This window comes from Budorcas taxicolor, chromosome 7, assembly GCF_023091745.1.
Source record: "Budorcas taxicolor isolate Tak-1 chromosome 7, Takin1.1, whole genome shotgun sequence".
Lineage (NCBI taxonomy): Eukaryota > Metazoa > Chordata > Mammalia > Artiodactyla > Bovidae > Budorcas > Budorcas taxicolor.
In genome coordinates, this window is record NC_068916.1 from 16463328 (window position 1) to 16531772 (window position 68445).

The 68445-nt window shown below is 55.1% G+C and overlaps 5 protein-coding genes across 6 annotated transcripts; 3 read left to right on the forward strand and 2 right to left on the reverse strand.

Moving 5' to 3' along the window:
- The first annotated feature begins 14442 nt into the window (after positions 1–14442).
- CAMSAP3 (calmodulin regulated spectrin associated protein family member 3) lies at positions 14443–30974 on the forward strand. The gene is made up of 19 exons (XM_052642540.1): positions 14443–14590; positions 21573–21826; positions 22184–22306; positions 22395–22490; positions 22677–22709; positions 23590–23637; positions 23904–24042; positions 24862–25001; positions 25077–25170; positions 25264–25318; positions 25478–25551; positions 25877–25946; positions 26043–27516; positions 28763–28902; positions 28985–29292; positions 29618–29717; positions 30040–30152; positions 30233–30351; positions 30439–30974. The coding sequence occupies exons 1-19, from the start codon at positions 14443–14445 to the stop codon at positions 30742–30744; spliced, it is 3834 nt and encodes a 1277-aa protein (XP_052498500.1). The 3' UTR covers positions 30745–30974.
- Positions 30975–31673: 699 nt separating this feature from the next.
- Positions 31674–40986, reverse strand: XAB2 (XPA binding protein 2). Its single transcript, XM_052642541.1, is given in 20 exon segments — positions 31674–32315; positions 32410–32519; positions 32636–32765; positions 32965–33136; positions 33227–33349; positions 33537–33727; positions 33819–33981; positions 34731–34844; positions 34990–35121; positions 35254–35385; positions 35499–35618; positions 35726–35877; positions 36290–36434; positions 37694–37858; positions 37933–38067; positions 38758–38955; positions 39186–39309; positions 39580–39728; positions 40824–40928; positions 40930–40986. Coding segments are annotated over 20 exon segments (2679 nt in total). The 3' UTR covers positions 31674–32253.
- A 101-nt stretch (positions 40987–41087) lies between these two features.
- LOC128051519 (protein PET100 homolog, mitochondrial) lies at positions 41088–42904 on the forward strand. Its single transcript, XM_052644141.1, has 4 exons — positions 41088–41209; positions 41893–41979; positions 42117–42149; positions 42761–42904. The coding sequence occupies exons 1-4, from the start codon at positions 41183–41185 to the stop codon at positions 42842–42844; spliced, it is 231 nt and encodes a 76-aa protein (XP_052500101.1). The 5' UTR covers positions 41088–41182; the 3' UTR covers positions 42845–42904.
- Positions 42905–42969: 65 nt separating this feature from the next.
- Positions 42970–44832, reverse strand: PCP2 (Purkinje cell protein 2). Its single transcript, XM_052642799.1, has 4 exons — positions 44791–44832; positions 44123–44237; positions 43746–43870; positions 42970–43089 (listed from the first exon to the last, which is right to left on the reverse strand). Exons 1-4 carry the CDS (start codon positions 44830–44832, stop codon positions 42970–42972), a joined length of 402 nt encoding a protein of 133 aa, XP_052498759.1.
- A 4316-nt stretch (positions 44833–49148) lies between these two features.
- STXBP2 (syntaxin binding protein 2) lies at positions 49149–57865 on the forward strand. 2 transcript variants are annotated; one of them, XM_052642930.1, is made up of 19 exons: positions 49149–49185; positions 50462–50511; positions 50771–50852; positions 51339–51415; positions 51570–51648; positions 51744–51847; positions 52236–52384; positions 52590–52674; positions 52763–52893; positions 52991–53098; positions 53375–53432; positions 53571–53636; positions 53738–53818; positions 54833–54971; positions 55447–55556; positions 56271–56366; positions 57076–57161; positions 57260–57417; positions 57739–57865. In XM_052642930.1, the coding sequence occupies exons 1-19, from the start codon at positions 49149–49151 to the stop codon at positions 57822–57824; spliced, it is 1782 nt and encodes a 593-aa protein (XP_052498890.1). In that variant the 3' UTR covers positions 57825–57865. The 2 variants fall into 2 exon arrangements, with proteins under 2 accessions (XP_052498890.1, XP_052498891.1); XM_052642931.1 differs by lacking the exon at positions 50462–50511 and having other exon boundaries at positions 49152–49185.
- The last annotated feature ends 10580 nt before the right edge of the window (positions 57866–68445 follow it).

Sequence of the window (68445 nt, forward strand, 5' to 3'; positions counted from 1 at the left end):
AACCACATAAAGCATAAAAATAAAGGTAATATATGTTCACTTGGAAATACATATTCATGATACACGCGCCTTAGAGCATTCTGAAAACATGAAACATAAAGAGAGAAGTCGCCTGAACTCTGTCGCCCAGAGGTGAACATTGCTAATATTTTCTTCTTTCCCAGTTTCTTACTCTTTGTTGGTATCCAGTCGCTCAGTCATGTCCAGATCTTTGCAACCCCATGGACTGCAGCATGCCAGGCTCCTCTGCCCTTCACTGCCTCCCAGAATTTGCTCAAACTCGTGTCCTGCTGAGTTTCTGATGCCATCCAACTCTCTCATCCTCTGTTGCCCACCCTATGTTCAGTTTAAATGTTCTGGGTTTGCATTTTTTGAAACTGAGAGCCATGAAAGAAAAGACAGACGGATTTGATGACATGGAAACACACTAAACAAAGACAAAAGGGCCAACAGAGCTGCAGCCCTGAAGGAAATATTTGCAACATAAATGATAGCAAAAGGGCAATTATTGCTAATGTTTTATTAACTGCTCACTGAATACTGGATACTCTTCTTGGCCTTTGTATACATAAAGTAATTTAATCCTCAACCCTATGAGATGGATACTATCATTATCTCTATCTTACAGATGAGAAACAGACACAGGGAGGTTAAGTGACTTACCCAAGGTCACACAGCCCGTAAACAACCAAGCTGGAAGCAAAGCAGCTTGGCCATGGAGTCCATATTCCTAACCCCTACATCATCAGGCCTCTTTATATAAATTAGGTTAACATCTGGACTGTGTAAGCCGGCTAGAAATAGAAATAGGAAAAAAAAGACAGCAACATGCTCAGTCTCACTAGTAATCAGACAAATTTTAATCCTCATTCTTTAACTTGTGCTGTGCTCCGTTGTGTCTGATTCTTTGTGGCCCCATGGACTGCAGCCCACCAGGCTCCTTTGTCCATGGAATTTTCCAGGCAAGAATACTGGAGTTGGTTGCCATTTCCTACTCCAGGGGATCTTCCTGACCCAGGGATCGACCCAGTCTCTTGAGTCTCCTGCATTGGCAGCAGGCTCTTTACCACTAGCGCCACGTGGGAAGCCCAGCATTAAAACTATTGCAAGCATCCGATCTTATGGAGAATTGGATGAATAATAAGCACTGCCACATTGTTGGGTGGGGGAAGTGTGGATTACTGCAACTTTTTTGGAAGGGAATTTGACTGTGGTCGAACAAACCATTTAAAGCACATCACCTTTCACCTGGCCACCCCACAGCCAACAATTGATCCCAGGAATATACGTGCCCAAAGATGTGTTCTCATCAAAGCCTTGCTTGCAATGATGCCATTGCTCGTAAAAGCAAAACATGGAAAACAGTCTTGACGACTGACAATACGGGCATAGTTAGACAAATTATGGCATGGCAGACTGTGGGAACGCAGCACAACCATTAAAAAAAATGACATGGAAAAATCCCTGTGTGTGTTGCTGGTGTATTGCTCCGTGGGAAAAAAAAACAAGCATAACATTGTAACATTGTATACAGTCTGATTGCACTTATTTTAAAGAACATGAGTGATACACAAGTATGTACATGTATAAGACGCCCTGGGAATTTATTCCAAACAATTGACAGTGGTTTCCTTTTAGGAAGAAGTGGCAGGGGGACAGTTAAAAGTGGAACTTCTGTATCATCATTTTTTGCATTCTTTGACCTTTTTTTACAATGAGATTGTACTATTTCAATAATTTTTAAAGCCCCCCAGAAAAAAGCTTGTTAAATATTCCTCTAAAACAAGATTCCTGGGACTTCCCTGGCAGCCTAGTGGTTACGATTCCATATTTCCTGCGGGGGAAGGAGAGGGTGGGACAAATCGAGAGAGTAGCATTGAATTACACACGCTGGCAGGTGTAAAATAGCTAGCTAGTGGGAAACTGCTATGTAACACAGAGGGCTCAGCTCGGTGCTCTGTAATGACCTCGAGGAGTGGAATGGGGAAGGAGGTAAGAGAGAGGTTCAAGAGGGAGGAGATATTTGTGTACGTATGGCTGATTCATGTTGTCGTATGGCAGAAACCAACAACTATGCAACGCTGCTGTCCTCCAATTAAAAATGGGTTGTTTTTTTTTAAAAAAACTGCAGGGCTTCATGAAAGGAAAAGAAAAAAAAAAAGATTCTTTGCTTCTACTGCAGGGGGCGTGGGTTCAATCCCTGGTCAGGGAACTAAGATCCCAAATGGCTTGTGGTGTGCAAAAAACAAAAAGAAAGAACAAATAAACAAAAGCACGGGACTCCTTCTGTCCCTGCCAACTTGGCTGCTGCGTAATTATTTAACCGGTTCTCCCCTGCTGGGCGTTTAGGTTGGTTCTTACTTTCACTATTGTGAATGAAACTGGGATGGATATCCTTGAATGTTCGCCTTTATTTGCCTCTGTGATTTCTTTATGCTATTCCCAGCTGATTAGTGAGGAAATAAATACACAGGCACAGATTTATTATTTCTTTGCTCTTAAGGAAAACAATCCCAGATGTGGAAATCGGGATTAAAAATAAGTGATTTGGATGCGATTAACCTCCGTGGGAAAAGCATCTGGAAAAAGAATAGACACATGTATGTGCATAATGGGGTCACTTTGCTGCACACCTAAAACTAACACAGTATTGTGGACAGACTATACTCCAACATAACAGGTTTAAAAAAATTTAAGTGAAAAATATAAAGAAATAAATAAATGATCTGGGGAATTCTCTGGTGGTCCAATGATTGGGACTCTGAGCTTTCACTGCTGAGAGCACAGGTTCAAACCCTGGTCAATGAAATAAGATCCCACAAGCCAAGCTGAATGGCCAAAAGAACAAATAAATAATTTAAAAATAATAAAAAGACATGGTTTTGGTAAATTTCTTGATGCATTGTGCCAAGTGGTCCTGGAGAAACTGTCTGTCATCCCCAGCAGCGGATGCAAGTCTCACTCCAGAGGACAGTTGAAGACCTGGGACACGATCACAACTGGAAAGCGCCTACTGATGGAGTGACTGACGCCTGGACTTTCTCTGATGCAACTGAAAATGGACTATCTCACATCCATGTAGTGCTATGGGTTTCCCTGGTAATTCAGCTGATAAAGAATCTGCCGGTAAGGCAGGAGACTCTTGTTCAATTCCTGGGTCAGGAAGTACCCCTGGAGAAGGGATAGGCTACCCACTTCAGTATTCTTGGGTTTCCCTGGTGGCTCAGACAGTAAAGAATCCGCCTGCAATGTGGAAGACCTGGGCTCTTCGATCTCTGGGCTGGGAAAATCCCCTGGAGGAGGAAATGGCAACCCACTCCAGTATTCTTGCCTAGAGAATCCCATGGACAGAGAGGAGCCTGGAGGGTTACAGTCCATGGGGTCACAAAGAGTTGGACATGATTGAGTGACTGAGCAGACAAGCGTGCCATTCTCCAAGACACTTCCTTTCCACCTTTTTTCATTCTACAGTTCTGCTGGCATCATTAAGTTTTGGGGAATGATAGGAAGTGGAACAGAAGCACAAAGCAGGAAGGATGGACTTGTGGGGGATAACAGCTTTGGAGAGAGCAAAGGAAAAGCGTGAATGGTGGCTTGGAAATTTCAGTGATGTTTCTACTCTCTCATCTCATTGCCTCATCTACTCCCTCTCTTGGCCTCCCCACACACATATCTTTGAGGCCAGTTTCCCCAAAATCACCATTGAACTGCTCTGTCCTTGTATCAACTGTGACTGCCCATTCTTTCTCCTGCAGACACTCCAAGCTAGCCCTGACCCTGGGGATCCCTCTCCTTCCAGAAGCCCCTGCCCACTCGGTCCTTCACCCGTGTCTCATTTTTCTCAATCCTTCAATTTCTCGGACTCCCACACAGGCATCTCCAGCCCTGACCATTACTCTTGAGGAGCTTACACACCATGGGGTCTTAGCAGATGGGGCCATTGCAAAACCCCAAAGTTTGTGTGTGATTAGCTGAGTGTCTCTTAGAGTTGAAAATGGTGGTTGGGCATAGCAATGAATTCCAAGGATGATACAGGCCCTTCATTTGTGTTGAATCTCTACAGTTTTCATCACTGTCTGAAGATCAGCCTCTCTTCATCCTTCTTCGCCTGCAATCATCTTGTGTGTGTCCTTGCTAAGTCGTTTCAGTCGTGTCTGACTCTGTGCGACCCTATGGACTATAGTCCGCCAAGCTCCTCTGTCCATGGGAATACTAGAGTGGGTTGCCATGCCCTCCTCCAGGGCATCTTCCTGACTCAGGAATTGAACCTGCGTCTCCTGCATGGGCAGGTGGGTTCTTTACCACTAGCGCCACCTGGGAAGCCCACAGTCACCTTAGATTTTTGTTTTCTAGCCTGCTTTAGAAAGTCACTGGCTTCCCTGGTCGTTCAGATGGTAAAGAATCTGCCTGTAATGCAGGAGACCTGGGTTTGATCCTTGGGTTGGGAAGATCCCCTGGAGAAGGGAATGCCAACCCACTCCAGTGTTCTTGCCTGGAGGAGCCTGGCGGGATATGGTTCAAGGGGTCGCGAAGAGTCGGACACGCCTGAGAATCTAACACCTTCACTTTAGAAAGTCACTGCCTCCTTTCTGTCTGCCCACAGATCTTCTCCTTCCAGAGGGAGGAAAAGGGAGAAAGGAACAAAGTGGATAGAAAATTTCTTTCCATCAAGGACATGCAGAGGACACAGGCACACTCAAGATAATCTTTTTGGCCTTGACCTACATCAATAATGAGTATGGCATGAGTGTGTGTGTGTGAGGTGTTCATGCACAGATACTGGTGCTCAGGAGGGTGAGCATGTGGGTATTATTGTGTGTTTTTTAAAATTATATTGGGATACAGTTGATTTACAATGTTGTGTTAGTTTCAGGTGTACAGCAGAGTGATTCAGTGATACATATGCATATATCCATTCCTTTTTAGATTCTCTTCCCAGGTAGGTTATCACAGAATATCGAGTAGATCCCTGTTGATTATCTGTTGTAGATAGAGCAGGGTGTGTAGGTTAATCCCCAGTTCCTAATTTATCTTCCCTCACCTGTTTCCCATTGGGTATATTTTAAATGCCCCAGTATGTATTTATGAATATTTGCTCAGTTTTTATATGTGTGTCTCACTGTATCTGTTTATTATAGACTAACTTTTAGAGCAGTTTTAGGTTCACAGCAGAAAATACAGATTAGATTTCCCACATACCCCTCCCCCCATACCTCCCTACTATTGACATCCCCCACCACATGGTGCATTTGTTACAATGAACACACCTACAGTGAACACTAACAGTTCATTATCACTCAAAGTCCATTGTCAACATTAGGGCTCACTCTTGGTGTTGTACATTCAGTGGGTTTTGGACAAAAGTATAATGGCAAGGGTTTGCCATTATAGCATCACACAGGGTGTTTTCACTGCCCTAAAAATCCACAGGGCCCTGCCTGTTCATCCTTCGTTCCTTCTTCATCCCCAGCAGCCACTGATTCTTTTACTGTCTCCATAGCTTTGCCTTTTCCAAAATATCCTCAAGTTGGAATCACCCACTCCATAGATTTTTCAGATCAGCTTCTTTCACTTAGTCGTATGCATTTTTAAAAGTTGCTCTGAGTCTTTCCACAGCCTGATTGCTCATCTCTTTTTAGCTCCGAACAGTATTCTATTGTCTGGATGGCTCACAGTTTGTTTATCCTGCTGAAGGACTTCTTAGTGGTTTTCAAGTCTCTATTGTGTCTTCTTCTTCTTCTTCTTTTTTAATTTGCCCATGCTGGGTCTTACTTGCAGCATGTGGGATCTAGTTTCTTTACCAGGGATCAAACCTGGGCCTCCTGCATTTGGAGCATGGGAGTGTTAGCCAGTGGAGCACTACACTACGGAAGTCCCCAAATTGTGTCTTTGTGCCACAGAGGCAAGGGGCCGAATTACCCCTTTGGGATTATTTTACGTTCGTGGAAGCACACAAGGCACCACTCATCGAGGCAGGTAAGAGATTATGAGCAGATGCCCTCCTTTCCTCCCTCCAGGACCTGAAACTCATCCTGCCCAAGATGAAACTTGGCATCCTCCCATCCCTCACCCAAGCTGGCCCCTCATCTCGTGTCCCCATCTCAGCTGATGACTCCACATCCACCCAGCTGTGAAAGGGAAAGATATGGGCATCTTCCAAACTCCTCCCTTCTCCTTCTGTCCTCCTCCTCCCATCAATCAGCAAGTCCTGTCAATTCTTTTCTTTTTTTTTGGCCATGGCAGGAGGCTGGCAAGGTCTTAGTTCCCAGTCAGGCATTGAACCCTCACCTTGGGCAGTGAAACCACTGAGTCCTGATCACTGGACTGCCAGGAAATCCCCCAGTTCTCTCTCTCTTCCTCTCATTTTTAAATAATTTTATTTATTTACTCTTGGCTACGCTGGGTTTTCGTTGCTGCCCGGGCTTTCCTCTAGCTGTGGGGTGAGGGCTTCTCCTTGCGGTGGCTTCTTTTGTTGCAGAGCATGGGCTCCAGGTGAGTCGGGCTTCAGAGGTTGTGGCACGTGAGCTCTAAAGCACAGGCTCTGTAGTTGGGCTCAGTAGTTGTATGGGCTTGGTTGCCCTGCAGCCTGTGTCATCTTCCTGGACCAGGGATGGAATCTGTGTCTCCGGCACTGACAAGCGGATTCTTTACCATTGGGCCACCAGGGAAACCCCTCAATTTTCTCTCTTCAACACATTCTGAATCCTTGCTTTCTATCTAGTCCCAAAGTCAAGCCCTAGGATTGGCCTCCTAAGACATGTTTCCATGGTCCTCCTGGCATGAGGAGGATTGTTTGGGAGATCCCAAGCCCCTCAAGACAGCTGTGAGGTCACAGACATGCCTAGGTCTTTCTGGACTGTTAACAGGTTTGACCTCATCACCTGCACACATGCATGGTTTTCAGTGGGCGAGTGATTGATTCAGGTGGCCTGGGGGACGTTTGGTAATGTCTGGAGACATGTTTGGTTGTCACAGTTGGCGGGGTGGCTGCTACAGGTGTCTAGTGGGCAGAGGTCAGGGATGTTGCTAAACATCCACAATGCAAAGGCTCGAAACCCACAGCAAAGACTGATCTGTTCCCCAAATGTCAACAGAGCCGAGAGTGAGAACCAGTGACCTGGAACTGCTCAGATCAACCCACAGACCAGCACTGATCCCATCCAGCTGATTATCCATCCAGATAAGAGACTATAGAAAACAATAAGGAAGCACTTCCCTGGTGATCCAGTGGCTAAGACTCTGCATTCCTAATATAGAGGTCCTGGGTTTGATCCCTGGTCTGGGAACTACACCCCACATGATGGAACTGAAGCTCCTGCTTGCAGCAACAAAGACTTATGCTGCTGCTAAGTCAGTTCAGTCATGTCCGACTCTGTGCGACCCCATGGACTGCAGCCTACCAGGTTCCTCCGTCCATGGGATTTTCCAGGCAAGAGTACTGGAGTGGGTTACCATTGCCTTCTCCTATGCATGCACAGACAAATAAATAGATATTTTTTTCTAAAAGGAAAGAATAAGTGTTTAGAAACTTTATAGCAACTTGCATTGTCATTTCATGGACTATTGGGCTTGTGTTTTGCATGTTTTGTAAATTCTTTTTTGTAAACATTTTTTAAATTGACATATACTTTGGCCACCTGACGCAAACAGCTGACTCATTGGAAAAGACCCTGATGCTGGGAAAGATTGAAAAACAAAAGGAGAAGGGGTGGACGGCAGAAGATGAGATGGTTGGATAGCATCATGGACTCAGTGGACCTGAATTTGAGAAACTCTGGGAGACAGTGGAGGACAGGGAAGCCTGGCATGCTGCAGTCCATGGGGTCACAGAGTCAGATACAACTTAGCAACTGAGCAACAACAAATAGTTTACAATGTTGTGTTAATTTTGTGTGCACAGCAAAATGACTCAGTTATACAATCATATATAAATATTCATTTTCAGATTCTTTTCCATACAAATTCTTTATTTTAATGAACAGACTTTTCTAGAACAAATTAAAATTTACAGAAACACTGGGCAAATAGTACTATTTCCATGTATTTCCTGCCCAATACACACACATACAGGTTCCCCAGTAACTAGCGGAAGTAACATCTTCCCCTAGTCTGGGATTAGTGAACCAAGGCTTCCCTGGTAGCTCAGCTGGTAAAGAATCCACCTGCAATGCAGGATATCCCATCAGGAAGATCCCCTGGAGAAGGGATAGGCTACCCACTCCAGTATTCTTGCCTTCCCTTGTGGCTCAGCTGGTAAAGAATCTGCCTGCAATGCGGGAGACCTGGGTTTGATCCCTGGGTTGGGAAGGTCACCTGGAGGAGGGCATGGCAACTCACTCCAGTATTCTTGCCTGGAGATTCCAATGGACAGAGGAGCCTGGCTGGCTACAGTCCATGGGGTCACAAAGAGCTGGACATGACTGAGCAACTCAGCACAGCACATTTATACATTATCATTAACTAAAGTTCATGCTTTATTTGTATTTCTTCCGTTTTCCCAGAGTATACTTTTTCTGGTCCAGGAGCCCACATGAAAACCAATTGACATATCTCCAGATTTCTCTCGGCTGGGGCAGTTGCTTGAGCTCCCCTTGTCTTTGATGACCTTGAGAGTTTTGAGGATCATGGCCAAGTATACAGGAGGATGGGGCTTCCAAGGTGGCACTAGCGTTAAAGAACCCTCCTGCCAATGCAGGAAACGTAAGAGACGTGGGTTCGATCCCTGGGTTGGGAAGATGCCCTGGAGAAGGGCATGGCAACCCACCCCAGTATTCTTGCCTGGAGAATCCCATGGACAGAGGAGCCTGGAGGGCTACAGTCCATAGGGTCACAAAGAGTGGGACACGACTGAAGCGACTTAGCATGCATGCACACATACAGGTGGATACCTTTCAACTTTTTGGATTCTTTCCCTCATATTTAGACTAGGGTTATGGGTTTGGGGAGAGAAAGATCAGAGGTAAAGTGCCATTTTCATCACATCATCTCAAGAGTGCATATGATCGAGAGCACAGTTATGACTGTTGCCCTTGAACACCCAGCCAGGTGACGTAGCATGTTTGAGTTTTCTCCACTGAAAAGTTACTCTTTCTTTCCCTTCTTTACATACTGTTCCTTCTGGGAAGGAACCCACTGTGTGCAGTTCTAACCATCCCTTGGGGTGGAGTACTTACATAAATTATCTGAAAACCTTCCATACCTGTCCTTCATGTGTTAATGTATTCCATCATTTCTGTCTCTCGCTTACAAACTCATGGATGTTTATTTTCTTCCTGGGTGTTTTTTTTTTTTGGCTGTGCTGGGTCTTCTCTGCTTTGCTATCTTGTGATGCAGCAAGCAGGGGCTACCCTTCATTGCGGTGCACGGGCTCTTCATTGCAGTGGCTTCTCTTGTGGAACACGGGCTATAGGCTGGAGGGCTTCAGCAGCTGCAGCTTGCAGGCCCTAGAGCATAGGCTCAGTGGTTGTGGCATGCACAAGCTTAGTTGCCCTGCGGCATGTGGGATCTTCCCAGACCAGGGATCGGCAGGCGGATTCTTATCCGTTGCGCCACTAGGGAAATCGTCTTCCTAGGGTTATAATCCAATACTATACATATATATTTTTTAATATTTATTTTATTTGGCTGTGCTGGGTCTTAGCTGTGGTATGTGGGATCTAGTTCTGTCACCAGGGATCAAACCCAGGCCCCTTGCATTGGGAGCTTGGAGTCTTAGCCACTGGACCACCACAGAAGTCCCCCAATACTTGATTAATTTTGTTGTCCAGATAGCTCTGGCTTTGTCCTCTGGAAACTTTTTTAGTTGACTCCTGTGGATGATACCCTCTCATCCTTGATCCTTGTCAGCTCTTCCTTGCTTTCTGGCTCTAAGCACCTTTTTCTTTCTTTCTGGCCATATGCCACATGGCTTGTGGAATCTTAGTTCCTGGATCAGGGATTGAACACACGCCCCTTGCAATGAAAGCTCGGAAGTCCTAACTGCCTGGGGATTCCCATGCATGTCTTTTTCAATCTCATTTTCAATCTTCTTTTCCTAGAAATTAATTTCTATTGCATTTTAGGGATTGCAAAAAAAAAAAAAAAGGTCTGCGTTTCAGAGAATTTAAGGAGCACTCCAAAACCTTCTAACGTCTTCCTCTGCCTGCCTCACTCACACCAGCTCCAGGGACCTGTCCTGAGCACCAAGCTTTTACCTGCCTCCCCACCCCTCCTTGCCCTTTGCCCAGGCAACTCTCTCTGTCTGGAATGCTCTGGGTCATCAGTCCTGTCTCAGCTCCATCTTCCTCTCCTCAAAAAAGTCTCCTAGTCTCAAACTGAAGAAGCCCCCACCCTGGCTATTTCCAGCTCCCCCCCTCCTTTGTTTCATTCCTGTCTCACTATTGTGCCCCTTGCTGAAATGATCCCTTTGATGGATTTGTTTATTGCCTCTGCATGGACAACCCTGAGCAATGCACCATCGTGTTTTAGTTTTAAAAGACGTTAGTTTGAAATATTTTAGAAATGTCTCCTGGAGGCCCCTGGAGGTCTGATAATAATCTCCCTCTACTCTGGCCAAACTTCAGAGGTACCACCATGGGAATACTGTGGGGATGTGGAGGACAGAATCACTGACCATACCTGAATCCCATCACCACAACTTGCTATATAGGCTGCAGGTACAAAAAAGGGACCTCAAACTTCTTCCTCCACTCTGAGATCCCCAAAACTAGAGGCCTCACCCAACTCTATTTGAAGGTTCATAGATATGTGGAGAATGTGCGCCAGCCTTGGAATGGAAGGCAGCATAATTGTTAGGCAGATGCAACTTGGATCCTGGTGATTGGGCTCAAAGCCTCCTTACATTCTCCTTGCCACCTGACTTCAGGGTGCTCCGCTTCAGTTTTCCTGTCTGTGAAATGGGTATGATACTATGCTAGGGTGGTTGTGAGGATTAAATGAGACTGTGCTGGGCATATCGTTCTCTCAGAAATTGTTATCTGTTAGCACAATCCCCGAAAGTGCACTGCACATACATAATTTTGCAGATGGCTTTTTCGGGATTCATCAGTTTCCTAAACTTAGTTCGGAACCCTTGACCTACAAAGTCTCTAAGTCATCCCCACCCCACCCCCGTTTAATAACCAGGGCCCATAGAATGAGTTAAGAGGCTTGAGAGCCAAGCCTGCAGGTGAGCGAGGAGGCTGGAGGCAAAGAAGCCGGCAGGGCGGGAGGGGGCTGCTAAGATGGGGCGCCTGGTGCACACTGGAGAGTCAGTAGGTCTGGAGCGGCCTGGGCCCCAGGAACAAGCCCCCAGGGGGGAAGGTGGGACGTGGTTTCCAGCAGGCGTGGGTGGGGCGGTCCAGCCCAGCCAGGCATTCCAGTCCGCCCAGTGTGGGGGCTGGGCGCCAGGAGGCCACTGGCTCCGACTCGCTACACCACCGGAAGCCCCCTGCCTTTCCCACCCCGGGCAGTTGAAGGCTAGCAGAGGCGCCTCCCAAGGCGGGAAAGCCTTTGGCTGCCTGGTCACAATGTGTCCCCCGGGAGAGTGCCCACAAGCAGGAGGCACCGGCTTCACCCGTGTTTGCCCTTGGGGTCCACAAAGGTCATGAGAACCTCCCCAAGGAAAGCACAGACACGTGTGCCCCGGCAGGACACGCCACGCTCCCAGGAGGGGCAGGGCACGCAGGCACGCCTGTCCCTGCCAGGTCACCTCCCTAGCCCCGGAGCCTGGGATCCCCTGACTGTGTTGCAGATGGGGACACCAAAGCCAAGGGAAAAAGGACTGAAGCCCAAGGGAAAAAGGACTCATCCATGTCTTTCAGGCGGGAGGAGCAGGGGGTTGGGATAGGGGCCAGGGCACGTGCGCCACACACATCCCACACGTGTGTTCAGACACATCCACACTGGCCGCTTTGTGAGTGCGCCCACACCCACTCCTGCACGGGCACATCCAGACAGGAAGGCCCACGCCCCAGCTCTCCTCCCTTGGGCACACCCACCTCCTGCCCCCCAACAGGCTCTGGACCAGGAGACCCACTCCTCAAGCACCCCTGTACCTTGTACGTTAAGCGGATGGGCAATTTCTACAAAGGATGGGGCTCAGGGACCCCTATGGGGGGCAGTTGTCAAGAGACTGACTTGCTGTAGTCAGTTTCATCTCACAGAATTTTACACAGTTAAGAAAACACTGTTCTGTGTGTGTGTTTATAGATTGAAACCCCTCTGTAGTTGCAAATGCACAGACTCACTTACGTTCCCTTACACGGAATTCACCCACCCAGTCTTATTTATATATGACACCCAAGTGCATCTAGATACACAAATACTTACCCTTACTCACCCACAAAGCCATTCAAAGTATGACTTCTTACACACATACACCTACACACACAGTACAGCCATATGTTCACAACTAGGCACCCACAAAAGCACTTATACATAAAGAGATATGTTCAGGCACTCAGTTTACATTCAGAAACCAGATACACACACTCTTACAGGTGCAACATCCACAAACCCACAGAGGTAAACACCAGCTCCACACACACAAATACACACACAATACACTCAGTGATACAGGTCAATGCTCATATAAACAGATAACATAAACCCAAACATATACGTACATTTACTATACACACAAAACTGCACTCTGATATACACATCTAGACCTACACAAATACCTAACATTCACAAACACGCCTGTGTTCACAATTACACACAGTTAAGAGGCCCACAGTTGACATTAAAAAAAAAAAAACACTATGGAACACACAAGCAAACATTAAACAAATACCCACCAATAGGCGCTCAGACATTTACAAGTACACCCAGTAACATCCACACAATTGCATCATGTACACAAATACCTGAGCTCACACACATATAGTCACACACACAGACACACCTCCATGCCAACATACACAATCAGGTTCATACCACACACAGATTTGCTCACATGTATCTGCAGTTCCTACAGAAATAGGCACACTCATAAAGGGCTTCCCAGGTGGCGCTAGCTAGTGGTAAAGAACCTGCCTGCCAATGCAGGAGACACAAGAGACATGGGTTCGATCCCTGGGTCAGGAAGATCCCCTAGAGGAGGGAATGGCAACCTATTCCAGTATTCTCGCCTGGAGAACTCCATGAACAGAGGAGCCTGGTGTGCTATAGTCCATGGAGTCTCAAAGCGTTAGACACGACTGAAAGGACTTAACATGCACGCACACTCATAAATGCATCCAAGAAATGGACATTCTTACACAATTACATCCCCTTCCATGATTTACACACCCTGTCACACCACCTTGATTCACACCATATAACCCAAATGCAGTCACCCACAATACACTTACATGTAAATATACATATATGCACAAGGCACATTCTGCCATGTCTCCCCCCATAGACATCCATTGCACACAATCACACTCATAGACTCATATACAAATGCACTTGGATACAAATATATAATCCCCGTCTACACACAGTTGAAGCCCCGGCCCCAACCAATACTGTTGACATCAAAATCCACACACGAATGTAAATATATTTGCAGATATACCCAGTAACAGCCACTCAAACACACTCACAGCTACAAGCCGTCACACTCTATAAATACACATACTCAATTTTTCCCATATCCTCCTTCATTGACATTCATCACACTCTGATACATATACAAGTACATTTAAATGCTCACAAATAGGCACACTCGCAAGCACAATGACAAAACACAGATACTCCTGTATTCTAAGGACACGGACACCTACACAATATAGATCCTTGAAAACACAACACTCATGAAAATCAAGGACACACACACGCGTTGTCACACACACACAGATACGCACATGCAGACACCCTCAAACACACTCGTGCACCACCCAAACTTGCAGAGACCACACACTGGTGCGGACACAGACACCCGTTCTTGGACGCTCCCAAGACACAATGAGAAACAGGTGCACCCACGCGCGCGCTGCCTCCAGGGCCGGAATGACAAGCTCACATCCTCATCTAAGGGAACAACACTTGTGCCGGCTCCCACGCCGCAAGCCGAGGGTCCCTCATCCTCCCCAGGGCGCGCACACAGACAAGCGCGCGCGGGCGCGCACACACAGACACTCCTCCGCAGCCTCCCCCGCCGCCACCGCAGTCTGGGCCCGCCCCACCCTGCGGCGGCGAGGGGCTGGGCGAGGCGAGGGGACCGGGCGAGGCGAGGGGACCGGGTCAGGCGAGGGGACCGGGTAGGGGGCCAGGGCCGGGGGCGGGGCGCACCTGGGCTCCGCCCCGGGGCGGGGCCGACGCAGCGTCGTGAGCGCGAGCGGCCGCACCTGGCTCGCCTGCGGTGGTGGTGGCGGCGGCGGCTGTGGTGGCGGCCGCGGGCCCGGCCCGGGTGCGAGCGCGGCGAAGCCCAGCCCGAGCGAGCGCGGAGCCGGTGCCCGCAGCCCCCGCGCCGCCATGGTGGAGGCGGCGCCCCCGGGGCCCGGGCCGCTGCGGAGGACCTTCCTGGTGCCCGAGATCAAGTCGCTGGACCAGTACGATTTCTCGCGGGCCAAGGCGGCGGCCAGCCTGGCGTGGGTGCTGCGGGCCGCATTCGGGGGCGCAGGTACCGGGGCCAGGGGAAGAGGGGGGCGGCAGGTGCGGGGGGCGGGGCGCCGCGCTGGGGAGGCCGGGGCCGTGGGAACAATAGCGCCGGCCGCCGGGGGCGGGGGGGGTCCCCGGGCCTGGGCCCCTCGGCGCCGGGCCTCTGGGCTTCCTGCTCGGCCCGGGCAGTGGACTTTGCCCGCGCGGCTGCGGGAGCGCGGTGGGGGTGGGGCCGGCTGCCCAGCTCCGCGCCACGACCGGGGCGTCCGGGTCCCCAGGTGAGCCGGGCAGGGTCTGTGGGCCGAGTGGGGTCCCCAGGGCGAGCCTCGCCTCTGGCACGTCCTCCCTCCACCCTTTACACCCTCGTATCACGCGCCCGCGAGGACCCCCGCCCCTGTCCAGGCCGGACACACACACCCCGCGTCGGCCCTGCCTGCGCTGCGGGCGGCGAAGGGAGCTCCAGGAAGCCCCTCTCTCGCCTCCATGGCCCCGGCCGGCGGCTGGCAGCTGTTGACTTATTGCCCCATTTTACTGAGGAGGCGGGCGAGCCCGGCAGAAGGGAAATGGCTTATCCATGATCGCCGGGAGTGGGGGCCCAGGTGTGGGGCCTTGTCCCACTTCCTCCCCAAGACCCACATGGTGGAGACCTCGGGCCACCCCATGGGGGAGGAGGATGCGGGTACATCCCTAGGATTTGAGGCCCAAGGCAGTTTCAGTCATGGCCTTATGCCAGAGCCAGGAGTCAGGGCCTGCCATGGGGAAGAGGAGTTAATTAAGGTCTGGGCCTTCTGGGGGGACGCCCTGCCCGCCTACGGGTCCTGCCCACTGGTGTTGGCACCAGCTGAGCACAGCCCATCCCCCCTTCAGTGGCCTTCCCAGATCAACCTGTTCTGGGTGTGGGTCTTGGTGACAGCTGTCCGTCTGTCTCCTGGTTCTGCCTGAGCCTGCCTTTTTCTCCCAGTCTCTTTCCCTGCACCCTCCCAGGCAGGGCCCACTCGAGGGCCCACCCACCCCCAAATACCTGCTTGAGGAAGAGAGGAAGCATTGGCAGGGAGAGAGCCCAGCCTGCCCCAGTCCCCGGCATCCCAAGTTAGGAGGCCACAGAGGACTCAGCTGTGGGAATCAGCTGGGTTGAGTGCCACGCTCCCCCAGAATGTGGCCGAATTAACCCAATTCTCTAAGCTTCTGTTGAGTCCTCTGTAAAAGAAAGCATGTATTCACTTTGTTATCCACTTCACAATTGTCCACTAAGCCCCAGGGCAGTGCTGGGGTGAGTGGGGTCCCAGTTCCATCTTTCACAAGGTGAGACAGACAGACCATGGGATTCTTCTGTGTCTGGCCCCACTGTACACACTAAGTGGATGTCGCTGTTTCTGCTGCCATGACCGGTGGTATTTTTATTAAAGATAATATTATTTGTCCTCTGGCCAGGGGACCAAAGAGAAATTACTATTCCATTTTGCAGAAAGAAAAGTCAGGTCTCTGGGAGGATGCCCTGACTCACCTGGTTCTGTTTTCACTGACTCAGCTCCCCCAAATTGTGTGATATGGTCCTGGAGGGTCAAGTTCAGTCTGTCCCCTCACCCATGTTCTCTGAATAGAGGGGGACTGAGGAAGGGGGGACCCCAGGCTCTAAGAAGGAAGTGGTGAGCAGAGCCCTGCTTGATCCATGAACTCTGGAACTCTTTACTGATGCCTGTTGGGTGCCAGGCCAGTGCTGGGCTCTCAGGACAGAAAAGATGGGTATGAACTCTGGAGAGAGGATGATGGGCCCTGAAACCAGACCGTTGCTTCTTCTGGTGATAAAGCCGGTGATGTCCAAGCAGTGTTGAAGAGGGCTGCCAGCCCTGCAGAGGGGCTGGGGGAGGAAATCCTAGAAGTCTTCCAGGGAAGGGGGTAGAAAGGACAGACAGCTCACTAGAGGAGGGAGCATTTGGACCTTGAAGGGTGTGTAGGAGTTTTCTAGGGGGAGGAGACCCACAGGGAGTTCTCTGTGCTGTGCCCAGGAGTGGCTGGGGACGATGAGGGAGTCTGGTGCCATTGGAGAGGTCCTCTCAGGCCACATGTGGGGATCTAAGGGCCCTGGGGAGCCGGGGAAGGTGTTTGGGGACTGACAAGATGAGATCAGCTATGCAGTTGCCCCTCTGGGGAAAAATGGCTAGGGGGAAGGGGTCTTTCTGGTGGCCCGGGGCACAGGCCTGAGGAGGTTGGGCAGGAATGCAGGCTAGTGGGCTCCATAGTGAGCTCAGAGATAAGATAAGGAAGGGTGCCATCTTTACACAAGTTTGGGAAACACTACGTGCAGTCTCTCAGGCCACCAGAACTTCCCTGTGATGCTCTAGGGAGCTAGGGTCCTGTCGGCTCCACCCTCTACTAGCTCTTGGATCTTGGCCAAGTCTGGGTCTATGTTTTCCCACCTGTACCATGGATAAGTTTCATTAAGAATTCCATGAGCAAGGGGGGTGGGAGGAGGCTCAAGAGGGAGGGGATATATGGATACTTACGGCTGATTCACGGTGTATGGCAGAAACCAATACATCGTAGAGCAGTTATCCTCCAATTAAAAAAAGAAGAGGAATGCCATGAGCAGATGCACACGGGAGGGTGGCCCAAACGCTAGCTGTGCTGTCCAGTGTGGTAGCCACGAGCAACATACTGTTATTTAGTCACTCACTCGTGTCCATCTCTTTGCGACCCCATGGACTGCAGCACACCAGGCTTCCCTATCCTTCACTATCTCCTGGAGGCTGCTCAAACTCATGTCCATTGAGTCAGTGATGCCGTCCAACCGTCTCATCCTCTGTCGCCCCCTTTTCCTCCTGCCCTCAATCTTTCCCAGCATCACAGTCTTTTCCAGTGAGTCGGCTCTTCGCGTCAGATGGCGAAAGTTTTGCCATCAGCTTCAGCATCAGTCCTTCCCATAAATATTCAGGGTTGATTTCCTTTAGGACTGACTGGTTTGATCTCCTTGCAGTCCAAGGGACTCTCAAGAGCAACATGTGGCTGATCTGACTTGTGAGAGAAAAAAAATGTGAACATCTCATTAATAATGTTTTTATGTTGACATGTTGAAATAATATTTTGGATATATATATATGGTGAGATATGTTACTAAGATATATATTACCTATATATATATATAGGGTTAGATATATTATAAGGTCTTGTTACTCCTTGCTGCTTTTTAAACGGTGCAATAGAAAAATTTAAACTTCTTGTGTGGCTCATATTCTATTCCTGTTGGACAGTATTAAGTGCTCCGATAAACATAGCGTAGAGCCAATAAAAATAGCATAGAGCCGCAGTTCTCAGCCGAGGATGAGTTTGTCACTTAGGGGCCATGTTTGGGAATATCTTTGGTTGTCACTATTAGAGACGACAGTGCTCTTCTCAGCTCTCGAGGAGAGACCAGGAAGCCTGCTAAACATTTTACAATGCCCAGAACAGCATTCCCTGCCCCAATTCCCCACACCTAGAGCCCCACTAAACACACATCATCACAAATCCCAGTTGTGCCTCGGCAAAGACACACTAGTATAACCTAAGTACTTGATAAACATTGTGAGTGCTTGGTTGTGTCCGACTCTTTGCAGCCCTATGGACTGTTGCCCACCAGGCTCTTCTGTCCCTGGGATTTCCCAGACAAGAATACTGGAGTGGGTTGCCATGCCCTCCTCCAGGGGATTTTCCCCTCCCAGGGATCAAACCCACGTCTCTTGTGTCTTCTGCATTGGCACATGAATTCTTTACCACCGCACCACCTGGGAAGCCCCTGACCTCGGAAGCCCCTTAGTAAACAGTAGCCATCAGTAGCTCCAGCTCAAGTTGTCATCTTCAAGGCCCTGACAAGTCCTGCAGGAAAGAAACTGGTTTCATTTTGCTGATGAGAGCAGGAAAGAAACCTGGAGCTAGAGAGGGAGGGCGGAGGGTTTGGCTTCAGGGGATGCCAGGAGCTGCAGCCCAGTGAGTCGCAGCTGGATGTTGGAGGTGGGGAGAGAGAAGGAGGGATGGTGTTCTCTCACTGTGATGGGAAGAGAGAAGGAGAAAGATGCTAAGGATTAGGGGCAATGCCTGGGCTCCAGCAGGGGGCAGTGCTCAGATGACTATGGAAGCCATCATTGCGGTGGGAAGGAGGTGGGGAGAGCATGTCCATTGACAGGGCTGCTCAGACAGAGCTACCAGGAGCCCAGCAATGAAAAGGCATGGAGGCAGGCAGCCAGGCTTGAGTGGTGGGAGAAAGAGAAAAGAGATAGGATGTTGGGAGACACCAGAGGGAGGAAGACTTCCCAAAGAAGGAGGTGCTCGGCAGAGAGCCCAGGCAAGATAGTGGGTGTTGGAAGGCCGCTGCTGGCCTTGGGAAGGCTGGGAGCTACAAGGGAAGGAACGGATGGGGAGGATGGGGAGGGATTGGATCGGGAGTAGGGTGGAAGGAAAGAGAACCTGGAGAACTCTTTTTTCTTTTTTTTTAATTGGAGTATAGTTACAATGTTGTGTTTAGTTTCACATGAACAACAAAGTGACTCAGTTATACATACATATATAGGCTTCCCAGGTGGCGAAGTGGTAAAGAATCCACCTGTCAATGAGGGATATGCAAGAGACATGGGTTCAGTCCCTGGGTCGGAAAGATCCCCTGGAGTAGGAAATGGCAACCTGCTCCAAGATTCTTGCCTTGAAAATTCCATGGACAAAGGAGCTGACGAGCTACAGTCCATGGGGTTGCAAAGAGCTGGACATAACTGAACGACTGAACACACACACACACATTCATTTTCAGATTCTTTTTCAGTATAGCTTGTTACAAGATACTGAGTATAGTTTTCTGTGCTCTGCAGTAGGTCCTAGTTGGTTATCTAGTTCATTGTACTACGTATATGTTAATCCTAAATTCCTCATTAATCGCTCCCCACTTCCCCTTTAGTAACCCTAAGTTTGTTTTCTGTGTCTGTAAGTCTTGTTTTGTAAATAAGCCCCTTTGTATCATTTTTTTAGATTCCACATATGGAATATTCCACATATTCCAAGCAATGGGGTTTGATATTTGTGTTTCTCTGTCTGACTTCACATAATATAATCTCTCGCTCTGGGGAACTTTTACTTCAAGGGTCAGGGAGATGGCCCAACTCTTTGCAAGGTTTGGGTATTAAGTGGGAAGAAGGTCAAGTGTGAGTTTAAGGGGTGGGGAAAGATCAGGGGGGCCAGGGAGGGGTTGAAGGCAAGGGTGCCTGGGTCCTTGTAGCTGAGGGTAGCTGAGGGCCGGGACCCCGGGGGAGCACTGCTGTGAATTCAGGCACCTGAGGAAGGCCTGGTATATCACATTCAAATGTTTCTAAACAAATGTTTCTAAACAGTACAATCCTGCCTCCTCACATTCTTCCAACACAGGCAGAACCCAAGTGTACAGAGCAGCAGCTCTGACTGGGATAAGACTTGGGGCTCCCTGGAAGGCCCAGGAGGGCAGGCCCAGGAGGGTTGGATCCTCCTTCTCTACCTCCCAAGTCCTTCCTAGTGGCTCTGATTTTTCTCCTCCTCACCCTTGGGTTCTACTTGGTTGGGATTCTGCCACTGCCCCCCTCCCCCAGGGCTTCCTTAAGCCTCCTCGTCTTACCTTGTCCCTCTCTTTCAGAGTTTCCCTGGCTGCCTCTAAGTCCCAGGCCCTCCTGTACCCCCATCTCAGCCAACACCCTCTTTCTCCCACCTGTCTTCCCCATCCAGAGAGGGCTCTGGGTGCCTCTCTTCCCCCCACCCCCTCCCTTCAGTCACCAAGTTCAGGCCATTCACCCCTCTCAATGTGTTTGCAGTCTGTCCCCTCCTCCATTCTATGCCCCTCCAGCCAGCCCCCTGCTCCACAGCTCATCCCACCTCCAGCCTCCACTCTAAGGGTGTAGTCTCCTTGAGACTTGGGTTTGAATCCCAGTCCCAACCTTTTTTTTTTTTTTCTAAATATTTATTTGTTTGGATATTGTTGCGGCATGTGGGATCTAGTTCCCTAACCAGGGGAGTGCGGAGTCTTAGCTACTGGCCCACCAGCGAAGTCCCAGCCTTGATGAGCTGTGGGGCCTTGGGCCTAGGTTTTCTCATCTATAAAGCGGAGTTACCACGCGTGTCCAGGCTGCCTCTTCCTAGGGTTGCTGTAAGGGGAAGCACCGGGAAGGTCCATTAACCCTTCTAGTCACTGCTGTTCTTAGGTGAGGGCGAGAGGCGTGGCTTCAAGACCCCGCCCATCTGACCTCCATTTCCACTCTGGGTCCAAGTGCCCGCCATCTCCTCTAGGCATGGTGCTCCGTCCCACCGTCTCTCCTTTGTATGCAGATCCCCCTGCCAGAAACACCGGCATCTCTTCCTCTGGGAAACTCCTCCACATTTGCGCCTCTCGTCTTAGCCCAGCTCCCCTATTCTCCCATCTTGGTGCCATCCTCCTTGGTACAGACCTGCCCCAACCCACATCCCACCCACCCCCTGCTTTAATTGGGGCCATGTAATTGTATGTAATGGAGAAGGCACCCCACTCCAGTACTCTTGCCTGGAAAATCCCATGGACGGAGGAGCCCGGAAGGCTGCAGTCCATGGGGTCGCTGAGGGTCAGACACGACAGAGCGGCTTCACTTTCGCTTTTCACTTTCATACATTGGAGAAGGCAATGGCAACCCACTCCAGCGTTCTTGCCTTGAGAATCCCAGGGAAGGCGGAGCCTGGTGGGGTGCCGTCGATGGGGTCGCACAAAGTCGGACACGACTGAAGAGACTTGGCAGTAGTAATTGTATGTAAGGGCTTCCCTGGTGGCTCAGGGAAAGAATCGGCCTGCAATGCTGGAGTTCCGGGTTCGATCCCTGGGTTGATCCCTGGGTCCTGGAGAAGGGAATGGCTACCCACTTCAGTATTCTTACCTGGATAATTCCATGGACAGAGGCGCCTGGTAGGCTACATAGTCCATGGGGTTGCAAGTATGGGGGTTTGTGCCCTGTAGCCCTGACCCTGCCATTACCTCCACTCCGCCCCCGCAGAGCATGTGCCCTCGGAGCTGTGGGAGCCCTTCTACACGGATCAGTACGCCCAGGAGCACGTGAAGCCCCCGGTGACAAGGCTGCTGCTCTCGGCCGAGCTGTACTGCCGGGCCTGGCGCCAGGCGCTGCCTCAGCTCGAAGCACCCCCTAACCCCTCTGCGCTTCTGGCACTGCTGGCACGGAGGGGCACAGTGCCCGCGCTGCCCGAGCGCCCGGTGCAGGAGGCCGACCTGAGGCACCAGCCTATCCTCATGGTAGGCCCCGCCCCACCAAACAAGGTCCCTCCCCCACCAAGGCTCCGCCCATCATGCCTGGCTCCTCCTACCAAGTCAGGCACTGCCCAAAAAGGCGCTACTCTGGACGCCAGATCCGCTAAGGCCTACTTTGTGACCTCCAAGTATTCTGGCCTGGAGAATTCCATGGGCTGTATAGTCCATGAGGTCGCAAAGAGTTAGACACTGAGCGACTTTAACTTTCCCTTTCAAGCTTGGCCTGCTTCCCAAGCCCGTCCCACTGTAAGCCCCTCCCACCTCCAGGCTTTTCCTGTTTCTTTTCCCTTGGAGGCCTCCAACCTGCGCTCTGGGCTCACCCTTCAGCCCTTGCCCCCACAGGGAGCCCACCTAGCTGTCATTGATGCCCTCATGGTTGCCTTCGCCTTCGAGTGGACAAAGACACTGCCTGGTCCCTTGGCCCTAGCCAGCTTGGAGCACAAGCTCCTTTTCTGGGTAGACACGGTAGGTGGGGGCTGGGCCAAGATGGGGGTGCGGGAGGTGGCCAGGACTGGTCCAGTGACTGGAGTGCTAACCTCTCCCTGCTCCGCAGACCATCCGGCGGCTGCAGGAGAAGACGGAGCAGGAAGCTGCCCAGAGAGCATCTCCGGCGGCCCCTGCAGATGGGGTGGCCCCAGCGCAGCCTTCGGTGAGGCTGGGGTGATGGATGGAAGGATGGAGGGGCGGATCTTTGAGGGCTGGATGGGTAGGTCGGGGCTGTGCCTCGAGGCCATTCCTGCTCTTGGGGGGGGCCGGAAGTGACTCTCTCTTTCTCTCTGCCCCCTTGCCTCTGCCCACTCCTGCCACACTCTCCTCTCTGCCTCTCTGGCATCAGTGCCCCACACGCTGGTACTGGAAGCTGGTTCCTGTAAGTGGGGCTGTCTCTCTGCCCTGTCTGCCTGCCCCGCTTGTCGCTGTCTGTCTCTTTCTGCCTGCCTGTCCTGCTCCCTCTCCTATTCTCCCCTGCTCCCAGTTATGAGCAAAGGAAGTGGGACCCAGCCCTGGGGGACAGAGGGAAGCCCTTTGGGGAACCAAGGCAAGAGGGTCATCTCTGCTCTTACTTCTCACCTGGTACATGACTCCCCTCCCAGAAATCCAGAGGCTTGTCCACCTTAGCCGAGGTGGGGAGACCTCTGGGGCTTCTGAAGGGAGGACCCCAGCCCATCAGACCCATGGATCCTGACCCCAGCAGGCAGGGCACAGGGAGAAGACCCCTCTGGCCAAGAGGAAGATCATCAGACCCAAAAGAGGGGAGAGGAACCTTCCTAAGTGAGCCTCCAGCTTCCCTAAGGACAGCTCCCTGCTCCCAGCTCTGGAGGCACTGGGGTGTCCATCCCTGAAGTGCAACAAGGGGAAACTGACCACTGCAAGTGGGGTGAGGGTGGGGGTGCTTTGGGCTGAAGCCCCTGCCTTTGCTCACTTCAGGGCCTCCTCCTTCCCCCAACCCTAGGGCCTGGGTCGGGGGCTCCTCTCCTGCCTACCTGCTTCCTCTGCATCCCTTCCCCAGCCGGGGCCTGGGTCTTTTGAGTGGGTGGGGGAGGACTTCCTGCATGAGAGGCTGCTCTGTTGGGTCCCTCCATGCTGGGAGGTGCTGGGGTCCCCAAAGCCGGCCAGAGCACAGCCAGGGAGTTGGACGGCCAGGGCTCAGGACAGGGGTCAGGGCCGTCCCCCATCCCAGAGGTGTGCTTGGGGGCCCAGCAAGTCAGCACCCCTCCCGCCCTGCTGACGGCTGCTCCTCTCCCCCCCAGCACGCAATTGCCTTCTGTTTGAAGGAGTCGGGGAGCAAACCCCCCATGGTAATGTATCCCCCGCCCCAGGGTCTCAGGAGTCCCTGCCCCCAGTCCCCGCTGCTGGCCTGGCTGCTCTCAGACACTTCCTCTGCCTCTTGCTGCTGCCCTTCCCCACCCTGCTCTAGGCTGGCCCCCCTCCCACTCTGGCTCTGGGACACCCCCTGGCTTCACGCCCCTTCGTGGTAGAAACCCCAGGCCTCCCCACACAGCTTGCATGACCACTGACTTGGAGGCCAGCCCGACCTCTGACCTGACACGGCTCCCACCCGCAGATTCGATATCGCAAGGACCGCGCGGTGGCCCGACGCGCCCCCTGCTTTCCGACGGTGACCAGCCTCCAGGACCTGGCAAGTGGGGCTGCGCTGGCTGCCACAATCCACTGCTACTGTCCCCAGCTCTTGCGACTTGAGGGTGAGTGAGCGGGTCTGAGCCAGATCCTGTTCCAATGAGCCTGGCGCCCAGGCCTTGGCTCCTGTCTCCAGAGTATCGCAGAGATTTTAAGTGTAGCTCCCAGGATTGGCAGACTTGAGTTTGAACCTCTCTCTTCTATTAATGAGCTGTGTGACCTTGCCCAAGTGTCTAAACCTCTCTGTGCTGCCTGTAATTCAGTGTGTGTTAGTTGCTCAGTCATGTTTGACACTTTGTAACCCCACTGTAGCCCGCCAGGCTCCTCTGCCCATGGGATTCTCCAGGCAAGAATACTGGAGTGAGTTGTCATGCCCTCCTCCTGGGGATCTTGCCAACCCAGGGATCGAACCTAGGTCTCCTGCATTGCAAGAAGATTCTTTCCCATCTGAGCCATACTGTTTGATTCCATAATTCAGTCCTGCAGCAAATATGAGTAGAGTACAAACTGTGTGCCAGATCCTATTGTAGGCACCAAGAGATCCAACCAAAACAATATGGACCTGCCCCTGGCCTCAGGCGGCTCACATCGTAGTTGAGAGAGAATGAACCATAAGTTCATCTCGAGGAATGTTCTGGATGTTAGGTACTTTGTTAGGTGCTGGGTAGTCAGAAGCCATTTGAGTCGAGTTCTAGGGGGACTAGCATTCCAGGCGGTGAGGACAGTAGATGCAAAGACCTGAGGGACAGACAGCCTGTCATGACACCCACCTTATGAAGGGGGCCCGGCTCAGCTCATCAGTCGAAGGTGTCCGCGTATATTGTGTGCTGGGACCCTGTCCTCCTTCCCGGAGAGCCAGGGACCCAGGCATCCTGTCCCTACAGAGGTATGCCTCAAGGACCCCATGTCTGTGGCAGACAGCCTGTACAACCTCCAGCTGGTGCAGGATTTTTGTGCCTCCCGCCTCCCTCGGGGCTGCCCGCTGTCCTTGGAGGACCTTCTCTATGTCCCACCGCCCCTCAAGGTAAGGCTACCTCGTGGGCCTCATGGGCATCCGGGGCTGTGGGTCCAGGTGGCTGACCCTGCCTCTCGCCTCCAGGTCAACCTGATGGTGCTGCTGGCTGAGTTGTTCATGTGCTTCGAGGTGCTGAAACCCGACTTTGTGCAGGTCAAGGATCTGCCTGATGGTCACGGTAAGGCCTGGCCCTGGGCCTGGGGTGGGGTGGGGTTGAGGGGGATGGTGGGGAGAAGACCAAGCCCTGCCTGACCCTCTGCTCTGTGTGCAGCCGCCTCCCCCCAGGCCACAGAGGCCTCTACTCCCCAGAACAACAGCGGCAGCAGGTACATCCCCTGGCAGGTGGAGACCTCCCAGCCACGACAGGTTCCTCCTCCGACTGGGTCAGCTAGAGGGGAGGTGTGGGGGGGCACTCTGGTCTCCACTCCCGGGGGGCGGGGGGGAGGGATGGGGGGGGACCTTGGCTGACACACCTGTCTTGGCAGCTCTCCTGTCTTCAATTTCCGCCATCCACTCCTGTCACCTGGGGGCCCCCAGTCACCACTCCGAGGATCCACAGGTGAGGGCAGGGGAGGGCTTGTCACTGGAGATCCGCCCCCCACACCCCCACCCCCACCCAAAGACTGCCCCTGCTGACCTCATGTGGGCACCTTGTGACCCCTCCATTGGGTCTGTCTGATACCTGAATGACTTCCTTGGTGACATTCACTGGCCCCCACAGTGACCTCCCCAGGGGCTCACAAGGACCCCCTAGTGACACCACGTGGCCCCCAGCTATCCATCCACATAATGCCCCATCAGTGACTCACCCACTGACACCCCATGGCTCACCCCACCCAGGGTCCCCAGTGACCCCAGAATGACCACTCATCACCCCTCCCCAGGCTCACTGAAGTCCTCCCCGTCCATGTCCCACATGGAGGCCCTCGGCAAAGCCTGGAACCGTCAGCTCAGGTGAGCACATCGAAAGGGCCCGGGCAGTGGAGTCAGAGGGGCCAGAGTGGGGCCTGGACCTGTCCCAGGGGCTGACCCTTCCCTCCGGCCGCCCAGCCGTCCCCTTTCCCAGGCCGTGTCGTTCAGCACCCCCTTTGGCCTGGACAGCGACGTGGATGTTGTCATGGGAGACCCCGTCCTACTGCGCTCCGTCAGCTCAGACAGCCTGGGTCCCCAGCGCCCTGTGCCAGCCCGGACCCCCGCGCAGCCACCCCCGGAGACTGGCGACCTGCCTACCATCGAGGAGGCCCTGCAGATCATCCACAGTGCCGAGCCCCGGCTGCTGCCAGACGGGGCTGCCGATGGCAGCTTCTACCTCCACTCCCCCGAGGGGTCCTCCAAACTGCCGCTGGCTTCCCCCTACCCACCGGAGGGCGCCTTGAAACCACTGCCTGAGGGGCCCACGAAAGTACCTGCCTACTTGCCCCACCCCGAGGGCCCCTCAAAACCGGCTCCCTGCCCAGCTGGGGAGGTATCAAAACCACCAGCCCTGCCTGAGGGCTCCCCAAAGGTGGCAACTTCGTCCCCAGCAGCCAGCAACTCTGAAGTTAAGATGACCAGCTTTGCTGAACGCAAGAAGCAGCTGGTGAAGGCCGAGGTCGAGGCCGGGTCCCCGGTGGCTACCCCAGGGGCACCGGAGGCCCTGAGCTCGGAGATGAGTGAGCTTGGAGCCCGGCTAGAGGAGAAACGCCGGGCCATTGAGGCCCAGAAGCGACGGATTGAGGCCATCTTTGCCAAGCACCGCCAGCGACTGGGCAAGAATGCTTTCCTGCAGGTGCAGCCCCGGGAGGCCGGTGGGGAAGCGGAGGCAGAGCTAGGCCCGGCCCCTGGCGGGGAGCGGCCAGCAGGTGAGGGCCAGGGTGAGCCGTCCCCACGGCCAAAGGCGGTGACCTTCTCACCAGAACTGGGCCCGGTGCCCCCCGAAGGACTGGGGGACTATAACCGGGCAGTGAGCAAGCTGAGCGCAGCGCTGAACTCTCTGCAGCGGGACATGCAGAGGCTCACAGACCAGCAGCAGCGGCTCCTGGCCCCACCCGAGCCCTCCGCGGCTGCCCCTACTCCTGCTGCCGCCGCGTGGGTCATCCCTGGTCCCACAACGGGCCCCAAAGCTGCATCCCCCAGCCCCGCCCGGCGTGCCCCAGCTGCCCGGCGCAGCCACGGGCCGGGCCCCAGCCCCGGCCCCAGCCCCACACCCCGCAGCCCCAAACACGCACGGCCAGCAGAGCTGCGGCTGGCACCCCTGACCAGGGTGCTCACTCCCCCACACGACGTGGACAGCCTTCCCCACCTGCGCAAGTTCTCGCCGAGCCAGGTGCCGGTGCAGACGCGCTCCTCCATCCTCCTGGCTGAGGGGCCGCCCCCTGAGGAGCCTGCAGCACGGCCTGGCCTCATCGAGATCCCACTGAGCAGCCTGGAGGAGCCAGCGGCTGAGGACGAGGGAGATGGGAGCCCCCCTGGGGCTGAGGACTCCTTAGAGGAGGAAGCGTCTTCAGAGGGAGAGCCCCGCACCGGACTGGGCTTCTTCTATAAGGTAAGCACCTGAGCGGGAGGGGGGTGGGGGGGGCAGGTGGGCGAATGGATGGATGACCAGACAGGCAGGTGGACAGGTGGTCACATGGATGGGGCTTTCTCAGTGTATGATCAGACAGAGCTGGTAGGGGAACAGAGACAGACAGACGGTTAGCCAGGTGGGAGCAGGCAGACCTACAAGCTGCGGTCAGATGGACATGTAGATGGGATGGGTAGTGGGTGAACAGAAAGTAAGTGGTAGACAGATGGGCAGGGGTGGCCCAGTAGATGGAGGGGTGGGTGGGTTATGGACAGATGAACAGGTAGACAGACAGGTGAGGCTGGCATCTTCCACAGCATCCCCTCCCTCCTGTTCTCTCCTCCCCACTCCCAGCATGGCCCTACTAATTCTTTTGATTCTTCCATATCCAATCACTCTTCTTCCTGTTGGCATCCCCAGCCTGGGCCCGCACCTCTTACTTGGACACCAGCAGTCTCGTCCTGATTGGTCTCCACTGCCCACCCCTCACCACACACCAATCCCTGGCCACTGTGAAATGAGCAGTTAGCATTTATTTAAAATGTAAATTGGACCTTGTCACTCCCCTGTCTGTGGTTTTCCCCAGTGGCTCAGACAGTAAAGAATCTGCCTGCAATGCAGGAGACTGGAGTTCGATCCCTGGGTCAGGAAGATCCCCTGGAGAAGAGAATGGCAACCCATTACAATATTCTTGTCTGGAGAATTCCACGGACAGAGGAGCCTGGCAGGCTATAGTCCATGGGGTCGCAGAGTCGGGCACAGCTGAGTGACTCACACACGTTCCCCTATTTAAAACCCTCCTGTGGCTCCCCTTTGCTCCTAGAATAAACTGGCCTCCCTGCTCCACACCTGCTCAACCTTCTCTGGTCTCAGGGCCTTTGCACTTCCTGTTCCCTCCCCAGAATGCACTCCTCACCACTCAACCCCACCCAGTTCAATCCACCTCATTCTCCTAGGCTGCTTCCTCCAGGAAGCCTCTCCTGCTATCTCCAGACTAGGATAGATCCTGCCCCACCAGTGTGCTCACCAGTGTTGTGTCCTAGCTGGGTTGAGGCCTTTGTGTGCCCAAAACCCAGCATGGGGTCACACACACAGCAGGCACCCACCAAATGCCTTCAGACCAATGACAAAAACTCAAGGACATTTGAGTGGCTGGCAGGCTGGGTCGAAACAGACTCCAGCCGAACCAGGGGAGGGACAGCCAGCTACGCTCGGTGCCTGCCCCCAGGATGAAGACAAGCCCGAGGACGAGATGGCCCAGAAGCGGGCCAGCCTGCTGGAGCGGCAGCAGCGGCGAGCAGAGGAGGCGAGGCGGAGAAAACAGTGGCAGGAGGCCGAGAAGGAGCAGCGGAGGGAGGAGGCCTCGAGGTGAGGCCGAGCTCAGCCCCAGGACCTCTGCCCCTGGCAACCCAGCCGCCTGTCTGACTGTGTTCATCTCCTCTGTGTGCAGGCTGGCCCAGGAGGAGGTGGCCCCCAGCCCCCCTGCACCCACAGCTCCTACGGCCTCTGCTGCAACCCCAGCCCCAGCTGCCCGGGCCCCCCCTGAGGAGGAGGTGGGCCCCCGGCGGGGGGAGTTCACACGGCTGGAGTATGAACGCCGGGCCCAGCTGAAGTTGATGGACGATCTTGATAAGGTGCTGCGGCCCCGGGCAGCGGGGAGTGGGGGGCCGGGCCGCGGCGGTCGGAGGGCCCCTCGGCCACGCTCTGGTTGCTGTGATGACTCGGCCCTGGCTCGGAGCCCAGCCCGTGGACTGCTGGGTGAGGCCCCCCGGGGGGCAAGCGGGGCGGCTTGGGGTATACACACAGGGCTGCGGTGTGGGGGATCAAGGCTTCCAGAAGGATGTGGGGGCCACAGCAGGGTAAAGGGTACTGGCCCAGAGTTCGCTCTGCAGCTTAACAGGTCAGGTACTGCTTCCCTACAGCCTGGCTTACGGGGGACAGGGGGCGGTCAGTGTAGGGTGAGGGTCTTAGGCAGGGTTGGCCCCCATGTGCCCTCTCCCACTGGCCAGGTCGGGCCCCCGGGCATACGTGGAGGTAAGGGGGCTTGGCAGGGGGTGCCTGACCTGGCACCCTCTGCTCCCAGGCTCTCGGCTCAGCAAAATCTACTCTCAGTCCACCCTGTCTCTGTCCACGGTGGCCAACGAGGCCCCCGGTAACCTTGGCGTGAAGAGGCCCACGTCTCGGTAAGTTTGGCCTGGACGTGCAGGTGCTTATGTGGCAGGTGGCCTCTTGGAGTGTGCATGTGTGTGTGCACCTAGGAGTGTGATATGGCACCAGAGATGAAAGGTCACATACCTGAGACAGAACCCAAGGATGCGCCTTTCTGCTCCCATGTTCGGCGTGCCCAGGGCTGGCCCTGGCCCTGTAGGGACTTAGGAGCATAGACAGAATCTGTGGATACATCCTGCTTTGCCGTGTCCTGGGTGCACCCCTGCTGGGTCTCACTGCACACTGATTTCGTCCACCACTGACTGCACCCCCACCCCATCCCACCTCCCCCCGCAGGGCTCCATCTCCATCTGGCCTCATGTCCCCGAGCCGCCTGCCCGGCAGCCGTGAACGTGAGTGGGACAATGGCAGCAACGCATCTTCCCCGGCCTCAGTGCCTGAGTATACGGGTAGGTGGTGGGACTTTTGGGGGTGGTGGGGTGGTGAGCACCGGCCCCCACCAGTCCCTGCTCACTGCCCTGCCCCCTAGGTCCACGGCTGTACAAGGAGCCGAGTGCCAAGTCCAACAAGTTCATCATCCACAATGCCCTGTCACACTGCTGCCTGGCAGGCAAGGTGAATGAGCCACAGAAGAACCGCATTCTTGAGGTAGGCCCTCGCCGGGGCTTTATGGGGGGGGTCGGGGGCAGGTGGGGTTCTCTGGTGGCCTGGCTAACTGTGTCTGCCGCCCACCAGGAGATCGAGAAGAGCAAGGCCAACCACTTCCTGATCCTCTTCCGCGACTCGAGCTGCCAGTTCCGGGCCCTGTACACGTTGTCCGCAGAAACAGAGGAGCTGTCACGGCTGGCGGGCTACGGCCCCCGCACGGTCACACCAGCCATGGTCGAGGGCATCTACAAGTACAACTCAGACCGCAAGCGCTTCACGCAGATCCCCGCCAAGACCATGTCCATGAGCGTGGATGCCTTCACCATCCAGGGACACCTCTGGCAGAGCAAGAAGCCCACCACCCCCAAGAAGGGCAGCAGCACCCCCAAATAGCCCCGTCCTGGGTGGTCCGCAGGCCGGGCCCTGTGTACTCCGACTGCCGCCCCCTCCAGGGACCAGCCCGGAGGACAGTCAGTCGGTGTTCCTGGGTCCTGTCTGTCCCCGACCTTGTCTGGGTGGGGCTGGAGTCCCCACCCCCTAATTTTTGTCCCGTCCTGCTGTGGGGGCTGAGCTGGGAGGTTCAGGGACTCAGGGCTCAGCTCAGTCCCCCCCAACTGTCTGTCCTCCCCACCTTCTTGAATAAAGTAATTTAAAGAGAGTGAGACTACTGGAGACTACTGGCATCTCCCCGAGGCTGGCTGGGGGGCTGGGGACGTCTCTGCAGGAGAGGGTTTCCCACACTCGCCAACCATTTCCTGTCTCCCAGTTCTCTCTTGATCCTGCTCCAGCCTCTTGTCTGCCCCCTTCGATGGCTCTGGTGCAGCTCCTGCCAAGGTCTGGCATGACTCCCCTGCCAGGGCCCCGTGGCCGCTTCCCAGCTGCCTCTTCGCTGAACTCCTGGGCACCTGGGGCTTCCGGCCAGCCCTCCCCACCCCCACTGGCTTCATTTTCCTCCTCAGCCTGGCTGTTATTATCGGCCCCTCCTGCCATTTGGTCCTTGGCCAACTGCTGAACTTGATCTTCTCTCCCCCAGCCGCCTGCCTACGTTTCTAGACTGCCTCTGGGCCAGGGGGTCCTGTTTCTCTCATCGGAGCTCCAGGTCTGAGGTTGCACCTGGGTGTGGCCCCCGGATGTCTCAGGTGGAGGAGCTATGTCACAAGCTCAAGTGGGGAACCTCAGCCTCCCCAGGGTCACCTGATCCTGCACATTCGCCTCCTGAAGGCCTACCTGCTCACTCGCTTCTCTGTCCCCATGACTGCATCCCCAGTCACCTCCTGCCACCAGCCAGTCCCACAGCAGTCTGCCTGGCCTGTTAAGGGCACAAATCTGATTAAGTCCCTGAATGCTTCAAATCCTTTAATAGCTTAGAGCCCGATAATGGCTTCCCAGAGCTTAGGACTAAGGACCACGCCCTGGCCGTGGCCCAGGGCCGAGGCCTGGCTCCTGGCTGCTGTCCAGGTAGAGAATAGCCTTGCTAAGATCACAGAGGTGGTCAGGGCCTGCCTGCCTCCAAAGCTCTCAGACTAGTCACCTCCCAAGGGTGGGGGGGTGCTGCCCTCGCCCAGGGAGGAAGGGTTCGAGGTGGGGTGCTGTCTACCTGCTGATGGGAAGCAGGGCAGGGCCCTCCAGGATCAGGCCCTCAGGCCGCAGGGAGACTGGCCTCTCAGAGTCCAGAACTGGCTTGGTGGGGTGAGGGTGGGGCAGGTGCCTGCCCTGGCCTGGAGCCCAGCTGCCCCACCTCCCACACGAGCCAATGCAGGGGTGGAGGGGGGCAGGGTGCTGAGTTGGCAAACCGCTCAGGCACCTGGGCAGCAGGAGAGGGCAAGCAGAGAGGAGGCTCGGACCAGGATGTACACACACAAGCTTCACTGAGGGGAGAGGCAGAGTGGGCAGGGGTGGGAGTCAATCCTCCTGCAGGCTCCCGAACACGGCGGCCGGCACGCTCTGCTGCTCCAGGCGCACCTCTGGATGGGGGCGGGGTGTGAGGAGGACTTGGTCACTCTCTGGGAGCGGTTCCCGCCCCCACCCTCTACCCCACCTGGCCCACTGGCCCCTCACCGTTGGGCTCCAGGTCCATCTCATCCTCATCCTCGTCCTCGCCCAGCTCAATCTCCTCTGGGTTGGCCTGCTGGGCCAGCTCAGCCAGCTCCTCCCGGGAGGCGTCACTCCTGGGGCAGGCAGGGGCCACACTGCTCAGCCAGGCCCGGCGGCCCCCCACCTCCCGGTGCCTCCCCTCCTGAGAGCTGGCTGGCTCCGAGCCCCAGCCTCAGGGCGACCCCCTCACCTCACAAACAGGATCTTGCTCTGGGCCCTTGAGGGCTGGTCCCGCTCCGCCTCTGCCGCCAACTGCTCGGCACGCTGCTCCAGCAGTTTCATGTCATCCATACCGCTCTGCCCCGGGGCCAGGTCGGACACTGGGGGTGGGGGCAGGGAATGGGAGGTCAGACGCCGTGCGGACCGTGCCTGGTTTGCTCTGGGTGCTGCTGGGCGCCCCCAATGTGAGCCTGAGGCCCCGGTCCCCCAGGGAGATCCCAGCCTGAAGCATGGGGGACAGGGTGAACCTTGACGCTCTCAGACCTGGGAGGCCAGCGCCCACGGCAAGGGCTTGCTCACCAGTGCCCGTGGCGCTGCCCGACACCTTGAGCATCTGTGAGGCCATGAAGTTGACCTGTGTGTTGTACGTGGCCTGCACGCTGCGGCGGATCCGCAACATCTCCCGGATGGTGTCCTCATTGCCATGCCGGACCTCAAAGTCCTTCCACGTTTGCCAGAAGGCCCCGGTTGTCTGCAGAGGGGGTAGCGGGAACATGAGCTGGTCAGCTTGGCCACAACCTCCCACCCCCCAATCCCTCCCCAGGCTCAGGACCGTCACTACCCGGGGGTCGCAGATCTGCGAGCAGAAGCTGTATATGGCCCGGGCGCGGTCGATCTCCCCGAGCTTGCACTCCATGTCAGCAAACCGCAGGCACATCTCCCGGGCATGCTCATCAGACAGCACCTGGTGGGGTTGGGACGGGTCAGGGAGGCTGGGATGGGGGTGGGGGTGCACACACCCCTCTTTGCACACTAGGCTGGCCCCTGGGCAGTGAGCCGGCCCTCTGCCACACACACACTGGCTCCCTCAGATTCCCTGCCTGCAAGACCCTCTTCTTCCCCCCTCGCCCTCCACCCCCCCACGCGGGCACCTCAATGGCCTTCTGATAGATACTGCGGGTGTGGGTGACCCCGTAGATCTCAGCCGCCCGCTTGATGTAGATGTTGAACATGTCATACTGCTGCGCGGGCTCCACAGCCCTGGTGGCGCGCTCATACACTGCCATGGCGTGCCGCGCCAGGCCCCACTCTTCTTCCAGCTGCGCGTAGAGCAGGTACAGCGCTGCGGCAGGGCGAAGCGGGAGGTGGGGTCAGAGGCCAGCGCTTGGGCCCGGGACGCGCCCCCACCCCCAAGACCATCTGGCCCCCCTTACTCTTGGCATATTTGGGAGGGCAGCCATCCAGCGCCTGCTCAAAGAGGTCGCGTGCCCGCTCCAGCTTGCGGCCCCCATAGCGGGCAATGAACTTCGTCAGGTAGGTACTCCAGATGTCCGACACGTTGGGCCACTTGAACAACGAGATGCCGCGCTCGTATGCCTGCCCAAGGGGGTGCTGTGTGTGAGCCCTCAGCAGGAGGACCCCTCACGCCCATGTCCCCTTCTGGCTCATTCAGCGGGCCCCTGGCCTGCCTGCCTCTCCCTCCTGCTCCTCCCCGTGATCACACAATCAAAACCCAGCCTGGCGGCCAGTGCGTGGCCTGTCTCCCTCTATAGGCTGCCAGGACCCTAGACAGAGCTGGACTAGGACTCACTAAGGTAACTCAGCAACTTTATGGCTGAAGATGGGAGTAGATCCTCAGCTCCACAGACACTGAAGCCTGGGGAGAAAGGTCACACAGGCAGGGGGCAGGCCTGACACTCAGAGGCGGCACTCATGTGTGTACAACAGCCCCCCATGTCCCCGTGCCCTCCCCAAATTCAAATCAAAACCCTAGCTCCCGGTACCTCAGAACAAGACTATGTTTGGAAAAAAATTTTACAAGATGTAACTTGAGTTAAAATGAGATGACTAAGGTGACCTCACTCCAACACAACTGACATCCTCATGACAGCAGAGGTAGCCACGCCAGAACACCACGGAGAGGCGAGCTCTGCAAGCCAGAGGGAGGGGGCTCTCGGAGGGAAACAGCCCTGCCCACACCTTGATCTCAGACTTCAGGCCTCCACGACGAAGAAAACGCACCTCTGTGGGTTAAGCGGCCCAGTGGGTGGTTAAGCCCCCACCTTGTGGGGCGGCCTGAGCACATGAACACAGTGTCCCTGACACCTGGGTGGGGACCCCCGTACCTTGAAGCTCTCCTCAAAGTACTTGTGCTCCTCCAGGAACATAGCGTAGTTAATGACGATCTGAGGCGTGGCGATGCGCAGGTCCAGGATGCGGTCATACACTGCTTTGGTGGACTGCGGAGTGGGGACAGGGCAGCACACCCCGGGGGTGGAGTCAGCCCCCTTCCCCTCCCCAGGGAGCGTGTCCCATTCCCCCACCCCATCCCAGGGACTCCGCTGCAAGGTGCAATCCCACCCCCACCCTGTTCCAGGGACTCACCTGGAAGGTGCCGAGGCTCTCCTCCAGGTCGGCCAGCATGGACCACACCTTCAGAGACTTGTACACACGGTTCTGCACAGGCTCTGAGCCATCAAAGTACTCAGCGCGCCGGGCAGGCAGCGCTGTCGCCTTCTGCAGGAGCAAGGACAGCAGGGGTAGGTGCTCAGAGGGCGTCCGGAACCCTGACCGCACACCCTGCAGCACCCAAGCCCGCCTATCCCACCCCTCACCTGCCCATCCCACCCCTCACGGGCCTATGCTCACCCGCAGAAGTCGCAAGGCCTGGTCATAGTTCTCATGCCGGAGCTCCAGCTCGCCACATTCACACCACACACTGGCCAGGTCATCCACCTGCTTGAAACTCACTTTGGTGGCTTTCTCCAAGATGACTCGGGCCTGCGGGGCAGGCAGAGGCCAGGCTGAGACCCCGCCCACCAAGAGGGGCGGGGCAGAGGACTCATAAGACGTCCATACGCGACACCCACATTCACATTGACACCCACACTCACATCGTCCAGCTGCCCATTGTCCTCGTAAAACTTGGCGAACGCGACCCACAGCGTGTGGGGCTTGCCGGTGGCCTTGAAGGGGTCCACCGTCTGCACAGCCTCCGTGTACGTATTGATGATCTGTGTGGGAAGGGCTGGGTCAGGCTGGGCGGGGACCTGGTGGGGAGGGGCGGGCCTCAGAGGAGGGCGGGGCGAAGACAGGCGCTGGGGGCGGGGCCGTCACACACCTCCCGGGGGCGGCCCTGGTGCAGGGCCACACGCTTGTGCCACTCGTGCACGTGGTGCGGGTTCTGGCGCAGCAGGACACTGTTGAGGAGCAGGGGCCGCCGGCTGATGAGCTGTTCGAAGCGGGCCAGGCGTAGCTCCAGGTCTACGTCGTCTGGGAAGTCGGGGCAGGGTGGAGGGCGTCAGTTCACTTACCCAGGGCACCTCCTGCTCACAGCCGGTCCCTAGCCCCACCCCCCCCACTGTCCATCTGAGCACTCCCTCCCCGAGCTGCCCCAGGGCCACCCTGAACCCACACTTGCGCAGGGTCCAGGCTACCATGGAAACCCTTCAATCCCACCCCCCACACACCAGCCCTCCTTCCCTGCCAAGCTCTGGCCCAGGCCCCCTCTCCACCTCGCTGTCCACCCTGCTCTCCCTTCCCACCAGCGTTCAACCCAAGTCCCACTTAAAAGTGTCCCCAATCCTAGCAACCCACCCACTCACACTCCCCTGCTGCTGTCCTCTGACCCCAAGACTCACTCACCCCCAAGCAAGTCACTAGGGACTCCTCTCCCCCAGCTCACCCTCCTCCTCCCTCCCCAGCTCCGAGGCGGTCTCCATCTTCGCTGCGATCATACTCTCTTCGAATTGGGCGTAGCTGTCGAACACCTGGGTGAAGTCCCGCACGGTCATCACAGTCCGGATGGCCTCCTCGTACACGTCCCGAGCCTGCAGGGAAGGGAAGTGGGGGAGGGGGGTGTAAGGAAAGTGCAGGGGAGAGGCGTGTGTGCCCACCACAGAGACCCTAGGCATCTGACAGAACCGGCCTCTGAGCACCCGTCCCAAATCAGAATCCCCGCAGGGTACTCCCCGGGGCCTGCCCAGCGCAGCCAGCACCCAACAATGGTTGGAGCTATCCCTTCCCCCCTTCTGCCAGATGATCTGGGGACCTCGGCTCCTCATCAGTAAACAGCGTGACAGCTCCTCGTGTAGTAACCATGGGGCTCAAGTGAGATACATGGCGGCCCAGCCCCCATGGGACCCAAGGGGGGACCAACCACCCTGCCTGGACCTGAACCTCAGCAGGCCACGGAGGGCTCACCTGTTGCTACAAAGTACCCCTCACACCAGTCTGACCCCTCTTTCCAGCACACATTCTCCCAGTCATTCCCCAAACCCTGAGGGGACAGGTAGTATGAAAGGAAAGTGGTGGGAGGCCCCATCACTCTGCCCCTGCCTGGCCTGTCTCTTGCTGCCGGCCCCGGCCTATGTGGTCCACTCAAAGTGTCAGCCTGAAGAGTCTGTATTTTTGTAAAATGCACAGCTGGTCAGGCCTGTGTCCTGCTCACGTCTGGCTAACTGGCAGCTCCCTGTAGCGGGACACAGTCGGCCCCTTCTTGGCCTACAGGGCTCCCTCTTCTCCCAGGCCTGCACAGCCCCCTCTGGGCCCCAATCCAGCTCCACCCTCTTGCTCTGATCGCCCCTGGCCCACCCCCTCCCCACCCTCGCAACCTCAGCCAGCTCCTCCAGGGACCTCTCAGAGCCCCCCCACACGGCCCCCATCCCCAAGCTTGCCACTCCACTGTCACAAGGAGAGCAGCAACGTGAACAGATGGCAACACCAGCACCTCAGCAGGGACCCTCACACCAAACCCCGACTCCAGCCTGAGTCCCAATAGGTGGGAAGGCAACTGTCACTCTCAAAAGTTCATTCTCAGGAAACTTCAGCAAACGAGGACACCCAAGCTAAAACAGGTCCAAGGCTACCACCAAGGAAAAGTAGGTTTCGCTGGTTCAAGGTGGGTGCGCTCGCTGGCAGGGCCAGGCAGTCTGCCTCGCCCCACCTTCAGGAAGGCACGTGCAAAGGTGTGCACTAGCAATACGCTGGCACGTGTTTCCTGCCCATATGCACGTCCACAGGTGTCCCCAAAGGCTGAGTGCTGGAGGGAGGTCCTGCCCTGCTCCCAGACCCCTGCCTGCCCAGGCACCTTCTCGAAGTGACCGCTACGGATGTAGTAGTCGGCCAGTGAGCACCAGAGCTTGCCCAGCTGGTCAGTGAAGCGGGTGAGGCCCCCTCGGATGATGGCATCCACATTGAGAGACTGCACCTTGTCAGGGTTCTGGGAGATGAGGTCACAGAGCTCGTGCCACAGCTGCGGGGCGAGGGAAAGTCAGCCTTGGCCCCAAGGGGCTGGCCCTCCCGCCCGGCCAGCACCCTAGGGCCCACCTGGTAGTTAGACTTGCCGGCCTTCGACACGAAGCGCTCGTCGTTCACCACGGTGGCCAGGCGCTGTGCCGCCTCATCCAGCCGGTCGCTTGACTTGAGGTACTCGATATACTCCTCAGCGCTTTCGGGGCTCAGCTGGGCACCCACACACCACCGGCCGTCAGTGGGGCCACAGGGCCACCCCACCTCGGGTCAGCCCCCCACCACTGTCCTGGGCAGCAGCTAGTGCTGCACTTCCAGTCTCAGCCCCAGCCCTCTCCAGTCCAGGTCCAGCCCTCACTGGTCTGGGTTAGACACCAGCAGTCCAGCCTGCACAGACCAGGCCTTGCTTTCATCATAAGCCCCCTACCTAAAACAGCACTGCACCAAGGACTTCATGATGCATTAGAGACTATAAATCTGGGGAAACCACAGGAGGCCTCCATACCATCTGCCCCTCGACTCTCAGCCCTGCCTGTTATGTGTTTATCTCCTGTTCCCTGCCCTCTCATGGTTGCATATTTACTCTGGTTTACGCAGTCAGGTCACAAGCATTTGTCTGCCAGGTGAGACTGAAAACTCCGTGCAAGCAGGGACTGTCTTAGCCATGCTATCCTCAGCACCTGTATCCCAATGCCTGACGTAGAGCGGTTGCTTGCAAACTCTCTGGAAATTGAACACAGAACTCACAAACAAAACCCTGTGTGTCTCCACGAGCCATGTTCCCATTTCCTGTCTGTCAGGGCAGACGGTGCCCCCATTGAGCCCGTTTTTGGAAAGTCCTGACCTAGGGTACTAGCCCACCTGCCTGAACCTGGCCCCGTCTTGCCCTTTCAGGGGGCTCACCTTGAGGAAGCGCCGGTAGCCCCTCACGGCAGTCTCAGGCAGGGGGTGTGAGCGCAGGAAGCGTAGGTACAGGGGCCAAATACGAGAGTGCTGGGTGATGGGCAATGCCCGAAGGGCCCGGTCGAAAGTTCGGCGCGTGTGCGTGACACGTCCCTGGTCCATTAGGAACTGGCAGTAATCCAGCCACAGCCGGGGCATCTGGAGGGGTAGGGAGAGGAGGGGCTGAGCTGCCAGCCTCACCACTGGGCCCCAGGATGTTGGATGTCCCCTGCAGCAGGACCCAGAACCACAGTGCCCCTGGAACTAAGTCTCACTCAGCCTGGCATGCACAGAGGTCACAGAATTCCCACCCCTGCTCTGTCCACCTCCATGGACTCTGAGCCCCACCTCCCTACTCATTCCCTGGCCCAGCCATGCCCCCTCCCCACCTTGTGCATGAACACAAAGGCCCTCTCATGGCAGTTGTTGACATCTTCATAGGCGGGGTCGGTCACGCAGCGATGCTTCACCTGCGCCCGGCGGGCCTTCAGGTAGCGGTACCAGAGTTTGTAGCTGGGAGTTGGAGGGAGGGGCAGTGACTGGTCAGCTTTTATGGACTCCCAGGACCCTTCCCTCTGCCCTATGAGACAAGTGCTAGGAGCAGGAGCCTGGGGAGGATGGCCAAGGACATCAGGGAAGGTGTGCTCGGCAATTCCTGGGATGTCTACTCGCTGACACAACACCTAGAAGGGACCTGGGACCTGCTAGCCAGTTCTGTGTGATGGGATAAGATAGGGTGGGGCAGGGGGCGGCGGCAGGCAGGGCAGCTGCTGCCAATCTCACCTGCAGGGCAGCAGCTTGAGCGCCCGCTCATACAGTTGATTGAGCCTGGGCTTGGGGGCCCCCTGCTTGAACTCGATGTAGCGGAGCCAGCACTTGACGGAGAACTGGTTCCGCATGATTTCCTCCTCATAGGGGAGGTCCTCTTCCTCCTGCCAGGGCCGGGGTATGGAGAAAAGACAGACCTACTCTCAGAGCCTGCGCACAGCACCACTCCTACTGGGACCCCTACCCAGGTCCCAAATGCCACTGCTCACCCCTGGAGCCCAGTCACCTAAGTACCAGGACTATGGGCCAGATTTTTACCTCTCAGAATCTGATAACCTACAACGTGACCCAGACTATCAGACTCCTCGGTCACCGGGTTCCAGGCCAGGCATGAAACTATCACCCAGATATCACTCTCTTGGCCTTCCGAATCAAGCTATCCACTTTCTGGCCCAGGTCACCAGACTCTACAGACACCAAGGTTCTGGTCCAACGCTAGGCCTCCGCCCTAGTCACCAAGTCTTACCTCCTCAGAGCATGACTCCCCAGACACCAGACCTTTGGCATCTCAGGCTCCCACCAGCCAGTTTAGCTCAACTCTCCCCGAGAAGTTGGAAGCTAGATCCTTATCTCAGGAAGAAAGGTATGGACAAGTTCCCTAGTCTTTAACTCGAGACATCAAGAATCAATCTAGTGAAAATGCCACGCCTCTACTCCAAACACCAAGACTGACTCTCCAGGATTCTACTGGCCGTCGCCCACTCAGCTCCACATAACCAGGTCTTTACTTCTTTTCCCAAGATTCTCCCCGTCCAGACACCATGCCTTTATCCCAGAAACTATAACGCTCAGGACCAGACCTGGACCGTTACCCGGAACACTTAGATTTTACCAATGAAACCTGGACTAGTCACCATACTTTTACTTCAAACACCAGGCCTCTCAAAGTTTAGCTACAGGAGTTTCCGTTCCCGCCCACACCCCGCGCGCTCCCATTTCCGCCCCAGATCCGGGATGCCAGCCCCTTAACTTCGACCGTTTGCTCTTTACTGAGATCACCTGGGCTCCGGCACCAGATCTTTGCTCCTGACCAGCCTGGTCCAGACATCACGAGCCGGTCTTCGGCCCGTAAGGGTCCTCCTGCTCTCAGACCGGCACAGTTTTAGCCTAAATACCCCGAGTGGCCAAGCCCCAATCCCCTGAGGTATCTAAGCCCCGGTGCCCCTATGAATGCCACCCCCGGCCCGCCGCGGACTCACGAAGACAAGGTCCGGTCGCTCGGGCCTCGAGAGCCGCGCCATCACCACCATTTTCCAGGCTCTCCAGGTACGGACAGGAGTCGCGGTATGATGACGTCTAGGCCTAAAGGCCTGCTCCCTCGACCCAAACTAATTTCCCATTGGCTGAACTCTTCCCGATCATGCGCCAGGTGTTGTTGACTTTCCGTTCGACCACCCCAGCTACAGGAAGCAGAGGCGAGCGCTCTAAGATGACGTCATCACGAAGCTACTTGGACCAATCAACTTTAGCAGTGGAGCCCGCGGACTCCCAATGACCTACTGTCTTGTTGGGCTGTGGGCTTTGGGCGGAAGCGGCTGTGAAGCCTAAGAGGAGGAACATGGGGGTGAAGCTTGAGGTGTTTCGGGTCAGTGAGCAACGGAGCGGTCGGAAGGCTGGGCGCGGGGTTCTTCCTGGATGAGGAGAAGGCTCAAAAGGGAGGCCTTCGAGAGAGGGGCTCTGGGGCGAAAGCTCCATTGATTTGAAAGGGACCTTTACGGTTGGAGACGCAGAGGAGGGGGCTCTGGGTTGGGGGCTCTGGGAGGGCAGGTGTGAGGAAAGCCCTCTGAGAGATGTGACCTGGGAAGGAGGCTCTAAGAAGGAAGACTTCAGGCTCTGGCGGAGCTCTCGGGTTTACAGTGGGTGTGCGTCTTTCTCCTAGACCGACTCCTAGACCTCGAAGAATGAGTTCTGGGTCTGAGGGTGCTCTGGAATCTAGCTGGGGGTGGTTTGAGGTCTCAGAGAGATGCCTTTATTGTACGAGTTCTTCTGCTCCTGGGGCCAATATGTCTGTCTTTCTTTGAGAAAGAGTCTTTTAGACTCGGAGGGGGCTTTCGAGGTGGGGGGTGACTCTTGGATTCTGGGGACTAAACTTCAAGGTGTGTGACTTCTGTACCCTTGCTGGGAGTTTTGGGGTTCTGGAGGGTCCTGAGGAAACACCTCTGGTCTCGGCCAGAGGATGGTTTTCCCGACTCTGAGCAGCCGCTGTACAGTAGGGGTGGAGGCGGGGATGGTAATTCCTGACGACTCATCCCTCCCCTTCCCTTGCAGATGACCATCTACCTCACCTTCCCTGTGGCTATGTTCTGGATTGCCAATCAGGCCGAGTGGTTTGAGGACTATGTCATACAGCGCAAGGTGGGCACCAGTTCATTCCAGGGGGTGGGGAAGGGTATGAGGGAGCAGGGTCAGCCTTCCCTGAGCCGACCCTGCCCTGGATGCGGGGCTCTGGAGGCTTCTGGCTTGTGACTCCATCTATGACTTTGTCCCTACAGAGGGAGCTGTGGCCCCCTGAGAAGGAGGACCAGGTAAGCATGTAATTTTCCTCCCACCGGAGGGGGGAGGGGCCTGGATTCCTGTGGCCATGATGGCACTCTCAGTCATGGGCAGGGAACCTAGAGTGGAGGGACATATGATTTCCTTAACTGCTCTCTCCCTGAAAGTGAAAGTGAAAGTCGCTCAGTCGTGTCTGACTCTTTGCGGACCCCATGGACTCTACAATCCATGGAATTCGCTGAGCCACAATACTGGAGTAGGTAGCCTTTCCCTTCTCCAGGAGATCTTTGCAACCCAGGGATCAAACCCAGGTCTCCTGTATTGCAGACGGATTCTTTACCACCTGAGCTGCAAGGGAAGCCCAAGAATACTGGAGTGGGTAGCCTATCCCCTCTCCAGTAGATCTTCCCAACCCAGGAATTGAACTGGGGTATCCTGCATTGCAGGTGGATTCTTTACCAACTGAGCTATCAGGGAACTCCCTGAAGGTCGAAGCTAATCTGGGGTTGTAATTGGCACAGGCTTCATTGTAGACAGGAACTCTGAAGCCACGGTCTGGGGGGTTAAGGGGAGGGGGGCTGGGAACAAGATCCAGGCCCTGAGGTGCATTTGCCTCTCCTTCCTTCCCATCTCACCTCCCCAGCGCCGGGAGCTAGAAGAATTCAAAGAGAGGATACGGAAGCAGCGGGAGGAGAAACTCCTTCGTGCTGCCCAGCGGAGCCCCTGAGGCCTCTATGTGCCGGATTTCCAGCCTGCTCCGCAGAATAACACACACACGGTTCTTTGTTGCTCATGGAAGTGCTTTATTGTCGGTTCTCAGGGGCCAAGTGGGGCCCAGGACACCTCAGGCCCTCAGGGGGCTTGTGTCTGGGGCTGGGGGCTGCTGTTCCGACGGAAGCTGAGAGCAGCTGGGTCCTGGGGGGTGAGGAGGGGTTGGGGACTGAGGGTCCCAGCTCGTTTCTGCACTCCATCCTGTTGATACAAGGGGTCAATCAGAGAGAGGGGCCGAGGGTAGTGCCAACCAGAGGGGGACACAGACACTGGAGGGAGGCGGCAGATGGCAACTGGGTCACACCTCCCCCCTCCCGTTACCTGCTGCCACCGTCCCTGAGCCTCTGTGCTCCTCGGTTACTCAACATTAAGGGTGGTATTTTGGGGCTGGTGGGTTTTGGGGGCCTCACTGGGGTCCTGATCAGAACCCAAGCTGTGGGCAAGTATGTGTGATGTGGACATGTGGGGGTCTGGATGCATCCTGTGCACAAGCTCACCTGTCCTCCACCCTCGGGGTGCCTTCCCAGGAAGGGGTCTATGCTCTGTCACCTCCTCAGCTCTCAGACACTTGGGCTCAGGAGCTGTGAGTTCCCGCCATGTCTCTGACTTGAACATGCCCCAGACATGACCTCGATCCCTTTTCAGCCCTGTCTGGGCCTCTGCCCTCCCTCTGAACTGGGGTATTGGATCCACCGGGGTCTTGTGACTGGCAGGGACTCAGGATGAGTGCACCGACCAGACAATGGACGGACAGAGGTGGGGGTGGGGCCCCTTGCGCTCCTGGCTGGGGGTGGAAGGCAGGGTTAAAGGCCTCAGCCTGGTCGGTCTCTCCTCAGCCCAGACAGAACATCACCTACCTTGGGGCCCAAAGGCTGGAAGCCAGGCAGGGCGCTGACCGTCACTCGCTGGTCATCCATGCGGCGGCCCTGGGTATTGGCCAGCATGTCCATGAGGCTGTCCATCTCGGGTGCAGGGGCGCTCTCTGCGTGGAGCCAAGGCCGTGGGGAGCTCAGACAGCCCAGCTGGAGCCCCCAGCCCACCCTGCCACCCCCCACTCACATCCTCCAAGAAGCATGCTGGTATCTGCCCCCAACCCATGGGCATCTCTGTCCCCAGTCACCAGCTCACTTTCTCAGACTCTTGCCCGCAGGCCCCCCCAGGTGGCCACTTGCCCCCTTCATGCCCGGCCACCCACATCACAGCCACTTCAGCACACCCTGCTGCCCACTCTCACGGCTGTCAGAGGCTGGGCCCGGCCCCGCCTGCAGCGAGCAGCGCTGCTCCTCCATCCGGCCGCCCTGCACGTGGCTCAGCAGGTTGAAGAAGCCCTCCTGGTCTGGGGAGCCAGCCTGGGGAACAGATACGCTCAGTCCAATCGGCCTCAGCCAGGAGACCCGTCAACGCAGCCAGCCAGCTTCCACTTGGCTCCCAGGCCCGCCCTGAACTTCTCCGTGGTTCTCACCATGGTCCCCACCGATGTGCTGCTTTGCAGAGCTGCTCCAAATAAGACATGAGTCTCCTTCTCAATCTCACCCTGGCCCCTGCCCCAGGGGCCCCACCAGCAGTGTCACGTGACTGCAGCACTGCCCCGAGAGAGGGCTGATGTCCTACATAGGGGCCTGACTGCAGGGCGGCCTGGGACTGGGACACTAGCCAGGGGACCATCCCGGGGGCTGCTCCCTTATCCCAACCTCCTTCCCCCATAGGGTCATCACTGAGAGCCCTGACCTCGCTGGGGGCTGGATTAGGCACTCAGAGCCTCAAGTGCCCTCCTGCACCTTCTTAGGTGGCAACTGGGTCAGGGGTCCCAGAAGACTCCTTGCTAATTAGGTGCCCTACAAATGAATTAGTCTTGTCATTCACAGGCCCTTGAGTGGGGGGTGGGGGGTGGGGCCTGCTCACCTTGTTGCAGGCAGAGCCCACATTCTCCTCTTCCTGGTCCATCGTTGTCCCTGCTGCCCTCCCCTGGATCCCGTCCACCTTCTGCTGGCCTCTGCCCCGGTCCCAGGCCAGAGAAGGCTTTTTAAGAGACTGGGATATTGTGTGTGTGTGGGGGGGTGTAGTGGATACCCAGCCCCAAATCCCCAGCTCATGCCCCATCTGCTCCCACCCAAGCTTAAGCCCCATAAAGATGATCCAGATAATTGTTTTTGCAGCGTGAGGCCGGGGCTGCTGTGGGGGCAGGAGGCAGGGTGACCTGGGTTTAGGACCTGCTAGGCCTCAAGGACTCAGGTGGAGTGCAGGGTCTCCGCAGTGGAGAGCTTGAGCTGACTGGACCCCCTTGGGAGAGGACTGGACCATGGGACAGCTCAGGTGAGATCTGCATCCACCTTGCCAACCCGTATTTGCTGGAAAGGCAGTTGCCATCCACAGGTGGTGGGAGGAGAGGAAGCTCAAGGACACCTGAGCCACCACCAGCTAGCCTGGCTCCACCTCTGTCTTCTGGCCATCCCTTCTACTACTGTCCGCAGGCCTGGTTGTCCCCACCCCATGCCCCCCCAAAACTGGAAGTTATGGGAGCACTTGTCTCCCCATCACCAATGCCAAATTGGCCTGTCTCCTCCCATTTGACCCCTCCTCCCCCAGTCCCAATTAGGGATGAGAGGCTAGAGTCCTGGCTAGGGAGGCAAGAAGGAAACCCCACCCCCTCCCCTGAGCAGCTGTGGCTCCCCATCAGTGCCCCGGGAGAGGGGTTGGGAGGACTCCATGTGCACCCCACCCCCTCTCCAGGATGTCTTTCTGGAAACCAGTTAAAGTTTCTTCTCAGGATAAAGGGGCCGCACCATGACCACTTCTGCCAGATTGTAAAGCTTGGTCCTCCTCCCCAGACAGCCCACTGCCCTCTGGAGCCCCTGTCCACATCCTCTCCGTGGCCCCATGACCCCAAATGCCAAAGTGCTGTCCTCCTCCTCCCCAGACGTATTAGTTCCCAGGCGCCTTAATGAAGTGTGCCAAACAAGGCAGCTTAGAGCAGCAGACATTTATTGTCATACAGTTCTGGAGGCCAGAAGTCCAAAATCCAGGTGTTGGCAGGGCCACGCAGAGGAGAGAATCTTTCCTTGCCTCTCCCTGGGTTCGAGTGGCTGCCGGCAGTCCTTAGTGTCCTGTGGGTTGTCGCTGCAGGACTTCAGTCCCTGCCTTTGTCATCACAGACATCCCCGTCATGTACTTGTTTTCACGCGGCTGTCCTAACACATGGACGCTAGCTACACTGCTTTGGGGACTCACCCTACAACCTCATCTTTTACTAACTGCACCTGCAAAAACCATATATCCAAAATGGCACATTCTAAGGTGCTGGGAGTGAGGGCTGTAATGTACTTTTTTTTTTTCTTCAAGGGGGTGGTTAGCACACCCTTGAGCCCATAGCAGCAGTAGACGATTATCCTTACCTGATAGAGTGAAGCCAGGCCCTACAGAGTTTCACCACCAGAGGACAGACAGACGCTAGAGGTGGTCCCAGCTTCTTCCGGGTTTTCCAGCTCCCTCTCCCCTCCCCATTGCCCCTGCAATCCATCCTTCCTCCCAGGAACCACAGGGGTCTCCTCCCTCCCCCACTCAGAACTCTCCCTTGGCCCCCATTGTCCTCAGGAGAAAACCTGAATACCATGAGATGGTGGAGATGTTCTAAACTTGACTGGTGATGCCGGTCAGGATGGCCATCATTTTAAAATCTTATAAATGCTGGAGAGGATGTGGAGGAAAGGGAACCATCCTACACTGTGGGTGGGTATGTAAGAGAGTGCAGTCACTATGGAGAACAGCATTGGAGGTTCCTCAAAAAACTAAAAATGGAGCTACCATATGATCCAGCAATCCCACTTTTAGGCATACATCGGGACAAAACTGTAATTTGTAAAGATACATGCACCCCAGTGTTCACTGCAGCACTATTCACAAGAGCTAAGACACAAAAGCAACAGATGAATGGATAACAGATGGAGAATCAACAGATGGATGGATAAAGATGTGGCGCACATACACAGTGGACTATTACTCAACCATTAAAAAGAATGAAATAATGCCATCTGCAGCAACATGGACCCAGAGGTTATTATACTGGGTGAAGTCAGAAAGAGAAACAGCATCTGATTTCACTCATGTACGGAATCTAAAATACAACACAAATTATTTACATAACAGAAACAGACTAACAGACATAGAAAAGAGACTTGTGGTGGTCACATGCAAGGAGGGGTGGAGGAGGGGTGGGCTAAGAGTTTGGGGTTAGCAAATGCAAACTTCTATATAGAGTATAGCACAAAACTGTATTTAATATCCTGTGATCATAATGGAAAAGAATATGAAAAAGAACGTGCATGTATATCTGAATCATTTGCTGTAAAGTAGAAATTAACATTGTAAATCAACTCTACTTCAGTAAATAACTTTAAATTGACAGGTAATGGATACACAACTGTGAATATGGCAAAAGCCATTGATTGTCCCTTCTCTGTGGTTAAATTGTATGTTAATTATATTGTAATAAAGCTAAGAAACAAAAAGGGGGGAAAAAAGGATGGTAGAGAGGGGGAGAGAGAGAAGATGAGAGAGAAACAAAAGAAAAAAGAAAAACCCAAGCTCCTTTGTAGAGAGGCCAGCCCTCCTGGTTTGGCCAGGACTGTCCCAGTTTTATCACTGAAAAGCCCTGGGTCCTGAAAACCTCTCAATCCCATGCAGATTGGGCTAGGTTAGTCCTGCCATGTCCCAGTGGGGTCTGGTCTCTGTGGCCCCTCCAACCTCAGCTTCTGTCGGGGAGGGGGGTATCCCCACCCTCATCTCCCTCCAGCTACTCCTCCAATCTCACCTCCTCCTTCTCTATGCACAGCTGCTCCCTAATATCACTCAGGGTTAAAAGATCACCCCCTCAGGATACCCCTCTGGCACCACCCCTAATAGAGTGCCCCCACTCCACCCCCAAATTTGCTATCATGTCACTTTCTTTCCTTAAAGCATGATTGATCATTTTCTCTCCCCTCCTCCTCCATTCAACTTTAAGTGTGCCTGGCAGGCTTTCTGGTCTTACTCATTATGGTCGGTCCCATGCCCGTCCTGTGAAAGTAGCAGAGGGCTTGGCACTCGTCTAAACTCTTTAAAAAAACATGGCCAGATAAAAGCATGCGTTCAGGACTGAGCCAGCTCAGGAGTCTGCATCCACACATGAGTGTCACACACCTTAAATCCTCATCGAAAGGAGAAGATGATGCTGGACTGTGCCTGCTGCGTGATAAGGTGTCAGCCCTTGGCTGGCACACAGCCAGGGCAGGCCCTGATACTTTAAGTCGATTGTAAATTGAGATGTGTGTGTATGTATGTGTGCAAGCGGCTGAACATGCCACTGAGTTCACGTGTGCATCAGCAAGTCTGTGACTAGCATACCTCCTGGGACCGACTCGTGCTTCAGACTGCAAAAGGCCTATTCATCACCGGGCCTTGGACAAGGGTCAGTCCAAGCTACAGTTTCATTGTCCAACCTGCACTGCCCATCAGGGCCTCTGCAGGGTAGACTTGAGAACCTGTGTATGCATGTTAGCTGCTCAGTCGTGTCAGACTCTTTGTGATCCCATGGACTGTAGCCCGCCAGGCTCCTCTGTCCGTGGAATTCTCCAGGCAAGAATGCTGGAGTGGGTTTGCTATTTCCTTCTTCAGGAGATCTTCCCGACCCAGGGAAGATCTTCAAACCCCTGCATTGCAGGCAGATTCTTTATCATCTGAGCCACCAGAGAAGCCCCGACTGAGAACCTAGCACCCAATAATTGCTGGCTTAGCTCCAATCTTCCCCCCAGGCCTCCTTATCAAGTGTTGCCCAAGCCCATTGCTGCTACTAAACTCGGGAACAGAAGGTAACTAGATCACGGGTTTGTGGTCCCGTAGCTCCAGATAGGCATACACAGTATCCTTTAGACACAGGGGAGAAATTTCTGCCAGGGTGGAACTATGCCTGGGGAAGATAAAGGGGTTATTATTGCCTTGCGATCCCGCTTTCTCGCTGCCCACAAGCTAAGGAAGTGTGTCTGAGCTCACGTCTATGAACGTGTCGTCGGGCCGTGCTCCTCCGGCGACTTTAAAGATCTCTGCTGGGACGCTTTCGCCTGTCATTTCAGCAGGGAACACAACTTCTCTGAGAACCGGTGGAGGGGCGGGGCCAGGTGGGCAGGGGGCGTGTCCCGGACCCGCGGGGCGGGGTCCACGTGGATGACGCGCGGGGCCACGCCCCCACCTTGGGACAGACCCGGAAGCGGCGGCGCCCCTAGGGAAAGATGGCGCCCTTGGGGCTGAAGGCGGTGGTAGGAGAAAGTGAGTGCCGCCCCCTGGGGGCGGGGGGCCGGGGGCGCACGGACTCTGGGAGTCTAGCGGCGGGGAGTTGGGGACCTGGCAGGGCGTCGAGCACCTGACCCTCGAGGGGGTGGGCGGGGACTTGGCTTTCCATTGAGGGAGCGGAACAAAGTTGGGAGACTAAACTGCGGGGACCCAAAGGAATCAGTCTAAGGATGGCGTAGACAGGCGCTGGGTATGGACTTCGGGACCCCCTAGAGAATGGGCGTGGGGAGGGCACCGCTGGACAGCCAGGCTCCCGGGTCTCCGAACCCGGCAAAGTTCGGCGGGCTGGACTCTTGGGGCCCCATGGTGCGGACCGCGGCCGGGCCTGGGTGCGCTGGTCAGCGACCCCAGCTGGTGAGAGTGCTCAGAATGCGCGTCCAGGCTCCAATGCAGATCCAAGGGCGGGGGACGCCTTACTCTTTGCCCGGCCCCCAAGAGTCCCTTGTAGCCTGGGGACCCTGGCATCCAGGCCTCCCGGGCCGGGTTCTTGGGCGGTGGGGGGATGGCGCGGGGGGGCTGGAGGTCGTCCCCTCCCCCACCTCCGGTAGTTCCGGCCTCAGAGTCTCCTTCCGCCCTGGCAGTGCTGATAACAGTGGACAAGACACTCTTGCTGGGCGGGGCCGTCCTGGCACTTTTGCCCACTCCCTCCGCTAGGCAGAACCGAGTGTGGCTCAAACTCCCCAGACCCCCACTGAAAAAGGGGCCTCCTCCTATGAAGGGGTTGATGGAGAGACAGGAGAGTCATTGATTCCATTTTACAAGTGAGGAAACTGAGGCTGGATATTGGGTAATGGGATAACCACAGCCACGCATGTTTCAGACAGGGATCCAGGGGTCCTGCGTTCTGGTTCAGGGTAAACGATGGAGGTGGAATGAGGGTGTGGCTGAAATCTACATGCCAGGAGTACTCCAGTAGATAGAGGGATGGAGAGCCCAGTTCTGGAGGCAGGTAGACCTGTTATGTGAGTCGTGGCTTTCCAGTTATTCGTTTATCTAAAGCATATTTATCTACTACTTATGCTCCAGGCACTTGCCACTTAGGTGCTGAGGGTCCTTAGGCAATTTACTTCTCCTCTCTGAACCTCAGTGGCCCTGACTATAATTTGGGGGTGACCAGGAGCTACCTCAAAGGACTGAGGGGGAGGAGTAAATGGGAGTTCCAATGGAAGTCCAGCCCAGGACCCAGAATGTTGGGGGGCACCGTGGGGCCAGAGGACCCCACATTGTGAGCCCGCCCCTCATTTCCCTGCAGAAATTTTGAGCGGAGTCATTCGGAGCGTCAAGAAAGATGGGGAGTGGAAGGTAGGGGCGAGATAGAATGCCTTGTCTAAACCCATGTCGGGGCCCTGAATGTGGGACAGCCCCCCTCCAGCTCCCTGAGGAGGCTGCTGGTCCACAGAGGTCATGTGGGTGGGTCTGGGATGGGCTTGGGTGGGGTCCTGGGTCCTCTTGTTCAATCAGCTCATGAAGCTGAGAGACTTGCCCATGGCTCTAGGCCCTCCTCAGGGACAGCTTCAGCCTCTCTCACCCTCTTTTCTGTCCATTCCATCCATCTGGACAGGTGCTCATCATGGACCACCCGAGCATGCGCATCTTGTCGTCCTGCTGCAAGATGTCAGACATCTTGGCCGAGGGCATCACCAGTGAGTGGCTGCCCCAACCCCAGGCTTCCCAGCTGGGACCAGAGTGTGGGATCCCCTGAAATTGTCCAGGACTTCCAAGAATGCAGTTTCCTGTACAGACAGCCCTGATATGGCAACCCCTAGATAGGCAGGCTTCCCACGCAAGGGGCTCCCCAGCTGCAACCCCTAAGGGGTCTGCCTCCCCAGCTGTGCAACCCCTTTGTGTGGAACTGCATGTGGGCCTCTCAGCATGTGACCCCGAGAATGTGTAACTTTCTAAGGTCGATCCCCAGGAGGCGATGACTGTGTGATCCTGCATGTGCAGAGCCCTGCCCATGTAGCTCTTGTGATCCATGGATGTGTCCCCTCAAGCTCAGGACCCTCAGGGAGTGTGCATATCCCCTGCTGCCTCTGCACCCCAAGTGTCCAGCTCCCTGAGTGTGCGACTCTGCATGTGCCCTGGCCCCAGTGCCATCCACACGTGTCCCCTTTCTCTGTTCCTACTAGTTGTGGAGGACATCAATAAAAGGCGAGAACCCATCCCCAGCCTGGAGGCTATTTATCTGCTGAGCCCCACGGAGAAGGTGCCTATGATAGTGGGTGTGTGTGCGCATGCATGTGTGCCGGCACGCATGTCTGTATGTGTCTGAGGAGCAGGCAGTGGCTGGGAGGTTGTGTCAGGGGATGGTCTGTCTAAGGGTACTGGGCCAAGCCTGGAGAGTGATCCGCCTTCCCCAGTCGGTACAGGCCCTGATCGCAGATTTCCGGGGGACCCCGACCTTCACCTACAAAGCAGCACACGTCTTCTTCACTGACAGTGAGTGAGGAGAGCCGGGTAGGGGTGCGGTGTGGGTCAGGGTAAGGGGGTGTGAGGGCTGCCCTGGCCTGATGCCCCATCTTGCCCATTCCCAGCCTGCCCTGAGCCCCTGTTCAGTGAGCTGGGTCGTTCCCGTCTGGCAAAGGTGGTGAAGACGCTGAAAGAGATCCACCTTGCTTTCCTCCCCTACGAAGCTCAGGTATAGCCCAACCTAGTTCTGGGTAGGAAGTGGGGCTTCGTCACCAAATATCCCAGGTTCCCTCGGAAATAGGCAAGGCGATAAGTAAAGGGGGTGCTGAATCAGAAAGGAAAGCAGCTAACAACCGGTGGAATGAGCTCTTAAGTGGGAGTCACCTGGAGTTCTGTCTCCCTGGGCAATAGCAGGGGGCAGCATACAGCTCACCGCTCTGTCTTCCCACCCAAGGCGGAGGGGGCTGCGGTATTCCAGAAAACAGTAGTTAGGGGGCTGCCCCAGGCCTGCAAAGCAGGCTCCAGAGACCAGAGGAAGCCCCGGGGAGTGGCACGTGGCCGCGGCTGGAGTTGGGCAGGGGCGCACCTCCAGTGGTGGCGGCTCTGTGCTCTCGCAGGTGTTCTCCCTGGATGCCCCCCACAGCACCTACAACCTCTACTGCCCCTTCCGGGCGGGCGAGCGAGCGCGGCAGCTGGAGGTGCTGGCCCAGCAGATCGCCACCCTGTGCGCCACACTGCAAGAGTACCCGGCCATCCGCTACCGCAGGTGGGTCCCCAGCCAGATGCCGCCCTGACCTTGACCCCATCCTGCTTCCAGCCTTGCACCTCTCTTCCAACCCCAGCTCCAGACCTCACCCTGACCCCTGACTCCCATCCCTAACCCCATCCCTGACACCCAGTCTGTGCTGACTGGCCCTCCCCAACCCCACACCCTGAGGCACCCACCCCGTGTCTGCCCACCCCACCTGCAGGGGCCCAGAGGACACGGCACAGCTGGCCCACGCCGTCCTAGCCAAGCTGAACGCCTTTAAGGCAGACACTCCCAACCTGGGCGAGGTGAGGGGCTTTCTGGGGAGGTGGAGGGAGGCCCCAGCCAGGGTCAGGGTCAAGGGCTTCATCCCCCTGCCCACCCCTTGCACCCCAGGGCCCTGAGAAGACTCGCTCACAGCTGCTCATCATGGACCGGGCGGCCGACCCCGTGTCCCCACTGCTGCATGAGCTCACCTTCCAGGCCATGGCCTACGACCTGCTAGACATCGAGCAGGACACCTACAGGTGGGCAGACCCTGGAACGCGCCTCTGCCGTCGCTGTAGCCCCGGGTCCCTGGTCTTCAGCGAGTGCTTGCGACCTTCATGTCTCTGGCTTCCCCAGGTATGAGACCACCGGGCTCAGTGAGGCCCGGGAGAAGGCGGTGCTGCTGGACGAGGATGATGACCTGTGGGTGGAGCTTCGGCACATGCACATCGCGGACGTGTCCAAGTACGTGCGCGCGTGTGTGTGCTCGCGGTGGGCACTGGGGTTGTGGGCCCTCTGGCATGCAGTCCCCACTCCTTCATCCCATTGTGGACCTGTACTCCGTGAATGCCTGTCAACAAGCCACACCCCTCTGCTGGCCTCCCCACGCCTCTCCAGTGTGGGCCTGTGTCCCCTGGCTGGCATCCCCGGGCCATGTGACTCCCCCACCCCCCAGCTCTGCCCTCAAATGACCATCATGGCACCAGTCCCCAACCTACCGCTGCCCACTCTCACCACCAGGAAGGTCACGGAGCTCCTAAAGAATTTCTGTGAGAGCAAGAGGCTGACCACAGACAAGGTAGGCTGTAGGGTGTAGGGTGCAGGCCCGGGGCAGGGTGGGCCACTTGGGAGGGGTGGGGCCTCAGTCTGGAGCCCTAACCTGGATTGGGGGCCTCAGATAGGCAGGGCCTGGCCTCACGCTCAGCCTTGTTCCCAGGCCGACATCAAAGACCTGTCCCATATCCTGAAAAAGATGCCACAGTACCAGAAGGAGCTGAACAAGGTGAGCGGTAAGCGGGGACCAGGAACCTGCCGCCTCCAACTGTCACCCCTTCTGCACCCTAACTGAGTCTGTTACCCCCGATTCCCACACCTACCCTGCAGTACTCGACGCACCTGCATTTAGCCGATGACTGCATGAAGCATTTCAAGGGCTGCGTGGAGAAGCTGTGCAGCGTGGAGCAGGTGGGTGGGCCCTGGGCAGGGGTGGGGTCTGTATGGGCTGGGCTGGGAGTCGGGGGGCAGGGCCTGTGGAGAGGCATTTCTGGGGCAGTCTGTGGCTTGTGGGTGGTGGCCCGGCCTGGAAAAAGGCAGGACCTGGGTAAGGGCTGAGGCCTCTGGAGAGGTGTGGCCTGTGTGAGGGGTGGGATCTGTGGAGAGGAGACTTGGAGCGTGGGCGTGGGGCCTGTGGGGGCCAGCCCCCTGGAGAGGCAGTTTCTTGTGGGGAAGGCAGGCCTAAGGAGCTCAGATGGTAATCTGCCTGCAATGAGGGAGACCCAGGTTCGATCCCTGGGTCAGGAAGATCCCCTAGAGAAGGAAATGGCAACCCACTCCAGTATTCTTGCCTGGAGAATTCTACGGACAAAGGAGCCTGGCGGTCTACAGACCATGGGGTTACGAAGAGTCTGACACCACTGAGCAATTAACACACTGCTGCTGCTGCTAAGTTGCGTCAGTCGTGTCTGACTCTGTGCGACCCCATAGACGGCAGCCCATCAGGCTCCCCCATCCCTGGGATTCTCCAGGCAAGAACACTGGAGTGGGTTGCCATTTCCTTCTCCAATGCATGAAAGTGAAAAGTGAAAGTGAAGTCGCTCAGTCGTGTCCAACTCTTAGTGACCCCATGGACTGTAGCCTACAAGGCTCCTCCGTCCATGGGATTCTCCAGGCAAGAGTACTGGAGTGGGTTGCCATTACCTTTTCTGAATTAACACACAGACCATTGGAAATGTGGGGCCTATAGAGAGGTGTGGCCTGTGCGAGGGATGTGGCCTGAAGGGGAAGAGGCTGAACCTCGGAGAGGGTGAAGCCTATGGCTAGGAGGGGCCTGTGTGAGGGGTGGAGCCTCACGGCGAACAGGTGTAGAACCTTCAGAGACTGGTAGAGCAAAATGAAGCCCAGAGGTCTTGCCGAGGCCCATGGGGATGTCCCTCCCCTGCCCCGACCCCCACGTGGTGGCTAACCCCCATGTCGCCCCAGGACTTAGCCATGGGCTTGGACGCAGAGGGCGAGAAGATCAAGGACGCCATGAAGCTGATTGTACCGGTGCTGCTGGACGCAGCAGTGCCAGCCTACGACAAGATCCGGGTTCTGTTGCTCTATATCCTGCTACGGAATGGTAGGTAGGGGGCCTGGAGTTGAGGGGGGGGAGGAGGTTGGTATACCATCATTCACTCCGGTCTCCGGTGACTGTGGGAGGCTTTCACTCCCACAGATGCCCCCACACACCAGGTATGCCAAACCCCACAGATACCCCTCTGGACCTTGGGCCACCCTCCATTGGCCTCCATTGGCATGGAGACCCTCTGAATCTATTTTTAGGACTCCTCCAAATTTGGCCCCCTCAACTGATTCCAGAGGCTCCCCCAATCTATCACCCGCTCTGGGATTCCCATCCAGAGTTCTAACATGAGGAATCCGCTCTCTCTGCGAGCGTAGGTGGTTCCCCCGGTCCCCAGGGTGTCTCGACTGCTGCATGCCCCCACCCCAAGCCCCTCAACCCAGAAGCCCGCGTGGCCACCTCTGCACCCTCCCCCTTGCCCACCACCACCCTGTGAGTCTCCACAAAAGCCCCGCCCTCCGGCCGCCTCCAGGTGTGAGCGAGGAGAACCTGGCCAAGCTGATTCAGCACGCCAATGTGCAGGCGTACAGCAACCTCATCAGGAACCTGGAGCAGCTGGGGGGCACTGTCACCAACCCCGGGGTACGCTGGGCAAGGAGAGGACGCTGAGTCAGAGGGGAGTGACTGGGGTCAGAGGGCACATTACCAGGGCGGGGACACACCAGGCGTGCTGTGGTTCTTGGAGCACGGGGAGCCCTGAGTAGGGTCTGGGGGTTGGGGGGCAGCAGGGCTGTTCCCAGTCTCAGAGTCACAGGAGAAGTGGGGCCTACGAGGCATGGAGCCCGAGTCCTAGTGGTGCTGCCGTGTGGGGCATGCAGTCCAAGTCCCACAGGCCGATAGCTGGGTCCCCAGCACGGGGCACGTGGGCGACCCTGGGCTCCCGAAGGCCTCAGGGCCACCAGTCCAGCTGGAACACACACAGCAGCTTCCTGGGCTCGGCTCTCGGCACGTGCCTCCGCCCTCGACCTTGCCCTCTGCTGCCGCTCGACTGCGGGTACCTCTCATGTTCTCCCAGTGCCTGTCCTCCGCCCCTCTCCCAGGTCCCCTCCTGTCACCCTGTCCACCGCCTCTCAGCTCCCCCGTTTCTACGTCCTCCGTCGTCCGTCCCCGTCTCTCTCTCTCAGTCCTGATCTTCTTTGTCTCATCTCGGTTTCATCCCCTGTGTATTTCTTCCTTCCTCTCTCTCGTTTTCCCTTCCTCACTCTGTCTGCAACCTCCCCCAGCCTGACAAGCCCCATCTGTGACCTGCCTCCTTCTCCCTAATTCCCCCACCGACCCCACCCGCCCCACCTGTAGAGCTCTGGGACCACCAGCCGACTGGAGCGGAGGGAGCGCTCAGAGCCCACCTATCAGCTGTCTCGCTGGACCCCCATCATCAAGGACGTGATGGAGGTACTGCTGGTAGGGGTGGGACCTGACCTCCCCCATCCAGGCCACGTTCAGCCCCCTCCCTGCTCACTGTCCTAAGCCCCGGGGCTTAAGAGAAAATCCCTCATTATGGGCATCCCCGTGGCTCTGCCTGGGTTCTGGGGGCAACCCCATCCCACACTGGAGGAACTGGGGAACAGAGAGAGAGAAGAGCTTCATCTTCTCTCCACTTGCTGGTCCCCTCCTCTGTCCCCCTCTATTCACTCCTGCCCCCCAGGACGCCACCTGGGTCCCCCTTTGCCCTGCCCATACCAGCCCCCGCCCCACTGGGGGAGTCAAAAGCAGCGGCAGCCTAAAAGACCTGGCCAGGGACCTGGCTTCCTGCTTCTTGCCATCTGTATGGAGTCCTGGCATCTCTGCCTGCTTAGAGGCCCCCTTATCCCTATGGATCCTGGATGCCTAGACCTCTGGGTTCCTGAGGGGTGGGGGGCTCAGAATCTTGGCTTCTCCAGGGGCTGGAGGTCCACACTCCTGGGTCACTGAGGAGCTGAGCAGGAGCAGGGTCCTTAAGAAGCTAAGAGCCCAGGGTCCTGGGTCATTAAGGGGCCGGAGGTACAGGTGGTGGCCCCTTTCTGCCAGGATCTTGGCCTGTGAACATACCCGATGGAGGACGCTCCAGACCTTGGGCCTCATTGCCTGGGCCCCTCTCCTCAGCCTCCCTCTCTGGCCCTAGGATGCTGTGGAAGACCGGCTGGACCGAAAGCTGTGGCCCTTTGTATCTGACCCTGCCCCCACACCCAGCTCCCAGGCTGCCGTCAGGTGAGGCCAGGGACATGCCCAGACCCACAGGAAGTGAGGCTTGGGTGGGGGGGGTGATCTGCTACCCAGTCTGACCTCTGCCTGCCTTCCTTGCACAGTGCCCGCTTCGGCCACTGGCACAAGAACAAGGCGGGCGTGGAGGCCCGGGCAGGGCCCCGGCTTATTGTCTACATCGTGGGTGGTGTGGCCATGTCAGAGATGCGGGCCGCCTACGAAGTGACCAGGGCCACTGAGGGCAAGTGGGAGGTACTCATCGGTGAGTGGCCAAGACTGGGGTCTCCTGGGCTGGGCAGGGGCTGGGAGCCCGACTCTCCCGCCTGTGGGTTCCTAGGGAACTGATAGCTGTGTGCCTTCTGGGTCCCCAAACCCTGGAGCCTCTGCAGGGCTGGCATCTGGGAGCCCTAGGTGAGAGGGGTTAGGGCTTGGCTTCCCAGGGATGAGGTCCCCTGGGAGTGAACCCTTCCCTTTCCAAGAGGTGAGACTCCTGAGTCCTGAGAGCCAGGGTTTTCCTGAACAACCCTCTGGGTGGAAGGGTCAGGGGCCAAGGCCACTCCCACAGCCCCTCCCTCCCGCCCAGGCTCTTCACACATCCTCACCCCGACCCGCTTCCTGGATGATCTGAAGACTCTGGACCAGAAACTAGAGGATGTCTCCCTGCCCTGACCCCCGCCTGACCTGCTGCGTCCCTTTCCAGAGAAATAAACTCCCATCTTTCTGCCAGCTGGCACCCACCTTGCTTGCTTTTCAAAGGAGCCATATGGGGCCCCCCTCTCTTGGGTCCCATCCCCTGACTTTGTGCCTCAGGCCCCACCCAACTCTGTTCTTCCGGAGGGCATTCCACACTCTAAGGTGAACACAGACTCCAAGATCTACTAGCTTCCAGGTTCCAGCCAGCATCTTGGGTTGGCCTTTCCAGAACCTGGGAACCAGTGACGGTTCTCCTGACCACTCTGATGGGACTGTCAGTAGTAGGGCATCAGCAGACCAGACAGACTTCCCCAGCCCTTCTGGCACTGTCTCCTTGGGACTTGCAGCCACACAGATCAGGAGTCTTTTCCTCTTCCTGTAGGAGCACGGCAAACGATGCCTGCCCAGCTCCCATGCCAGAGAGTTGGAGCTCCTCCTGCTTCTTCCTCTCCATTTCCGGCAGGGTATTCACAGGGCTTCCTAACTGCAGGACTTATCAGGGCCTTTACTGGGTGGATTAGTATGCCGGGGCTGCCATAGCCCAGTCCCACATTCCAGGTGACCTACACAACAGAAATTATTCTCTCCCATTTGTGGAGAGCAGGAGTCCAAGATGAAGGTGTCAGCAGGGTTGATTTCTTCAAAGGCCCCTCTCCTTGGCCCATAGATGGCTGTCTTCTCTTTGTGTCCTCACGTGCTCTTGCCTCTGTGCGTGTCTGTATCCTAATCTCCTCTTAAGGACACCAGTCATATTGGCTTAGAGTCTACACTACTGACCTCATTTGGACTTAATTATCTTTTTTTTTAAATCACTTCTCTCCAATCTGGATCATCCCTTTGATTTTTTCTCCCCGACTGACACTGTCAAAGAAAAACTTTTTTGAACTGTACCGACTCTTAATTCGGAGAAGGCAATGGCACCCCACTCCAGTACCCTTGCCTGGAAACTCCCATGGACAGAGGAGCCTGGAAGGCTGCAGTCCATGGGGTTGCTGAGGGTCGGACATGACTGAGCGACTTCACTTTCACTTTCCTGCATTGGAGAAGGAAATGGCAACCCACTCCAGTGTTCTTGCCAGGAGAATCCCAGGGATGGGGGAGTCTGGTGGGCTGCTGTCTGTGGGGTCGCAGTCTGCCCCCTGCATTGAGAGCATGGAGTCTTAGCCACTGAACCACCAGGGAACTCCCAACTTAATGATCTTTCTGAAAGTCTCATCTCCAAATAGAGTCACATTCTGAGACATAGGGCTTAGGACTCCAGCATATGAATTTTCTGGGGACACAGTTGAGTCCGTAACCCTCAGCTAAAATGAGATGTGAATTTTACAGCCTGAATAAGAGCTATGAAGGCCCTTTCCTCTGGGGGCACAGACACATAGCCTGGTCAGAAGTCTGTACCACATGGGGCTAAGGGAGCCCTGAGGACACCATAATCCACTCAGCCTGGGGCAGTCAGGGAAGGCTTCCTGGAGGAGGGGGCACTTAATGTGAAGAGAAAGGGGTCAAGGTCTAATAGCCACCTGGGGCCTCAGTGAGAATATGACCCCTGGATATGACCCCTGCTGGAGTGATGGGAAATTGCAGAAGGTATCTCAGCAGGGTCAGGTGGGGTCCAAGTGTAATGTGGTTGATGGGGCTCAGCTGGGATGGGTGCCTGGGAAGGGGACCTTGATGGGGGGATAAGCTGAAAGCTGAATCTCGTGACCACCCCCCTCCAGGTAGAGCACTACCCCACCTGTAATTGGAGTTGTGGCCCATCTAAGGTTGGGACCAAGAGAGTGTGGGCAGAAACGGGACACCTAAGCCCCTCCTTTCCCACCCACCGAAGACTTGGCCCTGATTTTGAGGTCACCTATCCTTGTTTTTTTGGTGGGGGCAGGCTGTGCAGCAAACGGGATCCCAGTTTCCCCAACCAGGAATCACAGTCCTGCCCCCTGCATAGGGAGCATGGAATCCTAACCACTGGACCACTAGGGAAGTCCTGAGGTCACCTCTCCTTTTGAGAATCTGGAGAAATCTAAAGACACCCTAACCAGAAAAATCACACACACAGTTCTGCAGCTGGGGCCTTGGAGAAGCAAAAGCCCCTCCAATTCAGCATTTCTTCTGAGGTTTACAGGGCTTCTCTGGTGGCTAAGTGGGAAAGAATCTGCCTGCCAATGCAGGAGATGCAGGAGGGCGTGGCAACCCACCCCAGTATTCTTGTCTGGAGAATCCCATGGACAGAGGAGCCTGGCAGCCTTATAGTCCATGGGGTCGCAAAAGAGTCGGACATGACTGAGTGACTAAGCAACAACAATAGCAACAACTAAGACTTACATGAAACTCCTGACGGTAGAAAGATGGACATGCAAGGCCCTCAAGTAGATAGGATACAGGGAAGAAAGTGGGTCATCTCGGACCCCTGAGACATCCCGCCCTAGATGCGAGGCTCCCTTCACAGACTCAGCAGGCAGGCCTTTCAACTGGTGGGAGATGCAGTGGGAGGGAGATGGTTTTAAAAGTTTAACTTAAAAAAAAAAATTGTTTATTTTTGGCCGCGGGGCACCTTAGTTCCCCGACCAGCGATGGAACCCGCGTCTCCCTGCAGTGGAAGAGTGGGTTCTAACTACTTCACCAGGGAAGATAGACCTCAAAATTTAACATTTAAACCTTGTTCTGGGAAGCCAGAGAAATATCAGTAACCTCAGATATGCAGATGACACCAACTTTATGGCAGAAAGTGAAGAACTAAAGAGCCTCTTGATGAAAAGTGAAAGAGGAGAGTGAAAAAGTTGGCTTAAAACTCAACATTCAGAAAATGAAGATCATGGCATCCATTCCAATCACTTCATGGCAAATAGATGGGGAAATAATGGAAACAGTGAGAGGCTTTATTTTGGGGGGCTCCAAAATCACTGCAGATGGTGACTGCAGTCATGAAATTTAAAAGACGCCTGCTCCTTGGAAGAAAGGCTATGATCAACCTAGACAGCATATTAAACAAAAGTCCATCTAGTCAAAGCTATGGTTTCTCCAGTAGTCATATATGGATGTGAGAGTTGGACTATAAAGAAAGCTGAGCGCAGAAGAATTGATGCTTTTGAACTGTGGTGTTGGAGAAGACTCTTGTGAGTCCCTTGGACTGCAAGGAAATCCAACCAGTCCATCCTAAAGGAGAACAGTCCTGGGTGTTCATTGGAAGGACTGATGTTGAAGCTGAAACTCCAATACTTTGGCCACCTCATGCGAAGAGTTGACTCATTCGAAAAGACCCTGATGCTGGGAGGGCTTGGGGGCAAGAGGAGAGGACGACAGAGGATGAGATGGCTGGATGGCATCACTGACTCGTTGGACATGGGTTTGGGTAGACTCCGGGAGTTGGTGAGGGACAGGGAGGCCTGGCGTGCTGCTATTCATGGGGTCGCAAAGAGTTGGACCTGACTAAGCTACTGAATTTAACTGAACTGAACTGGAAAGTCACGGTGTTCCCTCCGGGGCCCGCTTAGGCAGGTAAGCGCTCTGAGCGCAAGGGGACGCTGTGGCTCAACTTGCCGGTTGCTTTGATCGAAAGATCAAAAAGCGTCTGTGACCGGGAATTTGGGTGACCCTAATTAGAGACCTCGGCGGTGGCAGGGCGGGAGGAGGGGGGTTGGAGGAGGGAGAGTAGGTCATGAGTTACTCCGTAGTTCTCAGCCCCAACGAAACTCTGTTTAAATCGCCTCGGCCTTGGCCACTTATTTGTACGTAAATGATGTAAAATCTCCCACCTAAGGGCATTTTATTCTAAGAATATTCACGGACCCCACCCACCATGGACCAGAGCAGCCAGCCAGTAGTGTCAGTCCTGACCACGCCCCCAGGTATTACGCCAAGTGCCCCACACGCGTTGCACAGACTTCTCAAAACCCTCTCAGGAGAGTAAACTCCAACTTCTCTGCGTTCCATGATGCATTACGTCAGGGGCTCCACGATGTCACGTCCCTACGGTTAGCCGGTGGCTGGGGTGAGGGCAAGGGTGGAGGTCTCTGATTCCCAACAACTCTCCGCAGAAAGGTTTTTAGCAGTCGTGGATTCCTGCCAGTTTACACCTTTAAAAATTTTTTTTCTCTGCCTGGGGACGTTCAGGATCCTAGTTCCCCTACCAGGGATTGAAACTTGCCGCCTGCACCTTGGACCCGCAGGGAATTCCTTCCATCTCCCTTTTTTAATTTTTTTTTTTTTTTTGTGGTGTCTGGAGGTTTGCAGGATCTTAGTTCCTGTACCAGAGAGTGAACCCAGGCCGCAGGGAAAGCAAGGAGTCCTAACCACTGGATAGCCAGGGAATTCCTAAATCTTTTTTCCCCCAGTATTGAAACTTCCCTGGTGGCTCAGACCGTCACGAATCTGGCTGCAATGCAGGAGACCTGGGTTTGATTCCTGGGTCGGGAAGATCCCCTGGAGGAGAAAATGGCAGCCCTCTCCAGTATTCTTGCCTGGAGAATCCCATGGACAGAGGAGCCTGGTGGGCTACGGTCCATTGGGTCGCAAAAGAGTTGGACACAACTGAGCGACTAACACTTTGATGTAACTGTGTGTGTGCATGCTCAGTCATGTCAGACTCTGCAACCACACGGACTGTAGCCCGCCAGCTTCCTCTGTCCATGGAATTTTCCAGGCAAGAATACTGGAGTGAGTTGCCAGGTCCTACTCCAATCTATATACCTATCTATTGCCAATAACTCTTGAGGATTATTTTCATCCCTGTCATTCCTCACCCTGCAATCAGCTAGAATCCTTCTTTTTAATTTTTTAAATATGTATTTATTTGGCCACACCAGGTCTTTAGGTGCAGCATGTGAGATCTGGTTCCCTGATCAGGGACTGAACCCAGATCCCCTGCGCTGGGAGCATGGAGTATTAGCCACTGGACCACCAGGGAAGTCCCTCAGAAGGACTGTCCCTCAGAAACAACTGTAGTTGGTTTGTAGGGAAAGTAGCAACCTAAGGCTTTTTACCTATTACTTGTGGGTGTGGCTTAGGTCCCCAGGATCCCCAGGAGACAACTGAACATGTGAGCTCACCAGGGAGGCCTGGGGTGCAAACAGACGCCAGAGTCACTGTTGGGTCACAGTATAACCTTAGAGGCAACACTTAGGAACCCCTGGCTGCCACAGTGATAATAATATATGGATGTAATATTAATATACACTATAATAATATAGTCTTGATGTGATAATACATTATTATTATTGAATACCCAAAAGGGGTCTGGCTCTGGGCTGGGTGGTGTAGTTCCCAGGATGTACTAAGAAGGAGAGCCCCACAAAGTGAGAAGGGAATTCCTCAGGTGAGCAGCAGGGCTTGGGAAGGTCAGGAGGGCACCCCTGGGGTGGTGAGCACTGATGTTCCGGAGGGGAGGTTGGGAACCCATCACAGCAGGGGTTGGTTCTGAGTTCATGCTATGCAGGGCAGGGGGCTTTTTTAAAGTATTATCTTCCCCAAGTGACAGGAGGGAAAGGTTTGTGGCCTTGAATTTGCTCTACTTAAAAAAAAAAAGTGTGCTCAATTGCTAAGTCGTGTCTGACTCTGTGACCCCATGGACTGCAGCATGCCAGGCTCCTCTGTCCATGGAATTCTCCAGGCAAGAAGACTGGAGTGGGTGGCCATTTCCTTCTCCAGGGGATCTTCCCAAACCAGGGATCAAACCCAGGGATCAAACCCAGGTCTCCAGCGTTGCAGGCAGATTCTTTACCATCTGAGCCACCAGAGAAGCCCAAAATACTTGTTACAACATGAATAAACCTCAAACACACTATGCTAAGTGAAAGAAGCTTGCTGCAAAAGAACACATACTGGGGGGCTTGCCTGGTGGTCCAGCGGTTAAGATTTTGCTTTCTAACGCAGGGGTGACAGTTCCATCCCTGGTCAGGAAGCTAAGATCCCATTTGCCTCGGAGTCAAAAAACCAAAGACATGAAAAACAGAAGTAATATTGCAACAAATTCAATAAACACTTTCAAAATGGTCCACATCAAAAAATCTTAAAAAAAAAAAAAAAACCGCCACATAGTGTATGATTCTATTTATATGGAATGTCCAGAATAAGCAAATTCACAGACAGAAAGTGGTTGCCTAGGGATGGGAGTAGGAATAGACAGGGACTGAAAAGTAGCACAGGATTCCTTTTAAGGGCAATGAAAATGTTCCAGAATTGGATTGCAGTGATGGCTGCGCAACCCTGTGAAATTTTACTGCAGATCATCAAGTCCTGTAACCTGAAATGGATAAAGGATAAATGTTGGAGCATGTAAATTATACTTCAATAAAGCTGCTTCTCAAAGCTATGTTTTTTTCCAGTAGTCATGGAGGGATGTAAGAGTTCGACCATAAAGAAGGCTGAGTGTTGAAGAATTGATGCTTTCCAACTGTGGTATTGGGAGAAGACTCTTGAGAATCCCTTGGACAGCAAGGCGATCAAACTAGTCAATCCTAAAAGAAATCAATCCTGAATATTCATTGGAAGGACTGATGCTGAACCTGAAGCTCCCATACTTCGGCCACCTGATGTGAAGAGCCGACTCATCGCAAAAGACCCTGATGCTGGGAAAGACTGAGGGCAGGAGAAGGGAGCAGCAGGGTGTGAGACGGTTGGATGGCGTCACCGACTCAATGGACATGAGTTTGTGCAAACTCTGGGAGACGGTGAAGGACGAGGGAGCCTTGTGGGCTGCAATCCATGGTGTGGCAAAGAGTCAGACATGACTTAGTGACTGAATAACAAAAGCTGCTTTTAAAAAGAATCAAAAAGTGAGGGTCTGGGACACGCTGGAGCTGCCAGCTGAGCCAGGATGGTGGAGGTGGGATGGTGACCCTCCGCCCCCTGCCAGGGACCCTGGCAGAACAAGAAGTGCCCAAGGCCTCCAGGGGAGGAGCTGAAGGTTTCTGAGGAACCCAGTAGACATCAAGAAAGCAAGGCAAGCTTCCTTATTTTTTTTTCTGTAAAGTTGCTCAAAATCTGAAAACAGAAATTAACCAACAGCTCCTGCTAAGAATATTGTGAAAAGGCTCCTGGGGGTGTGGAAATAGCCCCAAGAGTGGGAAAGTTCCATTCCTGTGGGGCCAGGATGGAGTCCCCAGGGCCGAGGAGGTTGAGGGGTTGGGACAGGAAGAGGAAGTCTGGGTTGGGGGCCCCTCCACCTTCAGTGACCACTTGGAGCTTTGATCCCTGTCAGCAATTGGGAAAATTCTGGGGAAATAATGAACAAAAAAGACGTTTATAAAACATTCATCATGCATTGTCTACGTCAGTTCAGTTCAGTCGCTCAGTCGTGTCTGACTCTTTGTGACCCCATGAATCGTAGCACGCCAGGCCTCCCTGTCCATCACCAACTCCCGGAGTTCACTCAGACTCGCGTCCATCGAGCCATTCACATAAATTACACACTGGATGAAATAAGTCAGAGGGAGACAGACAAATACTGTCTGATCTCACTTAACTGTGGAATCTACTTACTTTTTTCTCCTAGCTGTGTGGAGATAAGCTTACAATGTACAAAGTAGTGATTTAATACATATATACGGATAAAGGAAATCTTCCCATTATTGAGGTTTGGGGAAGTCATTCTGGCTTCTACGTGTGTGCTCAGTCGTGTGCAACTCTTTGCGACCCTATGGACTGTAGCCTGCCAGGCTCCTCTATCCATGAAAATTTCCAGGCAAAGAATACTGGAGCAGGTTGCCATTTCCTTCTCCAAGGCATCTTCCTGACCCAGGGATCGAACTTGTATCTCCTGTATTGGCCAGCGGAATTCTTTACCATTGGGCCACCTGGGTTAACTTGAACTTGATGCTAACTAGAACAGCCTGTTGTTAGCCTACCAAAGCTACATTGTACTTCTGCTTTAATTATTAAAGAAAAAGGCACATTGACCAGAAGTCAAGAAGGTCCATGTTCAAAATAAAAATTAAATGCCGCCCTTCCTGGGACAGCAGCGCTGGTCCTCCTTCAGTAGTGAGACGCCCTTCCCAGGTGCCAAGGTCACTGACTTGCTGTGCAGGTGCCAGTGTGTTTCTTTGAAACTTTGAAGGAGTGTCTCCCTGACTTGTTTGATGTTCTTTGTTTTAACAAGACATACAACAGAGCTAAAATCATGCTTCTCTGAGGCAGTTCCTCGGAGTCATCAGAGAGGCTCCCTTCTGGGCTATGTTCCTCAGTTTGGCACAAATAAAACTCTTCTCTTGGACTTCCGTACCGGTCAAGTACTGAGCAGTCTGCGCTGTCACAGCTGTGGGCCCAGTCTCGATTCCTGGTCAGGGAACTAAGGTGCCACAAGCTGGGTGGCCTCAGCCAAAAACAAAAGAAAAAAACTCTTTTCTATTAGAGATGGCTTGGGCTTCCCAGGTGGCACTAGTGGTTAAAGAACCTGCCTTCCAATGCAGGAGATGTAAGAGATGGAGGTTTGATCCCTGGGTGAAGAAGAGCCCTGGAGTAGGAAACCCACCCAGTATTCTTTCTGGAGAATCTCATGGAGAGAGGAACCCAGCAGACTATAGTCCACAGAGTTGCAAAGAGTCAGGCACAACTGAAGTGACTTGGCATGCACACAGACGATTTATTGATTATTTGTGTTGACAATACTTTGCAAAATGATAACTACAGTAAGGTTAGGTAGTATATCCAACTCCTCACATAGCTGTCCTGTGTGTTGTGAGAGATTTTTCGCTTTATTTCTTCTGTTGGCCACACTGCCCAGCTCATGGGCTCTTAGTTCCCGGATCAGGGATTGAGTCAGCACCTTTGGCAGTGAAAAGGTGGAGCCCTAACCACTGGACTGCCAGGGAATTTCCAAGAACTTCTCAATTCTCCTTTCTTAGCAACCTTTCAATACACAATATGCAGTATTGTTAACCGTCATCCGTATGTCGTACATTACACCCCCAGACAGAATTTATTCCCCTCATAACTGGAAGTTCGTACCTTTCGACAAGCCTTAACCCATTTCTCTTACTTCCCAGGCCCTGGCAAACGCCACTCTCTTTCTATGAGTTTGATTTTGTTTTTAAAGATTTATTTCTTAGTGAAATTTAAGACAGCTGAGCCAGAGCAACAGAGAACAGGGTAGTGGTGACCAAGGGCTGGGTGGACGGGGACATGGGGAGATGTTTCTCGAAGGGGACAGACTTTCAGTTAGAAGATGAATAAATTCTGGGGACCTAACATACAGCACGGTGATTACAACTGACACTGTACTGTGTGCTGGGAAGTTGCTAAGAGAGAAGGTCTTAAGTGTTCTCACCACACACACGAAAAGATAATCACGGGAGATGATGGGGGTGTTAACCAGCCTTATGTGGCAGTCATTTTGCAGCATAGACATGTCACATCCTCACGTTACACACCTTAAACCCACGCAACACTACACGTCAGCTTTATCTTGGTAAAGCTGCGGGAGGAGCACTCAGTCGTCACCCCGGCCGTGTGAGGTAGTCACTGAGAATACTCCCATTTTACGAATGGGAAAACAGAGGCCCAGAGGTGTTTTAGCCACTTTCTCAAAGCCATGCAGCTAGTTAATGGCTGAGCTGGGATTCCCAGGAAGGGGGCTGGACATCACCACCCCACCATCCTTAAAACTCCTTAGCATCTGCTCTTGTTGTTTGGATATGCTGGGCAGGGTGGGTGCGGGGGTGGAGAGCCCAGCAGAAAGGGGCTGGAGAGAGAGGTCATCCTGGGCCAGCAGGGCCCCAAGAGCTGGGCTGCCCCTTACTTTGTCCTCCATGTGTTCCCCCCACCTCATGGTATGGGAGGAAAATGCCTTGGTTAAAAGTAAGGACTTTCAGGGTTCTCCCTGGTGGTTCAGTGGTTAAGACGCTGTGCTTCCACTGAAGGGGGCATGAGTTCAATCCTTGGTCCGGGAACTAAGATCCCTCAAGACCCACACCGCAGCCAAAAAACAGACTAAGCACCTTGGCACCTAACAAATCTGCATCTGAAACCTTCCCTTTGAAAGTGACTCAGTCTCACCACCTAACACCAGTTTTCCCATCTGTGAAATGGGGCACGTAGTGGAGGCTCTCAGGAAGCTTTGGCCAGGCTTTCCGTTCTGCCCCCACACCATTATCTTTTATTCTTTTAAAATTATATTATTTTTTATTATTCAAGTATAGCTGATTTATAATGTTGTGTTAGTTTCAGGTGTGCAGAACAGTGATTCAGTTAGATATATAACATATGTATATGCTGCTGCTGCTGCTAAGTCGCTTCAGTCGTGTCCGACTCTGTGCGACCCCACAGACGGCAGCCCACCAGGCTCCCCCATCCCTGGGATTCTCTGGGCAAGAACACTGGAGTGGGTTGCTATTTCCTTCTCCAATGCAGGAAAGTGAAAAGTGAAAGTGAAGTCGCTCAGTTGTGTCCGACTCTTTGCGACCCCCTGGACTGCAGCCTACCAGGCTCCTCCGTCCATGGGATTTTCCACAGTGAGGTGCCATTGGCTTCTCCAAACATATGTATATACACACATACATATTTCAGATTCATTTATCTTATAACTTATTATAAATTATTGAGTACAGTTCCCTGTGCTATACAGGAGGTCCTTGTTGGTCATCTAGTTTATAATAGTACTGTGTGTATA

Excerpts from the sequence above, each read along its gene's own strand:
- CAMSAP3 (XM_052642540.1), top strand. The coding sequence starts at position 14,443 with ATGGTGGAGGCGGCGCCCCCGGGGCCCGGGCCGCTGCGGAGGACCTTC. Across the intron at positions 22,491-22,676 it reads TGGCCCCAGCGCAGCCTTCG|TGCCCCACACGCTGGTACTG; the intron begins GTGAGGCTGGGG and ends CTCTGGCATCAG. Across the intron at positions 24,043-24,861 it reads CCAGCTCTTGCGACTTGAGG|AGGTATGCCTCAAGGACCCC; the intron begins GTGAGTGAGCGG and ends CTGTCCCTACAG.
- LOC128051519 (XM_052644141.1), top strand. The coding sequence starts at position 41,183 with ATGGGGGTGAAGCTTGAGGTGTTTCGG. Across the intron at positions 41,210-41,892 it reads TGAAGCTTGAGGTGTTTCGG|ATGACCATCTACCTCACCTT; the intron begins GTCAGTGAGCAA and ends CTTCCCTTGCAG. Across the intron at positions 41,980-42,116 it reads ACTATGTCATACAGCGCAAG|AGGGAGCTGTGGCCCCCTGA; the intron begins GTGGGCACCAGT and ends TTGTCCCTACAG.
- PCP2 (XM_052642799.1), bottom strand. The coding sequence starts at position 44,832 with ATGGACCAGGAAGAGGAGAATGTGGGCTCTGCCTGCAACAAG. Across the intron at positions 44,238-44,790 it reads TGGGCTCTGCCTGCAACAAG|GCTGGCTCCCCAGACCAGGA; the intron begins GTGAGCAGGCCC and ends TCTGTTCCCCAG. Across the intron at positions 43,871-44,122 it reads GGGCCCAGCCTCTGACAGCC|AGAGCGCCCCTGCACCCGAG; the intron begins GTGAGAGTGGGC and ends GGCTCCACGCAG.
- STXBP2 (XM_052642930.1), top strand. The coding sequence starts at position 49,149 with ATGGCGCCCTTGGGGCTGAAGGCGGTGGTAGGAGAAA. Across the intron at positions 53,099-53,374 it reads CACATCGCGGACGTGTCCAA|GAAGGTCACGGAGCTCCTAA; the intron begins GTACGTGCGCGC and ends TCTCACCACCAG. Across the intron at positions 54,972-55,446 it reads CTATATCCTGCTACGGAATG|GTGTGAGCGAGGAGAACCTG; the intron begins GTAGGTAGGGGG and ends GGCCGCCTCCAG.